A 72,089-nucleotide genomic window follows, 5' to 3' on the forward strand; every position below is an offset into this window, starting at 1 on the left:
CTTTTTTTTAGAGATTCAAAAGTTTACAACTCATTCAGCAGTTAGGTCGTATTATACTCCAACTTGTTCATAACATAGTTGGTAGTGAATGCCACAAAAGCTGGTGTGAGAGATTCAAGTATCACACTTACTTGAGTTCTCTCATCAATGGTCGCATCATGGATTTCTGCATCGTGCAATATGTTGATCATGTCTAGGACATGTTCTCTGACAGAAACATTTTTCTTCATTTTCATATTCTTGAAGCATCTAGTAGCATCATGTGTGCACTTACTAGATTGCTGGCTAAACATGCCTTGTAGAGATTCCCAAATCTCATAGGTTGTTTCAACAGTTTCAAACTTCTTTCTTAGCACATCGCTCATACTAGCAAGCATATAACAGTTGGCCTTATTGTTAGATAAGATCCAATTGTCATATTTCTCTCTTGTAGTTTTGGCAGCAGTGAGAGTAGGAACCTTAGGACATTCCTCATTAAGAACAAACATGTGATTTTCACATATAAAAACAATGTTAATGTTTGATTTCCATTTCATGTAGTTATCACCAGTCAATTTCTCATTAGCAAGTAAAGTAGTTACAGGGTTTGGATTGGACATATTGCTGAAAATTAAATAAATAAAATATAATGAATTAATGCATTTAATAAATATCAGTTTATATTTTGAATAGTAAATATGATGCATGAATGCAACACATAAAAAAATTTATTAGTAGTCCACGATATATTAATTTGAAAATAAATTGACTGCCTTAAGGCAGGTCAAACTAATCACAAATTAACCTTGAGACAATATCTCAACTCCATAAGTGAAAACTTAAAAACTCATTTTTCTCTTTTGACTTATGAATTACAGTTAGTTTGGAGAAGATGCACTAGTCGCGCTAGAAAGCCTAAATACATCTTCGGAGTGTAACCCATTATTTTTCGATCAATGACTTAACTCAAGAGTGTACCTTAGGGTTAGTCAAACTTGAAATACATCACTAATCTTATTCTCATATGAGAAGTCAACCTTGAGATAAAATAAACATACTCGGAAGCCTTTCCTTAGGGAGGTCGCAAACGGAGGCGATATGAGACCCTTCCTATGCCTCTCGGTGTTCAACCAATAATGGAGACCATGGGACTTATTGCCATAATTCCCTCTCCCACTCACTATTTAAAAAATTGTGTTTTTTCTCAAAATCAATATTTTTTAATTATGTTGTAAAATAAATTCAATTAATTTTACCAAATGATATTCTAATTAAATACTAATCTAATTATGCAAAATAAATAATTATAACCTATATTTTATTTTGCCTTTTTAAATAGAATACCATTTTATTTAATAAAATAATTTTATTAAATAAGAAAATAAACAACTTTAAATTATTTTACCATCTTAACTAATTAAGACTAAATTAATTATATGAGTTATCAAATAAAAACATATAATCAATCGTAAGCATGTTTCTAAATATATGCATGCTTAATATGTACTATGTGGGTAATATGGCATGTTATTATACATGATAAAGTATTAAACAATTTAATCATGTTCAAACAAATAAATAAATAAAATTGGGTTGGGTGTTTTGGGTATTTCTAGAAAATTACAACACTTGCAAAAAAATACACAAAAATAATTAAACTAACTAAGGTCTAATAAAGAGCAACTCATTTGATCTTGGACCTTCTCTTTTAGTCTTTGGGCCATAACCATTTTAATTAACCATTATGAGTTAAATAACCTTTTAATTATTTTAAACAAAGTTAAAGTAATTAAAATTTGGGTTTTAATACCCAACAAGTTATTGAGGCCCAATTAGAATTTGGACTCACCACAATTAACTCAAAAAATTATAATTAAAACACTTTTAATTATATTGTGCTTAAAGTACCCCAAATGGATAATTACATATCTATTAGGGTTTGCAAGACACAAACCCTAATGGGTGTGTCAATGGTGGGTTGCAGTTGGTCATGGTTCGGGTGAAGATGCGATGGGGCGCTAGGCCGTAGGGGTGTAGGCTCGGGTGCTGGGCGCTAGACAAGGGCGTAAGCGCGGGTGCTAGGCGCTGGGCAGGGGCGCAGGCGCGGGTGCTGGGCAGGGGCGCTTGCCATGGGTGTTGGGTGTGTAGGCAGCGAGTGCGCAGGAGGCTGGGCGCACAGGTGAGCGCATGGCTGCAGGGGCAGCGGCTCGGGCCTCAAGGTTTGTGCTTGGGGCTCTGGCCATTACAGAATTTTTCAGAATTTAAAATAAATTATTAAATTCCTATGACCCAAAATGGCTTACAATTTTTGTATATCTAGAAAAAATTAAGAACATTTCCTTAACCAAAAACACCATGAAAACCAACCTTTAAGAACATAAACTATTCCTACACAACATCCATCAATTCATATATTATACATAATATAAAATGCATAGGATACCCACACATTAATTAACATATGCAGGGATTAAAGATGGCTCTGATACCAATTGTTAGGAACAGTTCCTAGTGCGTAGCGAAAGTTGCAGTAATGGTATACAATACAACAACAAAAAATTCATATAAACAATCTTTATATTAGGATCTTTTAATATGCAATATGTTAATAAATATATATTATGAATATGAAAAATACTATGAAAATGATTTACCTCTTGTAGCCTATCAAGAATCCTTGAATATTTTCATATATGTTTCGATATTCCTATCCTTGTTGGAGTACTCACACCTAGATCATCCAAGACGTTCTCTACACCTCAAGATGTGGGTGGGCACATAAAGAACAAGGATCAATTTTGTGAATCAAAATTATTCTCAACACATGAGACTTTTGATTATAGGCTAGAGAGAAAATGTTTTTCCTTTTCGTGAATAAGATGATAGTTTTTCTTCTTTGTGTTAAACTTTTCCAAACTTATTGTTTCTATTTTCTATCAAATAGAATATATAGACATTATCATAATAATAATAATAATAAAGAAAAATCAATCATCTTTTATAATACTAATGATAATAGACAAAAATCTAACATTCCGTTTAAAACCCCCTTTTAAAATGTTTAATTAATTAATTAAAAATAAAAATGAAAAATCAATATCTAATAACATTAGATGTGCCACATGCATAGAGCAGTCCAAGCCCTATGCGTGTGGCCTATCCTTGAAAAATGGGATTTTGATTTTTCACGTGTTTTTATTTTAATTAATTAATAATTAGATATTCAAATAAGGTATCATCTTTTTAAGGAAAAAGATAACAACTTAAATTTCAAAATTAAAAATTTGAATTTCCATTATCATCTTATTATTAATTAAATAAATATAATAATTAAAATCAATTTTAAATATCCATATTTATTTATTCACACTTAAATAAAATAATTGATTAAAATCAATTTCTGTTATTTCTACAATATTTCAAAATTGAACAAATGCAATAATAAATTGTGCAACTTCAATTATCACATAATTGCACATTTATCCCAAAGAATAAATATTCTTTCAAATAGCTCATTCACAGTTTAACTCCTATACCAACTCTTACCTTGATTAGTGTTTATAGAGCCGCCCCAGGGACCTATAGACCAATGATTCCATGCTCCAATATATAAAATATTATTAACCAAAACTCTTTGATTCAATAATCATATTTATTATTCTCATGATTATTCCACTATAAAATATGAGACTGAGCTCTTGAGAATTAAAGACATATATTTATTGAGTACTTTACTGTAATCATAAAGTGTCCATTGATATAATCATTTCATACATATTAATCCTCTATTGATGATTCATAATTAAATGTGAATAAAATTACCGTTTGACCCTTTTAATTATATCTTGATTCCTAATGTACCATTGACTTTACTAGTGAAGGTTAATTCATAATTTGATTATGAATTTGACGTCAATAACCTTTTCAGTTCCGAAAGCCAACCCAATAGAGAACCATAATTCAATATATAAGAAGGTATAGATATCATATTTGTTAAGCTATGTCCCCAGCCATATACATCATTGAGTCCCCAAAACAATAGTTCTTAGCCTGATTATTCTGACAAACCGTAACGCATGAATCAAAGGATCATGTGACATATATAGGAGCACATAGTAACTTTAGGATTAAGATCAGTTTGTATATGATCATCAGTTGATGTGTTTTATAATACTATGAAACGGTTATTAAACAAGTATTATTAAATCACATCTGGTCCAATTCTACATACTCTCAGCGTGCAAAGTACCTCCACTAAAGTGTCTTACTACACTAGTAACCCGGATCTAGGTCACATGTATTCATAATACTAGTGGACCGTACTTGCAGTAATTAATCTAAAGATTCCATAACTTTATCTTACTGCAAACTATTTAAGTTCATTATCTCAATCGCGATCCTCTCATACCAATATGAGATTAGACCACATAGATGAACTTGGGATTTTTTTTTTATATTTACTTAATATTATTAGCAATAATATAGTACAAAACCTACATATATACAATGATTCAATTCAATTGCTTTAAGTGCACAATTCCCAACAGATCATGGTCCCACCGAAACAATCGACCCAACATAAGTCGTTCCTTCAAAACAGAAACACCAAGCTCTGTGCCTTCTGAATGAACGGCTAGAAACAATACTCCTGCTAATAATCGTAGGAATGGAAAGTTCCTCACACTCACAGAAACTATCCTAGCATGACAGAGCGAGCTGAGACCGCATCGAGAAGGGCAAAGGTTCCTGTGAATCCACCAGCACCTCAACCAGCCACTCAAGTACAACATAACAACTCTGTGTTTCCATCCACTCAGTATATTAGGGTAGCCCATGGAAAAACTAATCTGGTTCTTCCATATTGGACACGGATTGATTCACCAATAAGGCATCCTCCCTCACCTATACGTTATCCAACGTCATCATGCCCACATAGGAATGCCTCAGGTCGCGGGAATGAAAGGATACATTCTATACCCGCAGAAGAAACATATGTCTCGCGACCTCAGCTTGGAGTAGTAAGCTTTGTGAATGGTAGTTATTTGATGAAGAGCCATCGTGGAGGCAGAGTTGGGAGTGTACACAACACGCCCTCCAGAGACATGACATCGACTTAAGAAGTCAGTTGAGCTCCAACCAAAGTTTGCAATCCAATCCCCAATTTGATCTACGCGAACATCTAAACATGCAAAGAGGATAGTCGGCCCGCTACAGTGATCTGAGTTATGCTCAGACGATGGGAGATCCGTCAATCATGCACGATAATGGGAATGTCCCGCCTAATTGTGCTCTGGCTTGGAGGGATAATAACCCACATAATGCACAAGATAGGATGGAAATTGGTAACCACTTCCCAAATTTCCTAGAAACGAAGGATCCAACCCTTGAACGGCTAGCCTTGATGAAGGAACAAATGAAGAGACCTTTGTTGGGAAAAATGTGGACGATTGCGATTCAAATGAGGAGCTCGAGAAATTTTCTCCTCACATCGCAGCCACCCCTATCCATTGGCTTCAAAATTCCAAACATGCCCTCGTACAATTGAACCACCCCTCTGCTGAACCACGTCGGGACCTTCAACACTTTGATGAGAGCCCACAACGTCGATATCAACCTGCGATGTGTCTTGTTCCCAGCCACATTGACAAGACTAGCAAAATTATAGTTCAATAGGTTTAAAAGGCACTCAATCACTTCGTAGAAACAATTATCGATCGAGTTCAAAAAGCAGTTTCGAGCTGCAAAAGAAGTTTGAATAGAGGCCAACTCCCTAGACAATATAAAAAAGTAACCAGGTGAATCCCTGAGGCATATCTCAATCGATTAACAAACATAGAAACACGTGCTAGAGATGCCGACAGTAGCACCAAGCTTATGCCCATGAGGACAAGGATCACCATGGAAGGCAAACTATGGAAGGAACTCCAAAGGAAAGGAGTAAAGAGTACCAAAGAGTTCTTGGATCGAGCTCAGGAATGGATCAATCTAGAAGAAGTAGAGTTTGCAGTCATAGGAACTAGTCAGACTCCTATTCAGCCCGCTAGAGTGGCGACAGATGTTGTAGCTATTATGATTGGTTAAATACAAAAAGATAAGTGTTAAAATACAAGCTAGGTTTAAACACTTAGTGAATTTCACATAGTGAAGTTGTGAAATTTGAGCTTCAATTGTAGCCACTTTAAAAAATGTGTTTTTGGGTGCAAAGAGATCCATGAAGGTATCTAAGGGTTCCAAAAAAATTGATAGCATTTGGAGAATTTTTAGGACCTTTGGAAGTGTCCAAAAATAGAGAGGGTGGAGATGTGTTGCCACCCAAGTATCATAGCATCGCCTGATGCTTAAGGTTTCAAAATACCCTAGCAGGCGATGCATTGCCTGTAGGCATCGCATCGCCTAGAAGGCGACGCGTCGCTTACTAGAGTTCATACAAGTTACTTAAAATGTTTTAAATGACGTGTTTTACAAGTCTACTCTTATTTGTTAGACCTAATGACGGTGTCTACTCTATATAAGAGTCAAAATAGAGTTTTTGAAGACTTGATCACTGTCTCCAATCTCTCTCTACCCTCTCTCTCTCAAGCTCTAAGAATTTCAAGTTTTCACAAAGAACTCATAAAGAAAGTTCTTGACTTTGTGAGTCTAAGGCTTGTTCAATCTCAATCCTCATGTCCTCCTAGAACAGGCCTCAAGCATCCATGGTGGCTAGGAAATAGAGTATTAGGACAATGTTAAGAAATGTGTATAAGCCTTAGATTTGTGGTTTTGCTTTTTTTCTAAGAATTTTCTCAAAGTGGTGATCTACAAGTATTTTGAAGGTTCATGAAGGATGAAGAAGATCATTCACCTACTTGGGTTTGCATAATCTTTCTCAATCTTTATTTAGTCTCTATCAATCCATTTTTTGTGTAGATTCTAAATTTGGATGTGGTGCTATCTCACTCTTCCCCAACATTCTCTATAATTTGAGAGAGAATATCATGGAAGAATCTAACTCTTTTTCGGCATTGAAATTCATGACCCAATACTTTGTAAGATCGGATAGGTTTGATGGGACTAACTTTGTTCATTGGCAAGCTAAGATTAGATTCATGGACAAAGACCTAAAATCATGGGAAGAGCCCAAGGAAGATGATACTCAAGAAATTGTCAAAGAAAAGAAGAAGCACAAAGAAGATGAATTGATATGTAAAGGTCACATCCTCAATGCTCTTTCGAATAGGCTCCATGATCCCAACACCAACACCAACACCGCGAAGTATATTTGGGAGGCCTTGGAAAAGAAATACAAAGCGGAAGAAGAAGGTACAAATAAATTCCTTATTACTCAATATATGGAATTTCAATTTTTAGGATAATAAACCCATTGTCCCTCAAATTCATGAGTTGCAAATTGATGTGAATAAATTTTCTACACTCAATATTGTATTGCCAAAACAATTCATTGTTGGTGCCATTATAGCCAAGTTACCTCCTTCTTAGAGATGCTATAAGAAGAAAGTCTCCATAGGAGTGAGAAGATTTCATTGGAGGAAATTCTCAAAAACTTGAGAATTGAGAAGGAATCTCGTTCTAGAGATAAGAATGAGGAGGAGTTTAATTGAGAGACTGGCAAGGCCACTGTGTTGGCTAATCCTCCTAACAAGGACAAAGGAATTGGTAAGAATAAGGGCAAGGGTCAAAACCCTTCAGGCCCAAGAAGAATGAGGGACAATTCCAAATTTCCAAGGGATCTTGCTTTATGTGTGACAAGAATGGCCACTTTGCTAGAGATTGTAAGTTCAAGAGGAACTAAAATAATGAGGCAAAAGTCAATTCATCCCAAGATGATCTAGTGGCAATAATAAGCAAAGTAAATGCCATTCATGGAAAGGTGAGTGGGTGGTGGTATGATACTTGTGCCACCATTCATGTTACCTATGATAGAACTCTTTTCAAGACCTTTGTTTCTTCAAAGGAATGGCATGAGATACAAATGGGCAATGAGAAAAGGTCCAAGGTTGAAGGCAAGGGAGCTATTGATTTGTTCTTCAGATCCGGCAAGAAGGCTTACTCACCAATGTTTTATATGTACTGGAAATGAGTAGAAACCTTGTGAGTGGAAATTTTCTTGGCAAACCGAGAATCAAGGTTGTGACAAATTTCAACAAACTTATTTTGTCTAAGGATAATGTCTTTGTGGGAAATGGATGTGCTTGTGATAGCATGTTCAAACTTTTCACATCTATTGACAATGTCAACAATAAAGTTTCTTCTTGTTGTTGTTATATGCTTGACTCAAATTCTATTAATTTGTGGCACGTTATACTTGCACATATAGGATTTAGCACAATTAAAAGGGCTATCAAATGTGGATTAATTGATTGTGATAATGTTCAGAATGATAAATGTGAACTATGTGTTAAATCTAAAATGGTAAAGAAACATTTTTCCAAGTGTTGAAAGAAACTCTAAGTTGTTCGATTTGATACATAGTGACTTATGTGAACTCAATGGAATGTTGATTAGAGGAGAAATTAGATATTTTATCATTTTCATATTATGATTTCTCTAGGTTCACATATGTATATTTTCTTAAGAAGAAAGATGAAGCATTTGATGTGTTTAAAGTTTATAAAGCGAAAGTTGAAAATCAACTTGAAAGGAAAATTAAAGTGGTTAGAAGTGATAAGGGTGATGAATATTTTTCAAATGAATTTAACTTGTTTTGTGAAGAGCATGGAATAATTCATGAATGTACAACCCCTTATACTCCAAAACAAAATGGTATAGCGAAAAAGAAAAATAGAACATTTATTGAGATGATTAATGCTATGCTATTACATTCCAAATTGAATTTTAGTATGTGGAGTGAAGCCTTGCTATTTGCTTGTCATATTTTGAATCGTATTCCCATGAAGAAAAACAATATATCTCTATATGAGTTATCAAAGTAAGAAACCAAACATTAGTTATCTTACAATGTGGGGGTGTCTTGTTTACTGCAAGAGCACCAATCCTAAAAGGACCAAGTTGGGTCCAAAGGCTATAAGATGTGCATTTGTGGGTTATCTCAAAAATAGCAAAGCTTATATATTATTAGACTTGGAGTCTAATGTAATAATTGAATCAAGAGAGGTTAAGTTCTTTGAGAATATGTCATGTGATGACAACAAGTTAGAACAAACTCAAACTAGAGAGCCTCAAGAGGAGACTCCGAGAATAGTTGGTGAGCAACCTCAATTGCATAGAAGGAGCCAATGGCTCAAAAATTTGGGATCAAGTGAGAAGTGTTCTAAAATAGAGACACTATGCCTTATTGAAGGTGATAATGAGGAAGTTGTTGGAAAAAGCTTATACGGGATCTTTATTTATTTTCATGTATATCTAATATTAAACAAATTAATACGAGATAGCCTAAAACATATTTCTAAAATTGAATTCAAAGAGAAACAAATAATAGAATACTTACAGTATACGCAGCAGAATTAAAGAGTCCTTCCTTCAGTTTCTCTAACTCTTGTATCCTCTCTGTCGCAAAGTATTATCAAGAAACTGAACCGATCTTCTATTTTCTTCACAATCTTCCAATGTATCCTTAGAACCACCTAGACTAGTGTGGGAAATTCTCAACACATGAGATATATATAGAGAGAAAAAGAAAAAATAACAAAGAGGCTTAGAAAATGACTTGTGTTTAGAGAGAATCTAAAACTATCAGAAAATCTGACTTATGACTTATCAAACTTATGTTTTGACTTCTCTCTAAGCACTCCTTTTATAGACTCAATTAGGCCATTTAATTTAATTAAAAAATCAATAAAATAATAGCAATTTTGAAGCCCTAGGTCGAAATTATCATGGGCTATAGGCCAGTGAAATTTCCGATTTGATTATAAGCCCATTAGACTTAAAATCAAGGCCTGTATTATTTTCTATTGATTTAATTAATTAAATAATTATTTAAATCCTTTATCAAATTAATTATTTATAATTTGAACCTTGATTTAAATTTATTTATTAATTTAGATACCAATTTATCTTAATTAATAAATCTGCCATAATTTCTCTTTTCTTCTCAAAATTACACAACTCTGTGAAACTATCCAAAATTGACCTGGTCAACTTTGATAATTCTAATTGATGATTAAATCAATTAATTGAGACTATCTAGATGATTTTATCCAAGGTACAATGGGGACCATGGGCCTATGAAATCAAGCTCCAATAAGTTATCATAAATCTAACAAATAAATTTACTAACTTAATAATTCCTCGTGACTCCACTATAGACTTGGAATTGCACTCTTGAATTCATAGAACGCTCTATAACAAATATAGATACGCTATTAATTATCCATTGTTACAACCATAATTGTCACTCAATCCTCTATAGACAGTCTACAATGAGATAGGACTAAAATACCGTTTTACCCCTCATTGTATTTTATCCTTAAAACACTTAGTTCCTTGTAAATGATATTTTAGTAAACTAATTTAATTACTGAAATGAAATCTCTATCATTTAACACCTTGAACCAAACTAAAAGGAAACCATCGTTTCACTTCTTCATCAGAAGCTATAGATGTTCATATCTATGATTAACACTCCCACTCAATTATACTACCGAGTTCCCAAGATGTAAGTATGGGCTAGTCCGTAGGGTAAGCTGGTAACAAACAAGTCAAAGAACTCAAATAATACAATCAGTTAGAATACTAACCACTCAGAATTGAGATTGAATTGACCTATGGTCAACTATATGATATGACTAGAATAGATAATAACGGTATTTTTACTTATCTTATCAACTGTCAATATCGGTCCAGTCCGATGTAACAAATACATCCGATCTTATCTACTTTACTAATGTTCTGGAAAGAACATAACACTGTAATGTGTAAGTAGATCATATCGTAGATTGGCAAGTCAGTGTAAATCTGGTGCACTGACTAATCTTAGGACTAACTTATTTTGAACATATAATCATATTTATATTCCACTGTGATTACGTCACTATAAATAAGATTAGCTATATGCTCGGGATTTAATAGAAGTTTATATTAAAAAAATAATCATGAAAATAAAACATGTGAGTAAAGTGATTGACCAAGTCAAAAATTGATTTCTATTCTTTTATTGATAATAAAATGAGATTACAAAGAATTTGGGTTTTAATTAGGGCATAAAACCCCAACAGAAGTTACTTGGAAACATCCAATAGTATTTCAAATAGAAGACGATCCCAAAAATTTCAAAGAAGCAATGTCCTCAAGAGACTCTTCTTTCTGGAAGGAGGCAATTAATGATGAAATGGATTCAATTATGTCTAACCACACTTGGGAATTAGTTGACCTTCCAAAAGGGTCCAAACCAAATGAGCTAAAATAGGTATTTAGAAAAAATATCATACCGATGGCACCATACAAACATTCAAGGCTAGGTTAGTAGCCAAAGGATTCAAAAAAAGGGAGGGAATAGATTACTTTGACACATATGCACCGGTAGCAAGAACTACTTCTATAAGATTGTTGTTTGCCTTATCATCCTCTAAGACTTGTGCTGAATATGTCAAACTAATGTGTATATATGTAGATGATATGTTGATTTTGAGTAATGACAGGAAAGGAATAATAGAAACGAAGAGGTTTATATCTTCTACCTTTAAATGCACGTCCTTGGAGAGGTGGATACGATTCTAGGTATCAATATTAGAAGTAATAGTGGGGATTTTGTGATGAGTCAAACCCACTATGTTGAGAAAGTTCTCGACAAATTTAGTCATCTCAAAATCAAAGAGGCCCATATACCATTTGATTCAAACATGAAGTTCAAAAAGAATGAAGGAAGAGCGATGGCTCAATTAGAATATGCAAGTGCAATAGGAAGCCTAATGTACACCGCTCTTTGCACAAGAGCAGATATTGCATATGCGGTTAGTAAACTTAGTAGGTTTACTAGAAATCTAAGTATCAAGCATTGGAAAGCTATTGAGAGAGTTCTTGGTTATCTTAAGGGTACCAAAGAGTATAGTCTTCACTATACAAAATTTTCAAAGATACTTGAAGGATAGTCTGATACTAATTGGATATCAAGAGTTGGAGATAATCTCTCCACCACCGGTGGGTGTTTACTCTTGGAGGAGGTGCAATCTCATGGAGCTCCAAGAAGCAAACTTGTATATCACATTCAACCATGGAAGTGGAGTTTATAGCTTTAGCGGCAACTGGCAAAGAGGCGAGTGGCTTAGGAATCTCATGATGGATATTCCTTTCACCTCGGATATTGTATCAACAATTTTAATACATTGTGATAGCCAATCCGCACTTGCTAGAGAATATAATAATGTGTATAATGGAAATTCTAGACATATTAGTCTAAGACATGAATATGTGAGACAATTGATTCCAGGTGGAATCATATAGATCTCATATGTTAATACAAGTGAGAACTTAGTAGATCCATTTACAAAACCTCTTATGAGAAGGGTAGTAAGTTCCACGTCAAAAGGGGTGTGTACGCCCTGGATAACCAAGAGCATTACACTGTGTATTTGAAATAGTGCAAGACTTGCTAATCAAGTCATTTGAATAAAAATGTGATCCTAAAGTCATAATCAGGTCAGGGTTAAACGATTTTGATCATAAACGGTTAATTTTCATTAAAATAGATGTTTGTTACATGGGATCCCAAAAACAGGGTTTAAAAGACAATTTACAAACTCTCAAAAGTTATATATTGTTGACCCAGATTTTGGTCAACTGACACGGAGTCAGAATATGCTTGATGTGAATTAATGCGTTGAGAAGAACGTAATGACAAAAATAATAAGAACACGATATTTTATAGTGGTTCGGTCCCAGGATCTGGTAATAACCTACGTCCACTTAGGCTGTTATTGATGTGAGAATCAAAGGAGTGATCAAAGAACTAGGATTCAATGAGTTTCACCAACCTCTGAAGAACAATACAATATTTCAGATAGAATTACACTAGTATCAAGTAATTCGAAAGCCAAAATGTCCCTCCCTTGAGCTATCTTTCTCTATTTATAGGCTCAAGGGGGATTACATGATTTTGTTGCCGATATTCTCTCCTAAATAACAGGATATCCAGGAGATTGTGTGAGTTAAATTGGGGATTTACAAAGATCTTTATAGTAATATTACATTGCATGCGGAACCATCGACCAGACTGGTCGTAGGTAAGACTGGGCCGCTTACTACTTCTAATACGTCTTCTGGTCGATACCTTAGCAGAGTTCCTCCAGGTGTCAGCCACGTGTCTAGGAATCACCTACCACGTCATCATGCCAATTTTTTGGATAACATTTGCCCCCCAAGTTTATTTATTACGAGCAATAAATAAACTTTTGAGGAAACGACCCTTCGGTGACCCCGCCATACGTGTCTGAACCCTTCGTGCGTCCTTGGAAAAAGTAACCTACTCTTGTCCAATCATGACTTTTCGATTCCCCAGTAATAATTCGACGGCTATCTCGCTTCCCCATACTTCGAAAAAGGGAAACTGATGATTACACCTTTTTAATGCCACAGACAAACTTATATAACATCTCCAAACTTCCCTTTTTCTTTTTACGCACGCCATTGCTTTCTCAAGAAACCCTAAAAACCATAGCTTCAATCTTCTCCCGGAGACCGTTCTTCTGCATTTTCAAGACTCAGCCCGAGAGTTCCTTGATTTCCAAAGACTCTTTACCAATCTCCACGACCATCTTTTTGGTAAGTTTTCGAATCCTTATGCTTCAAATTTTCATAATGCATGCTTCTGTATGTTGACTGTTTGAGTTCACCTGCTTCTGGTTTGAGATGCTTGTGAGTAGAATGTCTTGTGGGTAAAAAGAGTTACGAGTTAGTTTGATAGTTGGGATCGAACTTTTTAGGACGTAAAACTGAAGTAAAAATTCGATTTTTAGGTCAGTCGAAAAATAGGTTTTTCCCGCCCTAAGGGGAGTTGAAAAAGCTTTTATGAAAAACTTTTTGCTTTCACCCTTTGATCCGTTTCTCAAATTGTTCGTGTGGAAAAATTTATCTTTTTGTTAGAATGTTGTTGTATAAAAGCTTGACTTTTATACTCGACCAGCATTATTCTAAAAAGCCTTTAAAAATTCTCTATCTTCACCTCCCCATTCTTCTGTTTGTAGACTTTGATGCCAGATTTGTGGGGAGGTGAACGGCCCATCAACGACGATCTTCTCGCCCAGCTGCTCAAAGGCGAAGAACAACCGATCGACCGAATTCACGAGATTCCTTTTTCACGATCTTCCTCCAGACCTCGTCCTTCTCGTCCTCAAATGGCCCGTTCTAAGTCTTTAGGCAAGAAAAGACCTGAGTCTGAAGATAGTCCAAGCTCTCCTGCCCAGCCTGATTCACAGGCTAGGGTTCCCTCGACCAGCGGTCGAGACAATCCTGTTCCTGAACCTAATATCCAAGCTAGGGCCCGCCCTCGCCATCAGAATCTGCCTGATTTCGAGTGGTATTTCTCCCCGACCAGCCTAGTGACTCCTTGGATGGTTGCTAACTATCTCAGGAAGTATCCTCTCACACGGGTTACCCTTAAAATTCCTGCTATAGACCAAAGGGCTTACCTCCCCGGAGGTGTATACAGTGCCTGGTCTCAGTATCACATAGAGGCGGGGGCTATCCTCCCTCTACATCCTTTTTATTAGGGGGTGGCTAATTATTTCGATGGCACCCCCTTCCAAATTACTCCAAACGGATATAGAATGTTGGCCGCACTCTATATCCTGTACAAACTTAAAAAATGGCCAGAACCTACCCCCCATGAGGTCAATTATCTTTTTGACCTCAAATCCAACCCGCAACAACATGGGACGGGTTTCTTCCATCTTTGTCACCAGGAGACAAACCGGACGTTCCTGAGTGACACCACGTACATATCCAACGCGGGGCAGTACAGCGAGTACTTCCTTACTCCGGTCATAACCAGCAACAACCTAGCCTTCGCTCGAGGAGGTAAGTGTTGTCTTTTACTGGTCGATACTTTTAATCAAAGAGTCTCCCTTCATTCTTCTCAAATTATACTTTATCTTTCAGGCCCATGGTTACGTCCGACCCCAACACCAGACATGGTGTTGAAGTTCAGGATGACGGACGCGGAAAAAAGCGTCAAGTCCCTGGTCACTGATGAAAATCTGAGGCTTTCTGGCCTCCTGGCTCCTCGCCATGAAACAAGAGGACCCGTGGTAGCCGATGCCACTGCCGAGGGGGTTCCCGAGCAGCAACCTCCTGTGTCTCCTCCACGAAGGAGGCCAACGTGGGTTACAATCAGGGAACCCACGGGCAATCCTCCTGCGGAAGGGCCTTCTGCTCTCCAAGGTAAGGGGAAACAAAAGGCAAAAGAGTCGATTGTGGACTTGGGGGAATCCTCCGATGAAAACGATACAGTAATTTCGCTTTTAAATAGCTTGCCAATTCCCTGTCACTTGTTTGATGGGGAGGGTAACTTTACATATACTCCAAATCTAGGGCCAGACTTCTTCGTGCCAGATAGTGAGTGTGTGACTAATAGAGTTAATAGTATAGCGACCAGTAGTTGTAACTCGGGTATTAACTTTGTGACCTTTTTTTCCGTTTGATAAAGAGTTTTCATCTGCCTTTATCTTATCATTCACACATGTTTACTTATATGCAGATATGGCCACTCCCAACATCTTCGACCTATACCAGGCTGAGGAGGAAGTGGAAGTTCCTCAGCTCCGGCGAAAGTCGTCTAGGAGGCATAACGGCGAAACAAGCCAAGGACCTCCTGCCAAGAAGGGTTGAACAGAGGTTCCTCCCAAGGACACGCCAATTGGGCAAACCTCTGCCCAGCCTTCGACTCCTACTGAGAAGGAGACTCCTCCTGCTCCGACAAACCCTCCGGCTGCACCCACAAGGGAACAAAACAAGCGGGAAGAAACTCTTGGGGCCAAACTCTCGAACCGCGCCTTACGAGCAGCCAAGGACCGCCTTGCATACATCGTGAGGAACGACCGCATCAGGGATGCAATGGTTGAGGCAGAGAGTATGGGGTTCGACCAAATTCTGAACAGGACCCTGAACGAAATTTCCAGCGTAAGTATTTTTCATCTCTCTAGCCTTTGTCTTTCCTTCCTTGCAACAGGCTCTAACTTTTTCCTTTGTTCACAGGCTTTGCTGTCTGCAACTGCTGCTCGTACCCGTGCCCAAGCCTCTATCGACCAGGCTCGGGCAAAGGCCATCGAGAGGTACCAAGTGAAAGCAGCCGAGGAGCTTTCGACTGCAGAAGCCAGGCATGCGAAGGAGTTGGAGGCAATCGTTCAGCAGAGGGATGCTGCGGTGACAAAGCTATCGGAGGTTGAAGCTTCGAAGGCATCTATAATAAAGTAGAGAGAGGAGTATCAGAAGGCCAGCCGAGTCCAATATCGCGAATGCAAGAGACTGGGCGAGGAGCTTAAGTCCAAGGACGAGGCCATCGCTACTCTTGAGGGCAAAGTAGAGCAGCTGAAGCTTGACAACTCTAAGAATCTGGAAAGGTATAAGAACGCGACGCTCCAGTGTTTTTACAACTTCTGGAAAAATAACCAGGGCGCCAACTTCGGTTATCTTTCGGAAGATGTTAGGAATGCTGAGCTGTCCCACTGCACTGCTCAACTGGCTGAAGAGGAGGCAAGAGCAAGGATCCCTGCTTCCCCAAGCATCGCTGGCGTAGAGGAAGAAGGAGTCGCCGAGGATGCGACCAACCAGAACGTTGATAAAGACCCTCCTGCTCCTAATGCCTCTTGAGCTTTTATTATTATTTTTTCTTTCTTTTGATCATACGACCCACAGGTCATGATGTAAAGACAATATCTTTTTTGAACTTTGCTGCATGGGCAGCAAACTTTTCCTTTTATTTGAACAGTTACATCCAAGTAGTGATGCTTGCGGTGTAAAAGATTGCATCATGATGCTATAACATTTTCATTTATTATAACATTTGTCTGTATGACCGAACTTAGCATAGTACTTTGGCTTGATTTAACAAAATATAAATTTTGAAAAATACTCTAAGTACCTTAGCATGCTTTCACTCATTTTGTTCATGTGCTTACATACCTCATGGTACGCTTTGCTATCAATGTGCCTTATATGCCCCCCAAGTGATCAAGGAGCTTTAGGTCCTTGGTCACTTGCCTTGACCATGACCTGTTCGAACATTTCTGCTCGGGTGAAAAAGTAATACTTGTAATACAACAAAACAACACACGTAATGAACAAATACTTGTAAATATAAATTTACAAAGGTTGGCAAGAATGACTGGCTGCGCACAATCCCTTATAATCTCGTATTAAAAATGGACTAAACATGTCTTTACGAGTGATTCTAAAATAGAATCTTACATATACGAGCGATTAGCCATACACCGTGGCTAACCCTCTTTGCTAAACTTGTAAAAAGAAAATTTTAATACAGGCCAGTCCTTTAAAAGGATTGTTCACTGATAGTACTTGCGCAGGTGTTCTCCATTCCAATAACGTGGAACGAGATCTCCGTTTAGGCGTGCAAGTTTGTAGGTGCCCGGATGAAGGACTTCTTTAATCTGGTAAGGTCCTTCCCAATTAGGTCTGAGTACTCCAGCAGTAGGGTCGCGGGTATTCAAGAAAACTCGTCGTAGCACCAAGTCACCGACGTTGAATTTTCTTTCCTTAACTTTGGAGTTAAAGTACCGAGCGACTTTTTGCTGGTACACAACAACTCGGAGTTGGGCTTTCTCCCGTATCTCGTCAATTGATTCTAGGGACTCCATCATCAGTTGGCTGTTCTGGTCCTGGTCGTATGTTAGGCGTTGATGTGCAAGGGGATCTAATTCGACAGGCAACATCGCCTCATATCCGTAGGCTAAGGAGAATGGGGTATGACCTGTCGCTGTTCGGTGAGACGTTCTATACCACCAAAGGACTTCAGGCAACTGTTCTGGCCATGCTCCTTTAGCATCTTCAAGCCTCTTCTTCAGGGTGTCTTTAAGAGTTTTATTCACGGCTTCGACTTGCCCGTTTGCTTGGGGATTCGCAACTAAAGAAAAGCTTTTAATAATTCCATGTCTTTCGCAGAAATCGGTGAATAAGTCACTGTCAAATTGGGTTCCGTTGTCTGAAACTATCTTTCTAGGCAAACCATATCGGCAGACAATGTTCTTGATGAAAATGTTCTTAATGACAAAGTCAAGAACTTTCTTGGTCGTTATGGTAGCGAGCGGTTCAGCTTTGGCCCATTTGGTGAAGTAATCAACTGCCACGACTGCATACTTTACTCCGCCTTTCCCTGTAGGAAGGGATCCAATCAAATCTATCCCCCATACTGCAAAAGGCCATGGACTTTGCATCTGTTTCAACTCGTTTGGAGCTGCTCGTGGAATCTTGGAGAACCTTTGACATTTATCGCATCTTCGTACAAACTCCATTGAATCCTTGTTCATAGTTGGCCAAAAGTAGCCTTGCCTTAGAATCTTCTTTGCCAAACTCTGCCCCCCGGCGTGATCCCCACAGAAGCCTTCATGCACCTCTTTCATGAGTTCCTTAGCTTTTTCTGGTGTAACACATCTGAGTAGTGGCATTGAATATCCTCTTCGGTCCATAACACCATCGACCAGTATGTACCTAGCGGCCTGCCTTTGTAGAGTTCTGGCTTTGTTTCTATCTGTTGGTAGCACACCGTTCGTCAGATATTCCAAGTAAGGTGCCATCTATGTATCCTCCATTCGAATCTCCATATTAGTCTCAACCGCTTGTATGCTTGGCTTACTCAGTCTTTCCACTGGCACAATGTTCAAAGTGTCAGCATCCTTCGCGCTCGCGAGTTTGGCTAAGGCGTCTGCGTTTGAATTCTGATCTCGCGGAATTTGCTGGAGGGTGTACTCCGTGAACTGGGCTAGCAGGTCTTTTGTTTTATTCACGTAGGCCACCATTTTTAAGCCTCGCGCTTGATATTCTCCTAGAACTTGGTTCACCACCAGCTGGGAATCACTGTAAATATCAAGCGTCTTTATGCTCATATCTTTCTCCATTCTCAATCCAGCGAGGAGTGCTTCGTATTCGGCTTCATTATTTGATGCGGTGAAGTCGAACCTGATGGCGCAGTGAAATCGATGCCCTTCCGGTGTTATCAATATCACTCCCGCTCCAGCGTGGGATTCGTTGGATGACCCATCCGTGAATAACTTCCATGAAGGAGCTTTGTCTTGAGGCTTAGGCGCTTTAGGCTATTCGCACTGTTCGCTGTTTGGGAGTTCGGTGAATTCTGCAATAAGATCGGCCAAGACTTGTCCCTTTACTGCTGCTCGCGGTGAATAAGTTATATCGAACTGCCCTAGTTCGACTGCCCATTTTAATAATCGCCCAGCTGCCTCTGGTTTTTGGAGGACTTACCGCAGAGGCTGGTCAGTTAAAACTGTGATAGGATGGGCTTGGAAGTAAGAGCGTAGCTTCCTAGAGGCCAGGATTAAGCAATATGCTAACCTTTCAATTGGTGGATATCTTAGTTCTACTCCGATCAGTCTCTTGCTTACATAGTAGACCGCTTTTTGTACGCCTTATTCCTCTCGCACTAGTACCGCGCTAGCAGCAACTTCAGTAATCGCCAGGTAAATAAACAAAGTTTCTCCTTCGATCGGCTTTGATAAGATGGGAGGCTGTTCCATATGGGCTTGCAAGGCCTGGAATGCTTGCTCGCAGTCTCCTGTCCATTCAAACTTCTTATTTCCCCTAAGTAGATTGAAAAAAGGGACGCACTTGTCTGTTGATTTCGAAATAAATCTACTTAGGGCTGCGATTCTCCCAGTTAAACTTTGTACATCTTTGATCCTTTCTGGGGACTTCATGTCGATCAGGGCTTTTATCTTATCGGGGTTGGCCTCGATTCCTCTTGAATTTACAATGAACCCCAAAAACTTCCCTGATCCAACTCCGAAGGAACATTTGAGGGGATTTAACTTCATCTGGTATTTGTTCAAAACATCAAAGCACTCTTGTAAATCCTTTACATGTCCTTCTGCCTTTTTAGACTTTACCAACATGTCGTCCACGTATACCTCCATGTTTACTCCGATCAGCTCCTTAAACATGTGGTTGACTAGCCGTTGGTAAGTCGCACCTGCGCTTTTCAGTCCGAAGGGCATTACTTTATAACAGTATAAGCCCGTATCGCTCCTAAAGCTGGTGTGATCCTCGTCAGGGGGGTGCATGCTAATCTGGTTGTAGCCTGAATATGCATCCATGAACGAGATGATCTCGTGTCCTGCAGTAGCATCGACCAGCTGGTCGATTCTTGGGAGTGGGAAGCAGTCCTTTGGGCAGGCTTTATTGAGGTCTGTAAAATCCACACAAGTTTGCCATTTTCCATTAGGCTTGGGAACTATCACTGGATTGGAGACCCACGATGGATAAAATGCCACCCTGATGAACCCATTCTCCCTTAACCTTTCAACTTCTTCTTTTAAGACTCTTGATCTATCCTTATTGAGCAGCCTTCTTTTTTGTTGCACGGGTGGAAAAGTCTTGTCTATATTCAGGACATGGCTGATAACTGCAGGATCTATCCCAGCCATGTCCTTATGCGACCAGGCAAAAACCTCCTGGTTCTTCCGCAAAAATTCCACCAATGCGTACTTCGCAGTTGGTTCTAGGTTTTTTCCAACTTTTACAACTCTGGTCAGGTCTTTTTCGTCGAGTTGGACCTCCTCCAGGTCCTCGACGGGTCCAACGTTTTCTTCAAAATCCCCAAAGCGAGGATCTAGATCTCTATCCTCACTTTGGGCAACACCCTATTTGGTGACTCCATCACCGGATTGGGCTTGTGTATCAATTTCCATCTGCAACCTATCCGAGGTAGTGCTCTTCGGTGTTCCGTTCTTCGCCTTTGTGATTGAGGCGTTGTAGCACTCTCTGGCTTCCCTCTGGTTCCCCAACATGCGTCCTACCCCTGCGTCTATTGGGAACTTCATGGAAAAGTGCCACATAGAGATGACGTCCCGTAGATCAACCAGTATAGGCCTCCCAATGACGGCATTGTAAGCCGAAGGACAATCGACCACCACAAAAGTAGCGAGTAATGTCCTGGTAGCAGGCGCTGTACCTGTCGTCACTGGTAGTCTGATTAATCCTGCGGGGGTGAGTCCTTCCCCAGAGAAGCCGTATATCATTTGGTTGCAAGGCTCCAAGTCCTTAATGGACAGTTTCATGCGTTCCAGTGAAGACTTATACAGGATATTCACTGAACTTCCTGTATCGACCAGCACTCTCTTCACCATCTTGTTGGCCATCTGGATATCCACGACCAGCGGATCGGAATGTGGGAAATGGACATGTTGGGCATCGCCATCAGAGAAGATTATTTTTCCTTCGTCTGACCGAGCCTTTTTTGGTGCACGGTCTTCCACAGTCATCATTTCGATGTCCTGGTCGTGGCGCAGGGTCCGAGCATATCGTTCCCTGGCCTTTCCGCTATTTCGCGCAAGGTGTGGGCCTCCACAAATGGTCAATAAGGTGCCAGTCACGGGGGCAGGCTGTAAGGGTGGCGAGCGTTGGCACGTGGGCGCCTGCTCGTTGCTACCCGAAGCTTCTCGTTGGGAATTTCCCGAGGCTCGTACGTATCTTCTCAAGTGTCCTTGTCTAATAAGGAAATCGATTCCGTCTTTCAGCTAGTTGCATCCGTTGGTGTCATGTCCATAGTCGTTATGATGACGACAGAACTTGGTAGTGTCTCTCTTCGAAATATCCTTCCGAATGGGGCCAGGTTTCTTATAAGGGACACTGGAACTTGTGGCCTGATAAACCTCTCCCCGAGACTCAACGAGGGCAGTATAGTTAGTGAACCGAGGTTCATAACGGTTACCCTTGGCTCACTTATTGTCGGAGGTGGAAGGCTCATTGTGTGGCCGTTTTCCACCACTCTTGTCATTGGCGTTGCCGTTCCCGTTACCTTTGCCGTTGCCATTAGGTTTGGACCCATTGGCGACTTTGGCGGGTTCGGCAGCCTTCTTATCCTTGCCTGAGGGCTTTCCATCGTCGGCAATGGCTTCTTCGAGCTTGATATAACGATCAGCCCGGTCCAAGAATTCCTAGGTAGTTCTAACCCCATCTTTGCAAAGGCTCTTCCAGAGGGTGCAACGACGCTTAACTCCTGCGGTTATAGCCATCATTTTGCCTTCGTCACCGACCGTTTTTGCTCCAGCTGCTACTCGCATAAAACGCTGGATGTAATCCTTCAGTGATTCCCCATCCTGCTGGCAAATTTCAACCAACTAGTTTGCTTCGGTCGGATGCACACGACCTGCATAGAACTATCTGTAGAACTCCCTTACGAACATCTCCCAGGAAACTATGCTTGCGGGTGGGAACTTAAAAAACCACTCCTGCGCGGCTTCAGAAAGTGTTGCAGGGAAGATCCTGCACCGAGCGTCTTCGAACACTTTCTGAATGTCCATTTGTATCTCAAACTTATTGACATGAGATATTGGGTCTCCGTACCCGTCAAAGTTTGGAAGCGTAGGCATTTTGAACTTGCTTGGAGTTTCTGCCATGGCTATCCTCTGGATGAAAGGAGTGCCTTTTCTCTTATCGTGGTCGATATAAGACGTTCTTCCCCCGACCAGCTGTTGCACTGCTTGCTTGAGGGCGTCTACCTGGGCCTGTACAGTGGCAGGAATTGTTGTGGCCTCTGTTGCTGGGGGAACATTCTCGTCGTGCCGCTCGCGGCGATCGTTGAGTACATCTCTCAACTCCTCCTCTCTTCTCTGTTGCTCGCTACCCCCGAGCCGGTTGAAGACATTATTTTGCCTAGGCTGCCCCCCAGCATCATGTCCATTGGGTTGGTCATCTTGAGGTATTTGGCTCCCGCCTCTACCTCTTTCTTCATTCCTCCTACCAGCATTGCCCTTGCCTGAGTCGGCCTCATTATACCCATGGCCATCTCCGAACCTCGATTGGCTATGGTGGGATCGACTGTTCCCTCGATTTCCATCCCTGGCTGAAACGTCCCGAACATTAGAGGGCGGCCTGCGCTGGTCGTTGTGTCCCCGGGCATTATCATGCCATGGGGGACCCCGGACCGCAGAGCCTAACTCTGAGTTCCTCCTGTTACCAGGAGGATACTGACCTCTGTTCGGTAGGTTTGACTCATCGCCCCTACGGCATCTAGGACTACGAGGCTGATGCTCGGTCCTATTCTGCCTCTGTTGCGGGGGATTGACGCGACCAGCTTGGGATGGAGGCTGTGCCTCAGGATCCAGCGGGACATCGTCATGAGGTACCTGAGGCTGCTCAGGCCTTTGCAGACTCGAGGGCTGGATTGGTGGGCTAGGATTAGGATCCCTGTGGGGCGGCCCATTCGCAGGATGTTCAGGCTGGGAGGCAGGTGCAGCCTGATTCCTGGCCAATTACAAGGCTGCCTCGAGGGCTGCCATGGCTTCGCTCTGGCGGCGGTCCATCTCCACCTGTCTTTCGCTTAATTCCACGCGTTGCTGTTCAATCTCCTACTGCTGCCGCGCCATAACTTCGGCAGCAGTCTCTTGACTGGCTCTCAGATTAGCCAGCTCTTCCTGTAACGCCCCCAGGGTACTCTTCAGCGTTGCATCATCCATCTCTTCCTCCTCAAAGTCCATATGTGGCTCATCCTCAGCCACGCTTGCAGGGGGAGGAGGAGGTGGGTTTGATGGTGCAGCAGCGGCCGCCTGTCCAGCTTTCCTTGCAGTTTTCGCCATCGGTTTTCTCAATAATGATAAATCAAGCTCTCAATGAAAGCACCAGAATGTTGACCCAGATTTTGGTCAACTGACATGGAGACAGAATATGCTTGATGTGAATTAATGCGTTGAGAAGAACATAATGACAAAAATAATAAGAACACGATATTTTATAGTGGTTCGGTCCTAGGATCTGGTAATAACCTACGTCCACTTAGGCTGTTATTGATGTGAGAATCAAAGGAGTGATCAAAGAACTAGGATTCAATGAGTTTCACCAACCTCTGAAGAACAATACAATATTTCAAATAGAATTACACTAGTATCAAGTAATTCGAAAGCCAAAAAGTCCCTCCCTTGAGCTATCTTTCTCTATTTATAGGCTCAAGGGGGATTACATGATTTTGTTGCCGATATTCTCTCCTAAATAACCGGATATCCAGGAGATTGTGTGAGTTAAATTCGGGATTTACAAAGATCTTTATATTAATATTACATTGCATGCGGAACCATCGACCAGACTGGTCGTAGTTAAGACTGGGCCGCTTACTGCTTCTAATACGTCTTCTGGTCGATACCTTAGAAGAGTTCCTCCAGGTGTCAGCCACGTGTCTAGGAATCACCTGCCACGTCATCATGCCAATTTTTTGGATAACATATATAATCAGTGGCCACTCTAATGGAAAAATACAAGTTTCAGACTTTTGTCCCTGTACTTTCCCTCGGTCGTGGTGGACGAGCAACTGACAATGTACACCTCGCCCCCAGAGCTCTCCAACTCATGGTTGATCCATCTTACCATTGTCTTTACCTGCACCACGTAGCACCCGTGAGCCAAGACCCAACAAGAAAACCATAATTGTATAGCATAATCAATGGTGATAATCAATCAATCGCAAGACAGATAACCAGATACTCAGTAAGCCATAGCATCAAACTATCAATAGTAAACGTATATATTCAACAATTCATCTCAACCAACATGCAATTCTCAGGATCGATACACTTAGGTCACACCATCTGTTTAATCTACTGACTCCGGCTCGCTTAGGTCGAATCCAATGTTTATTTAGCTGACCCCGGCTCATAGTGGCCGAGCCGCGTCCTGTGCGCAAATTAACAGCCCCCGGCTCTCGTAGGTCGTTCATTTCCATATGCCAAATCATTCATTTAGCCATACAATATACAATATACATGTTCAAGTATTGGGAAACCCAATCCTATTACAACCACTCAAGGGTGCAGTTTTCTTACCTTTAATTCCAAACGAAGATAACGAAATGGTCCCGAGCATGATCCATATCCCTGAACCTTGGTGATAAATCTAGTCACAGTTTCCAATGTGTAATTGTTAATTTTCAATCCAAATAAATACTTAGGAGACATAAACTAGCCTTCGGGACCTTAATTCTACTAAACTGGGTAGTAGAAATTGTCCCGAGCGCCTAGGTTCGAACCCCCAAGCCTTAATTCTAAGACTAAAATACCTAGGCAGGTTACGACTTGCCCCCAACTCAGAGACCAAGAGCCCAAGCTATAGGGGAGACGGGCTACGACTTGGCTTAGTGGGTTGCGGCACACCCCTATCTCAGGGGGCTAGGTCACGGCGCGCCCCTTCAAGCCCATAAATTATGGGTTTTTCACATGCTTCTCCCAGCCAATTTTCCCCAGAATTTCACCTAAACAAGCCTCCCAATCCACAATCAAGTTAACAACAAGTTTGGACCTTAAATCACATATTTAAACATAACATTAACACAAAACAGTCTGAATTTTCTATCCCAAATCAGTGGCAATTCAACACTCAATTTACACCCAAGAACCCAGAATTATGCATGTTCTAAGCTTCAAGACTACTCAGCTCAATTCCACCCTATTGAAATAAATTCTTCAACAAATTAAAAGACTAGAGCTTACCTCAACAATGGTTGAATCCTCCCAAGTTCTAGCTTTAATTCCTAGCTTAATCACCTCCAATTTCCTTAAAAGCATCCAGCTTCAAGCCTAACCTTCTGCCCATTTTTCCTTCCTTAACTTCAAGCTCAATAAGAGAGTGAGAGAGAGTGAAATCATGAGGGCTGAAGGAGAAGGTTTGAGATATTTCCTAAAGCTTCATCTAAGTTCTAATACTTAAGCATATCTCTAATTTCAAGGCAAAATACCTTTTTGCCCTTCTAAGTTTACTAACCTTCAAGTTGTCCCTAGGGGTAAAATGGTCATTTTCCCCCGGTTCCCGCTAATTCCTCGCTAATTCCTCAAATGTCCCTAATATTTACCAATCAATCTTGTCATCCATTTAATTACCATTTATGTATTCATTATCTAATAATTCCCAAGTTATTCTCTAAATTTCCTTCCAAGTATCCCCAGGCTCTCCCGAGCTGGGTATTAAACCTCGTTGTGACTATTTCGCCAATCTGCTCACTACGACCGTCTCGAGCTATATGCTGCTAATATATCCACATAATAATGTGGTCTCAACCATTTATCACATATAATCACATTTATGCCCTCAACAGGCCAAAATTACAAATATGCCCGTATAAGCTATAAAAGGCCCACATGCATATCTATTACTCACAAACATGCATGTCACATAGTCATATAATCATATTAATCATGCATGCCACATAATCATTCATTAAACCATTAAATTACACATATACCAATTATGCCCTCCCGCCACGCTAATCAAGGCCCCTTAAGTCTTATTAGCAATTTTGGGTCATTACAGGGTGAGATTGAAACTCATATAATAATAGATTCACAAATGATGGCAACCGAACTCATAACTTGTACCAACCTAGTACAAGAGTTCAATGGGTAAGAAAAAGTCATTGATAAGTGAATAGTTTCAACACTAAAACTTATGGTGAGTTCCATCCGAGATCGTTAGTCTTGGTTACTATCGAGTTAGGGTTAAGCGTATGGCTTTTAATGAAGTTCAATTTAGTATAACAAGCATCTATAAAGGTAGTAAAGATGTTGTAAGAACTTCACCTATATGTGTTAGGAACGAATTTCCTAATACGCAGTGGAATGGTGGTGGGGTTGGCCCAGTGTACAACAAAAATTTTGTAACATATTTAAACTACCTTTGAATATGTGGATCCATTAATATACATACATTAATCATAAGCAAGTTAAGGATAGAAATCATACCTCTTGAAGCCTATCAAGTGTCCTGCTATCTTTTCGTAATAAGAACGATCTTCCTATCCAAGCTGCTCCCACGTACTCACACCAAGATCTTCCAAAGCGTTCTCTACACCTCAAGAAGTGTGTGGGCACTTAGAGAATGAAGGATAGTTTATTTGTGATTCTACTTGATGTACTCAACACATGAGATCAAGAGAATAGACCTGAGAATTGGTTCTTTATTTTTTAGGGAGAGAAAATTATCGTTCTATTTTTCACAGAGCGAATCTTCTGAGTTGTCTCAGATCACTGAATATTTTCTTATTAGTCATACTTAAAAGAAAATATTCAAATTTAAAAAATAAATATGTAACCAACTTACAATTTACTTTTTAAATAATTAATTATTTTATTAATGAAAAAATCCAAAAACTAATTTTTTGAATTACCCATTAATTAATTAATTAAAAATGAAAATCCTATCCCTGAAAAATAGCCCTACACGCCACACACTGTGTGTGCACGTGTAGCATCCCTATTTTTAGGGATGTTAGTTTTTTTCAATTTTTATTTAATTATTTATTCAAACTACTTTGTTAGATAAGATCTAACAACCTGATAACTAATTCAAATTTGAATTCAAATTTAAATTAATTATCTTTTTAATTAATTATCAAATATAATTAATTATTTGAATAAATATTAATCTTTTAAATTCAAATCCAATTTGAACTTATCAGATTATTATCTCCCACTCAAATAAAGATATTTAATTAATTCTACCAATTAATTAAATCCAATAGTTTTGAAAATAAATATTTAATTGATTATAATTTCGAAAATTATAATTAATTAATTATTTAGTTAAATTTCGAAAATTAATTTAATTATTTAATATAATTTTGAAAATTATACAATAATTAAATATTAATTAATTTTGTTAACTACAACTAATTTGTAATTAATTAATTAATCACTATTATCATATAATTGCATATTTGGCCTAAAGAACAAATTTCCTCTTAAATATGTCTTTAAACTATTTTTCCCTTCATATCAACTCTTACCTAGAATAGTGATGATGAAGCCGCTATGGGGACCTATGGACTTATAATTCCAAGCTCCAATAAATTTGAGATTATTAATTAAATAATCTTAATTTATTAATCTCATGATTATTCCACTATAAATATGAGACTGCACTCTTGTAATTATAGACATTTCATTTACTGAGTACTTTATAATTATAAAGCTCCCATTGATATAATCATTGCATACAAATTGACCCTCAAATAATGGTTCATAATTAATCAGGAATAAAATTATCGTTTTACCCTTTTAATTATCTCTTGTTTCCTTAAGTACCATTCACTTTGCTAGTGAAGGTTAATTCATAACTAAATTATGAATTTGAGCTCAATAACCTTTCAGTCCCAAAAGTCAACCCTTAAGAGAACCATCATTCAATCTCTTGCGAGAAGGCATAGATTCCATATATGTATACTATGTCCCCAGCCATCTACATTAATGAGTTCCCAAAACAAAAGCTTATAGCCTGATCATTCTGACAGACCCTAACAAGTGAATCAAATAACTCATATAACATAAACATGAGTTCATAGTAACTTCAGGATTAAGATCTATTTGTATATGATCATCAGTTGATATATTTAATTAATACTTTGAAACGGTATTTAACTAAGTATTAATAAACATATCTGGTCCAGTTCTATATATTCTCTAATATATAAAGCACCTCCACTAAAGTGTCCTACCACACTAGTGATCCGGATCTAGATCACATGTATTCATAATACTAGTGGACCGTACTTGCAGTAATTAATCTAAAGATTCCATAACTTTATTTTACTGCGAATTATTCAAGTTTATTTATCTCAAACACAATCCTCTCGTACCAATACGTGTTTGAGATCACATATATGAACTTAGGAATTTTTCTGATATTTACATAATATTATCACAAAATAATATAGTCCATAAAATATATGCATAACAAATTCAATTCATTTATTTATTTCATAAAACAATGTCTACTACAAATGCTTTCAGGGCACAATTTCCAACAATCTCCCACTTGCCCTAAAGAAAATGATGCATCTCTCTCATTTCCATGTTTCTTACATGCTCCATAAAAGATTTTATGGATAAAGTCTTTGTGAAAGGATCTGCAAGATTATGCTCTGAAACTATCTTCATAACTGCAATATCTCCTCGATGAACTATCTCTCTTAGCAAGTGATATTTCCTCTCGATGTGCTTTCCCCTCTTGTGACTCTGTTGTCCCTTTGAGTTATCTACCACCCCACTGTTGTCACAGTATAGGAATAGTGGCTTATCCACATCTGGTACAACTTCCAGATCGGAATAGAACTTTTTGAGCCACACAGCCTCCTTAGCTGCTTCACAAGCCGCTATATACTCAGCTTCCATGGTGGAGTCTGCAATGCTGGTTTGTTTAATACTTTGCCAGACTACCGCACCTCCTCCAAGAGTAAACATTGATCCAAAAGTCGATTTCCGACTATCTCTGTCTGAATGAAAATCAGAATCAGTGTAACCAGTGGGGTTCAGGTCTCCACCTGAATATACAAGCATATAATCTCTAGTATTTCTAAGATACTTGAGAATATTCTTTACTGCAGTCTAATGACTCAATCCAGGATTGGATTGATAACGGCTGACTATCCTTACTGCATTACAAATGTCAGGTCTTGTACACAACATGGCGTACATTAGACTGCCTACTGCTGAGGCATAGGGATATTTTCTCGTGTCTTCCTCTTCCTGGGGTGTTTTAGGACACTACTCCTTCGAAAGGAATACTCCGGAACGGGTTGGCATATCACCCTTTTTAGAGTTTTGCATATTAAAGAGTTCTAGCACCTTATCAATATAAGTTGCTTGAGACAATGCCAAAGTTTTGTTCTATCTATCTCTAAGAAACTTAATGCCCAGAACATACTTGGCTTCTCCCAAATCTTTCATTTGGAATTGTTCAACTAACCAGTTCTTTACTTTTGATAATGATGTTACGTCATTTCCAATCAGTAATATATCATCAACATAAAGAACGAGGAATAATACTACACCATCTTTGATTTGTTTATAGACACAAGGTTCGTTAACGTTTTGTTCAAAACAAAACGTTTTAATTGTGTCATCAAATCTATGATTCCAAGATCTAGAAGCTTGTTTGAGTCCATAAATGGACCTAAGAAGCTTGCAAACCTTTAGCTCTTGACCTTTTAACTCGAACCCTTCTGGTTGAGACATGTAAATGGTTTCGTCAAGGTAACCATTAAGAAAAGCTATTTTGACCTCCATTTGCCAAATCTCATAATCCATGCACGCAGCTATGGACAAGAGTATACAAATGGATTTTAGCATGGCTACAGGATAAAAAGTTTCTTCATAGTCAACCCCTTCTTTCTGTGTGTATCCTTTGGCTACAAGCCTTGCTTTGAAAGTCTCTACTTTCCCATCCGCTCCTCTTTTCTTCTTGAATATCCACTTGCAACCAATGGGTTTGATATTCTCAGGTGGATCTTCAAGAACCCAGACAGAATTGGAATACATCGATTCCATTTCTTGGTTCATGGCTTCTTGCCCTTTGTCCTTGTCAGAATCATTCATTGCATCATTAAATGTCAATGGATCGTCTTTGTTTGTGTCAAACACAAGCATTTGAACATCGTGTTCATAGCGTGTGGGTTGTTTACTAACCCTCCCACTACGATGAGGTTCACTACTATTCTGACTAGAACCAACAGTTTCCTCTTGCCGTTTTTCATTGGTTGTTGTTGGTGACTTTGCAACCTCATTCGAGACCATCTCCTCCAGAACAACCTTATTGCGAGGTTTGTGGTTATTGACATAGTCATGTTCAATAAAAGTTGCGTTTGTCGGCACAAATGTTTTATTTTCTTTTGGACTATAGAAATTTCCACCTCTAGTCTCTTTGGAATATCCCACAAACATGCACACTTCAGAGCACGATTCCAACTTCCTGGTCTTTCCTTTAAGCACGTGTTCAGGACACCCCCAAATTCGAAAATGGTGTAAACTAGGTTTACAACCATTCCATAATTCCATGGGTGTCTTTTGGATAGACTTAGATGGAACAACATTTAATATGTATAGAGCACAATGAATTGCATAGCCCCAGAATGACAGTGGTAATGATGAGAAACTCATCATTTATCTAACCATATCTAATAACGTTGTATTCTGTCTTTCTGAAACACCATTTTGATGTGGCGTTCCAGGTGCTATGAGTTGGGATTGATGCCATGCTCACGCAGATGGTCCTTGAATTCAAAATCCAAGTACTCTCCTCCTCGATCAGATCGAAGAGCTTTTAGTGACTTACCTAATTGCTTTTCAGCTTTTGCTTGAAATTCTTTGAACTTTCCAAAAGTTTCAGATTTTCTTTGCATTAAGTATAGATAACCATATCTTGTATAATCGTCAATAAAAGTGACGAAGTATTCATAACCTCCTCTTGCTTGTACATTAAGTGAACCACAAACATCCATATGTACTAGCTGAAATGGTTCTGTGGCTCTTGAACCTTTAGCAGAGAAAGGTCTCTTGGTCATTTTTCCTTCTAGACAGGATTCACAAACAGGGAGAGATCGATAGTTCTCTTAAAGGACCATCCTTTACAAGCCTATTTATTCTGTCTAGACCAATATGGCCCAATCTCAAATGCCACAGATATGTATCACTATCGGAATCAGTCTTTTGTCGTTTAATAGATCTAGGATTAGCTATTTTAAATCATTCATAATTATTAGCAGATTTCTCTTTAGCTTGCAGTTTATAAAGCCCATTGATAGATTTTTCAGAACATGTCTTAAAACCATATCTTGAAATAACAATCGAATTATGATTAAAAGAGATTTTAAAATTTTGTTCATGCAACATAGAAACAGAAATTAAGTTTCCAGAAAATCCAGGAATATAATAAACGTTCTCTAAAACAAGAAATTTATTCATCTCAAATTCCAAACAGGCTGTTCCAACTGCTGCTGCAGAGACAATTTGACCACTGCCTACCCTCATAGTCACCTCTCCATCAGCAAGCTTCCTCGTTGAACTAAGAATTGGAAGAGAAAAGCAGACATGGTTAGTGGCTCCTGAATCTACTATCCATGATGAGGAATTATCATCCACTAAACAAGCTTCTAACACAAGTAAATCAAATTTACCTGTCTTTTTCTCTTTGAGGTCAGCGAGATACTTTGGACAGTTTCTCTTCCAGTGACCATCTTCTCCACAGTGAAAACAAGTCCCTTTTGGAGGTTTTAGTGTTCACGTTCTCTTTGCTTTTGGATGACTTTTTAGGCTTCTCACATATTAATGCAATGCTCAAGTTTGATTTCCATTTCATGTAGTTTTCACCAGTCAACTTTTCATTAGTAAGTAAAGAAGATACAAGATTTGAGCTATAAATAATTGCTGAAAATAAATAAATAAACAAAATAAATTTATGCATATAATAAATATCAGTTATTTTCGAAATAGTAAATGTGATGCATGAATGCAACAATTAAAGAACACATAAAAATAATTGCTAATTCCATGATTAATTAATTTGAACATTAATGGACCAGCCTTAGGGTAGGTCAGACTAATTCCAAATTAATTTTGAGACAAGTTCTCAAATTTATAAGTGAAAACTTAAATCAATATTTCTCTTCTGACTTATAAACAACCACTTGTTTGGTCAAGAATACACTAGTTCGCTCGAAAGCCTAATGTACCTTGTGAGTGTAACCCATTATTTTTTATCAATGACTTAACTCAAGAGTGTGCCTTAGGGTCAGTCAAACTTGAAATACATCATTAAATCCTATCCTTGAAAAAGAAGTTTTCCTTGAGAATAACACAGTCGGAAGCCTTCCTTAGGGGGACACAAGCAATGGTGCCGCGAAGCCCTCTCCATTCTACTTTGGTGCTAACTAATAATGGAGACCATGGGACTCATTGTCATAACTCCCTCTCCCACTCACTATTTTAGAATATGTCTTTTCTCAAAACATCATATGCTTTTTAATTGGTTGTAAAAATAAAGTGACCTATTTTTACCAAATGATATTCTAATAATTACTAATCAAATTAAGCAAAATTAAAATTATAGAACTATGCCCTAATTAGTTCAATTTTATTTTGCTATAATTACTAAGAATATTTATAATTAAATAAAACAATTTTATTAAATACTAGAAATTAAACAACTTTTAAAATCTATTTCCGCTCTTGAACTAGTTAAAAACTATATTTATTATTACATGGACCAGCATATAATCACATAGGACAATCCTAAGGCATGTTTCTACTCATATGAGATGCATGCACAATTTTAAATACTGTGTGGGTTATATGTATGACATGTCCAAAAATACATGATAAAGTATTAAAAAATTTAATCACATTCAAACATTTAAATAAATAAATGCGGGCTGGGTGTCTTGGGTATTTCTAGAAAAATTACAACACTTGCAAAAATATACACAAAAAATGTAAGAAACTAAATAAGACCTAAAGAGATCTCTATCTTTAACTTAGGGTCTTCACAAGTAGTCTTGATCCATTAAGCCACTCATCCATTTAATTTTGAATTAAAATAACTTTTAATTATCTTAAACAAATTTTAAGAATAATTAACTTGGGATTCAATGCCCGATAAGTTATTAGGCCCAGTTTTGAATTTGGGCTCATACAATTAATTCAAAATAAAACAATTTTAACTATGGGTTAACTTAATTAAGCCCATAATTTAAATGGATAATTTTTTTTTTTGGATGCAAGCCCTAGGGTTTAAAAAACCTTAGGAGCGGCTGCATATGGTGGCTCGACAAGGGGCATGCGACTGGCAGCTAGGAGGAGCGTCTGGGGCGCACGGGCTGCTGTTGGGTGCGGCACACAGAGGCGCGCAGCAGGGCGAGGCGCAGGGGTGCGCTGGGCGTGCGGCTAGGCGAGGCACGGGGCGCATTGGGCATGCGTGACAGACGCAGGCACAAGGGCGCGCTGGCGCGCGCAGGTGGCGTGGTGCGCAGGGTGCATTGGGCAGGCAGCACGCAGGGGCTGGGCATGCAGCAGTGCGGCTGGGTGAGGCTCAGGCCTTACAGAATTTTTCAAATAATTTTAATGTTGAAAATTAAAATTAAAAAAATTCCTATGCCCCAAAATGGCTTACATTTTTCATCAAGAATTTTAATAACATTTCCTAAACCCAAAACACCATAAAATTAATGACCCTTAAGAATAAATTATAATCATACATACATACATCCATTCACATATATTACAATAACATAAAAATGCATATTATGCGCGCACAGTAATTAATGTATGCCGAGATTAATGACCGCTCTGATACCAATTGTTAGGAACGAGTTTCCTAATACGCAACGGAATGGTGGTGGGGTTGGCCCAGTGTACAACAAAAATTTTGTAACATATTTAAACTACCTTTAACTATGCAGATCCATTAATATACATACATTAATCATAAGCAAGTTAAGGATAGAAATCATACCTCTTGAAGCCTATCAAGTGTCCTTGCTATCTTTTCGTAATAAGAACGATCTTCCTATCCAAGTTGCTCCCATGTACTCACACCAAGATCTTCCAAAGCGTTCTCTACACCTCAAGAAGTGTGTGGGCACTTAGAGAATGAAGGATAGTTTATTTGTGATTCTACTTGATGTACTCAACACATGAGATCAAGAGAATAGGCCTGAGAATTGGTTCTTTATTTTTCAGGGAGAGAAAACTATCGTTCTATTTTTCACAGAGCGAATCTTGTGAGTTGTCTTAGATCACTGGATATTTTCTTATTAGTCATACTTAAAAGAAAATATTCAAAATTAAAAAATAAATATGTAACCAACTTAAAATTTACTTTTAAATAATTAATTCTTTTATTAATGAAAAAATCCAATAACTAATTTTTTGAATTATCTATTAATTAATTAAATAAATAAATAAAAATGAAAATCATATCCCTGAAAAATAGCCCTACACGCCACACACTGTGTGTGCACGTGTAGCATCTCTATTTTTAGGTTTTTTTCAATTTTTATTTAATTATTTATTCAAACTTTGTCAAATAAGATCTAACAACCTGATAACTAATTCAAATTTGAATTCAAATTTAAATTAATTATCTTTTTAATTAATTATTTGAATAAATATTAATCTTTTAAATTCAAATTCAATTTGAACTTATCAAATTATTATCTCCCTCTCAAATAAAGATATTTAATTAATTCTACCAAATAATTAAATCCAATATTTTTTAAAATAAATATTTAATTTATTATAATTTCGAAAATTATAATTAATTAATTATTTAATTAAATTTTAAAAATTAATTTAATTTTTTAATATAATTTTGAAAATTATACAACAATTAAATATTAATTAATTTTGTTAACTACAACTAATTTGTAATTAATTAATTAATCACTATTATCATATAATTGCATATTTGGCCTGAAGAACAAATTTCCTCTTAAATATGTCTTTAAACTATTTTTCCCTTCATATCAACTCTTACCTTGAATAGTGTTGATAGAGCCGTTATCGGAACCTATGGACCTATAATTCCAAGCTCCAATAAATTTGAGATTATTAATAAAACTCTTTAATTAAATAATCTTAATTTATTAATCTCATGATTATTCCACTATAAATATGAGACTGCACTCTTGTAATTATAGACATTTCATTTACTGAGTACTTTATAATAATAAAGCGTCCATTGATATAATCATTGCATACAAATTGACCCTCTAATAATGGTTCAAAATTAATCAGGAATAAAATTACCGTTTTACCCTTTTAATTATCTCTTGTTTCCTTAAGTACCATTGACTTTACTAGTGAAGGTTAATTCATAACTAAATTATGAATTTGAGTTCAATAACCTTTCAGTCCCAAAAGTCTACCTTTAAGAGAACCATCATTCAATCTCTTGCGAGAAGGCATAGATTCCATGTCTGTATACTATGTCCCCAGCCATCTACATTAATGAGTTCCCAAAACAAAAGTTTATAGCCTGATCGTTCTGACAGACCCTAACAAGTGAATCAAAGAACTCATATAACATAAACATGAGTTCATAGTAACTTCAGGATTAAGATCTATTTGTATATGATCATCAGTTGATATATTTAATTTATACTTTGAAACGGTATTTAACTAAGTATTAATAAACATATCTGGTCCAGTTCTATATATTCTCTAATATATAAAGCACCTCCCCTAAAGTGTCCTACCACACTAGTGATCCAAATATAGATCACATGTATTCATAATACTAGTGGACCGTACTTGCAGTAATTAATCTAAAGATTCCATAACTTTATTTTACTGCGAACTATTCAAGTTCATTTATCTCAAACACAATCCTCCCGTTCCAATACGTGTTTGAGATCACATATATGAACTTAGGAATTTTTCTGATATTTACATAATATTATCACAAAATAATATAGTCCATAAAATATATGCATAACAAATTCAATTCATTTATTTATTTCACAAAACAATGTCTACTACATATGCTTTCATGGCACAATTTCCAACAATATGGACTTAGAGGTGGTCTCGTCTCTCACGGGAGTTGGAGTTTCTCCCTGGAAAGTTCATGAAGAGATGAGCACGTGGCCATGATAGTACTAAGCAAGAAAGTAGGAAAATAAAAGATGTAGTGGAGGTGTGTGAGGTATCATCAATTTTATCATATGGAATGCTTATTTTAAGATTTTCAGCAACTAATGATTTTGATAGGACTTTTTTGTATTTTCAATAAGGTAAAGTTCAAACTGAAAGGTACTTTATTGTTTTCAGGTGGTATTTCATTGTTCTGAGCATTATTGGGTGGCATGGGGAGTCGTCCCAAAAAGGGTGTTAAACCTTTCAGCTTGGAGGGCTTCAAAGTCCTCCTGTCTCTTTTGCCCTCTTTCAATTTGAGCTCCCTTCGTCTCCACTAGCCTTTGTAGATTTTTCATCTGCTTGGCTATCTCACGAATTCTAGCAGCTTGGGTTGGAGCTCTAGCGACAAGCGCGTTCTGAGCTCTAGCAGCAGTTGCGGCTTGGCCCCGACCAACAGCACCCCTTCCTCTCTGAGCTCTTGTCCTCGCCATTTTTGTTTGATTTAAAATTAAAAAGCTCCTAAGCGCATAAGGACGAGAAGTTATTACCAACGCAGATTACCTTTTCTTTTTCGGTAGCCGCCACAAAATCAAAGATCCTTTATCTGAGTTGCCAGATTTGGTTCCAGCTGTACTATTTATCCTCGGCCTCAACCCTTTCCTCTACCTTGGCCACGACCTACATCTTGGTCAACGGCCGCTCTCTCGACTTGGTTGATTAACTGCTCGACCTCCCCTGGCTCGAGTGTTAGGCGCCATCGCAGTCTTTATACCACAATGTACAGTAGGGAAGAATATTAACCTAGCAATAAATGAGCATACTAGTTTTGCTCATAAACAAGAAAGAAGAACCATAATGATTCGACTCAAAACAGGTAGTCATAATATTCAGGGATATAACCTAGTAATACAAAATGATCATGAAAGATCATGCCATAGGATTTTAGTTAGTAGACAAAAAATCCAAAAAGAGAACCCTAACTACACGTCGGGTTTCTACATCTGCTAGCTACAACTACACCAAAGTCCTACAACCTAGTAGGTTTGCAAAGTATTTACAAAAAGTATCAACAAGACTCTCACAACATAACCTAATCTAGGCTATCAATCAGGATATCAAGCTTTATGTCAGTATCCTCGTCCGGCTTCTCGAGATCCTCCTCTGCCTGGAGATATGATATCAATCACGGAGATAGGACAATCCATGGCCCAAACGCTAGCTCGATCTGCATACGGAAGTCATCCCATATGTCACGAATTAGTCGCCAACATCTGTGATGAAACCATATTTGTGTCGAGCCTCTCAGACAAGTGTTGGCATATCACACTCTCTGTCGCTTGGGTGTGTTAGCCCTATCAAGGAGTTCTATCATGTAATGAATCCATTTCCAAATAACACGCTGATGTTGTTGATTGTACTTGAAGCGTCACTAATTCTCATCATCAAAGATTCTACAGTAATAGATCCTAAGCATAGGGATCATGGGTAGGTTTCCTATCACAAGGTCACCTATCTCAGGTATATCGACCATAACCTACAATTTATAGAATTGAGGTAAATAAAAGAAAGGAAAGGAAACATATATGAAAAGGCAGTACTTACAGTGAGTGTTGGTCTATCTTTGTGAAATGTACATGTGGGTCGTCTATAGAACTAGCTCAACTCAAGCTCTGATACCAACTGTCACGTCCCAGATTTTCCAAACTCGATAATGCAGAAATATAAATGTTTTCATGTGACAAAATGTCTCAAAAACCCGTATAAAAAAACTTTTTAAAATTCATATGGACATACTTAAAATTTAATACAAACATAATTTATGAAGAGTAAACTGAGCCTAGATTATGAAAATAAAACAACATTTCCAAAAACAAAACAGCTTCCCAAAAGGTCGGTCCACATGTACATTCACAAGGTAGACTCCAGCGCTCAATGCTCTGCCCTGTCCTTGTTCTTACCTACAACAGGAAACAACTAGGTAAGCGAAAACGCTTAGTATGTTCAACTTTAAAACAAAAGCATGCAGAAAAGACAGGTGGTCACTGACCAAGTTACTGTCCATTGATAACAATAGCTCACAAAATTAGGGTTCCGGACCCATCCGGACCATAAACAATCAATCTCAAGAACGCAAAAGCATCTTGGCAAACTTATGGTTATGCCTGATAACCAATGACAAACTATTTCATATAAACAGATAAATCACTGTAGTCAGAAAATCCCAGAGCAAGCAGATATAATATATCACAATGTAATTCGAGACCAACGCTAAAAAATTTCCAACAATTCGGGTGTATCATGCCCGCCAGCATAAATGCTAATTTGTAAGAGAGAATCGAGTCTCAACACTAAGATCTAGCCAATAAATATCCCCATCAAGGGTAACTATCGAGTTACCTAGGGCATTGCTAATTATCCAAGAGTAAATCCCTAAAAAGGGTAATCATCAAGTTACCTAGGGCATCACTATATCCAAGAGTAAATCCCTCACAAGGGTAACCATCAAGTTACCTAGGGCATTGCTACTATTCAAGAGTGTAGTCGAAGTTACACAGGTTTACAGAGACTTATATGTTAATCAGTGGTGCTGGTGAGCAGTTGCCCTAGGGTGTTCAGCCTCACTCAAACTTGGCAACCCCTAGTATCTCTAGGCACTCTCACTGAATGGCCAATATTCACGGCTACAATCCAGGAATAACTTATCAGAGCACTTGCTCGAGTTCTAACTGTTCACTGATTAAGTAAGCACGAGGGCCCCTAGGTCCCATTCATTTTGGTGCCCCTAGGTTTAAACCAGTAATCCTCACCTCTTGGCCACTCGTCGCAGTAATGACCCGGACATAATAAAATCAAGCAGTGTGATGGGGATCAGCCATCTAGAATATGACATATATCTACCGGTCATATTTTCTAAATCAGCACCCACTAGACTAACGTCTCTAAGCGAACTTTCTACAATATTGTATATATATATATGCATGTGTCTCTATACTAACATACAATACAATAGTCGTTTTAGTTGTAGCCACGCAATAGAAGTTGATTTACTTGGAGTCCTTAGCTCTCAGCAGGATTTCACCCTCCAATGTATAGTCCAATTATGCTTAGCCAATACTGTAATTATCTATACAGTATACTTGGATTAATTATGGTACTTCATAATTCATTATTATTATTTTGGGCAGTTTGGTCATTTTAAAATCACTTGTAAGGATTACAAATGCTTATTTGGTTTTAAACCCATTCAAGAAATTCGTACTAAAAAATTTGAGACTAAACCCTAAGTCTTGGGGAGACCTATCCTTTGGCCTTGATACTTAGGCTCGGGTATCGCAATAGTATTTTCCCACAATCTGCTAAAAATCTTATTCTTTAAAAGTTCTGCTATTAACCCATACTTTCAATAGGCGGTTAAATATATAAAAGATTTTAGCTAGTATTATATCCAAAAAAAAATACTAATTAAATTCCTTAATTATTTTCAAGAAAATAATCTCTTAATTTTCCTTTTATTTTTCTTTAGGTTTTAATCACTAAAAACTATTTTAAGAAAATAGCCTAATTTTAACTTAATTAGGAAAACCATTAATAATTTCTTATCTTGACTAGTTAATTTTTTGAAGGCAATTAATCAAGTTTACTTACTAGAAAAATAATTTACTTAATTATTTTCTCAAAATATAGGATTTTTAAACCCTCATTTAATTTATCAACTTACTAATAAATTAAATCCTTTATTTTTAAAAAGAATAAAAATTCTTTAATAAAATTATTCTCACTAAACTCAAAGTGGTATTTTAGGTCAAAATTTAAGACTTACAAAGATTTTATCTTGCAATAAGCACAAATGTACTTTTTATCTTAAGTTCCAAAATCTCATTGTTACACTAAGTGTGAAAACCTCATTTTTCTCATTTTTAACTACATAATTTGTTAGGTCATAACTTGAAATTTACTTACCCAATTGTTACCAAAATTTCCGAATTCAATATTTGGTATGCCTTTTAGGTCTTTGTAAAATCTTAGGTCAAAAGGAGCATTTTTTATTGGTGAAAATATTTTCCAAACATTGAGGTAAAAATGAAATTATTTTCAAGTCCTTATTTTTTCCAAACTTTGGCACTTAATAACTCTCAAACAGTTCATTATTTTGTTACCAAATTTTAAAGTGAAATATTAGGTTATGCCAAAAATATGTCCACCAAAGTTTAGACAAAATTGGGTTCATTTGACCTATACAGTGGCTGTCCAAACTTGGTCTCGAATTTAAGAATACGAAAAAAAACAGTTTTTTACCTAAACTTTGAAATAGCATAACTCACTCATTTCTAAACGTTTTTGAGTGTTTCAAAAGCTCAATTTTATTTGCTCCATCTCAAAAACATCACAGTACAATTTAATTTTACAAAATAAATATACAGTGGATGCTTGACTCCTTGGAACTCATAACTCAAAACTTGTATTTTTTGTTTTAGGGTTTTGAACAAAACCCTTAGGGATTTTGGTCCCTATTTTCAAAAATCAACACACAAGCATCATAAAAATTATAAAGCAACTACTGTAGCCTTATTACATTACCAATAAGAAACTTTAAGCATTAAATATAAAAAAATATTGCTTAAAAATAAAAACCATACAATAACAACCATAAAAAGTAAACTTTTTACCTCTTGTTGTTCTTGCTTTAGGTTTTGATGTTTCTACTAGCTTTGAATCCTTCAAACCTCATTCAAAACCTTAACCAACTCCCCCAACAACATATATAGTTAGCTATTGAAAGATATATGGTTAAAAACTTTACAAAAGTCAAGTTTTTGAAACTTTGCCTTAGGAAAACTCTTCCTAGTCCAAAGTTTAAGCTTCCAAGCTTTCTTAGTGTTCTTGATGGTTGAAAATGGACTGAAAACTTGAGAGAGAAATTTTTAACAAAAAGAGAGTGATTTATGAGACAGGGGGGCGGTTTTGGGGGGTTGGAAGAGTTTAGACTACTCTAAAAATATCTAAAGCACTCAAGTGTTTTTACTTTATGTCACTTTGTGTTTTTTTTTTTTTTTGGTAAATCAGCAGCTTCATTGAAAACCAAACAAACATTACATCCTAAACAGCACCAGTGTATGGCCTGAATATACCCTTTAATCTATACAAGCTTTGAGTAAATCTATTATAAAGATTCAAACCAATTCAAGTCAATGTTACTGACTTTTTTCGGCATGACACTCCTAACTCTATTTTTTACATCACTAACAATATTATGCACAATTATCTCTATCCTTTTCACCTGAAATAGCCAAACAACTTCATTATGTGCTTTCCAAATGTGATAGACCACCACAGCCACAACAGCCGCATACACCATTTTCCAAAACTTACTCAAGTGAGCTCGAGAAATCCATCTCATGAGGCTGCTCAGTGTTTCAGTTTGGACAGCCCAGTGCATCTTCTCTTTCACCTGTTGCAAACATCTCTTACTAAAGTGACAATCAAAAAAAAGGTGAGCTATACTTTCATCATGAACATCACATAACAGGCATACTGAGTTGTTCACCATCTGAAATCTCATTAATCTTTGCTTAGTTTTTAATCTGTCAAGCATGGCCATCCACAAAATGAAACTATGTTTCGGTATGTTGAGTCTACTCCATACTTCTGAGCACCATTGGGCACCATTGGGCACGGTTTGAGGCTGCACAGAGTAAATGATAACCATTTTTGATAGTATAGTCTTCTTGAATGAATCTAGAGATGTCAATAAGATGCTTGAATTTTTCTTTCACCTCCACTATTTTTTTCCAATACCAACTACTCTGTAAAGGGCCACAATGATCCCACCAATCTTCATTCTTAATATAGACATGATGTACCCATTTCACCCAAAGATTATCCTTTTTAGTAGCTACAGCCCATATATATTTCCCGAGGGCTGCAATGTTCCATTTGAGTATGTTTCGGAAGCCAAGACCACCCTCTTTCTTTGGTCTGCAAACCTTCTCCCAATCCACATTTCCAGCCCCCTCATAAACAGCCCGACCTTTCCATAAAAAAGCACGACATATAGAGTTAATTCTTTTCAACACCTGCTTGGGAATAAGCATAATTTGAGACCAATATGAATGTATGGAAATCAGAATAGAGTTAATTAAGATTATTCTTCCTGCATATGACAGATTTCGAGAGCTCCATGTCCTGATTCTCGCCACCATTTTTTCCAATAAAAGTTCACAATCCTTTGCTGAAATCTTCTTTGCACAGATGGGTATCCCCAAGTACTTGAATGGCATCTGACTCCTACTAAATCCGGAAGCCTCAAGGACCCTTTGTATATCATATTCCGGCATACCACAACAATATACTGCCGATTTGGCTTCATTTGGGTGAAGACTTGATGTAGCTGTAAATAATTTCAAGCCTTACAACATATAATATATAGACTTAAAGTCTCCATGGCAAAACAGAAGCACATCATCAGCAAAACGTCACTTTGTGTTATTAACATTAATCAAATGTGATTAAAGCTTAATCACTTTTATATCACCTTTTTCACTCTTATAAAGTTTTAATAACAAAACTTAACACATAATAATTAAATTAAATGTCTCCCACATTTTATTTAATTAGTCACACATTACAATTTAACCTAAGGTCCATTTATGGAATAAAATTCCCCAATTCGGTAAAATTAAGCATTTAACACAAAATGCCTTAAATTTCCATTTCCTCTTAGGTTTATTATTTTTTACCAAACTTGAATTTTTATAAATGTATTTTATGCCCAAAATATATTTTCCATTGTTTTTTTTATTTTATTTTCCAAGATTTTTACTCGATTAGGGTTTTTGTGTCGGTCCAAGACCGAAAGTCTTATCTTGACTTTTAATCACAAAATTCATAATTTGGCTAGCAATAACTCATGGAAATAAATTCTAAGAAAATATAATACTATTTAAAATAATATTCTTAACTCAGGAAAAAACCCTGACCCGAGTCTTTAAAGGTACCAGAAACGCAGGGCGTTATAATGCGGCTTGTATTTAACCATGTGGGGGATTATTATGATTGGTTAAATACAAAAAGATAAGTGTTAAAATACAAGATAGGTCACATAGTGAAGATGTGTTGAGCTTCAATTGTAGGTACTTTAAAAAAATGTATTTTTGGGTCCAAAGTGATGCATGAAGGTATATGAGAGTTCCCAAAAAGTTTGGTATCATTTGGAGCATTTTTAGGACCTTTGGAAGTGCCCAAAAATAGAAAGGGTGGCGATGCATCGCCACCCAAGTAGCGTAGCATTGCCTAATGCTTAGGGTTTCAAAAAACCCTAGCAGACGATGCGTCGCCTACTGGAGTCCATAAAAGTCACGTAAATTGCTCTAAACGACGTGTTTTACAAGTCTAATCCTATTAGTTAGACCTAATGACGATGCCTACTATAAGGGTCAAAATAGAGTTTTGTAAGACTTGAACTTGATCACTCTCTCTAATCTCTCTACCTCTCTCTCTCTCTCTCTCTCTCTCTCTCTCTCTCTCTCTCTCTCTCTCGCTCTCTCTCTCTCTCTAGCTCCAAGAATCTCAAGTTTTCTCCAAGAACTCATAAAGAAAGTGCTTAACTTTGTGAGTTTAAGGCTTGTTCAATCTCAATCCTCATTTCCTCCTAGAAAAGGCCTCATGCATACATGGTGGCTAGGAAATAGAGTATTAGGACAACTTTAAGAAATGTGTATAAGTGTTGAATTTATGGTTTTGCTTTGTTCTAAGGATTTGCTTAAAGTGGTGGTTCTACAAGGGTTTTGAGGGTTCATCAAGGTTGAAGAAAATCATTCACCAACTTGGGTTTACATAATCTTTCTCAATCTTTATTTAGTCTCTATTAATTAATTTTTTGTGTAGATTCTAAATTTTGGGTGTTGTTATCTCACTCTCCCCCAACAAAAGCTAAGGCTCAGCCTGTTGTCCATAACAACCAGGCGGGGAATAACAAAAGAAAATGGAATAGTGAGGGCGACCAAAACATGTCAAAGAAAAAAAAGCACGGGGAGAAGTACACTTCTATCTTCACCATGTATACCAACCTAAAAAATACGCAAGAGCATATTTATCTGGCTAATTCTGCCTGTCTTCCATGGAAGAAGCCCAAGCTCATGAAGCATCAGCAGGCAAAGAGATATCTGACCAAATTTTGTCGTTTGCATAACTACATTGGCCATAACACTGAAAATTGTTGTCAATTAAAGGATGAGATCAAGACACTCATCCAAGTTGTACAGTTAGCATAATATGCTCAAAATCGGGTAGTCCTTAATCAACCAGCAATAGAAAATCTGCAACTAGCTTAGGAAACCAAATCAATCCACCAACAGCTCTCCCGATTCCTGGCAACTAAATCATCCTTCCTTCTGTTGAAGGAAGAGATATAGCCACCATTGTAGGCAGACCTCATCCAACAGGTACAAGCAATGGAGCCCAAAAAACATACAACCAAGACCTGAAGATTCATAAGGGCACAGTATTTACTCCAAAGCAGAGGTTATCTAAACAACAACGATTGGATAAACAACCAATCATTTTTATGGAAGAAGACACTAGCCATGTCCAATTCCCCCATAATGATCCGCTAGTGATAGCCATTTAGCTTGCTAATCGGAGGGTGAGAAGAATCTTGTTTGATAATGGGAGCTTAGTGAATGTGTTATTCAGGTCCACTCTTGAGAATAATGGGAATCTCTATAGTTGATCTTAAGGTGACCTCCATGACTCTTTATGGGTTTTCAGGAGAAGGATTGGCAGCAATAGGAATGATCGAGCTCGTTGTAACCTTGGGAGAAGAATTGCGGGTTGTCACTAAAATGCTTGAGTTCATTGTAATTGACTGCCCAACCACTTACAAAGCAATCTTGGGAAGACAAGCGCGGATGGCATTTGAGGCCATAACTTATGTTCACCACTTGGCCATGAATTTCCCTTCATCCTCGGGTATATGCACTGTAAGAGGGGATCAATTTTCTACCAGGGAATGTTACAACATTTCCATGGAGGGAAAATCACAAGCCGGGCAGCAGGCCATGGTGGTAATTGAAGAAAACGATGTGTCTTAGGCAATGGAAATTTCTACAGAGGCAGAAGAACCTTAGGATACCAATAAAGAGGTCGCCCAATTGGATGAAATAGACCCAAGGATAGGTCAAGACCGATCTGAACTCCAGGCTCTACCGGAGCTCAAAGAAATAATTATCAACCCAGAGATGCCTTCGAGGGTTGTAATGATTGGGAAGAATCTAGGAGTTGAACGAAAGAAGGAGTTGGTTGAGTTTTTGAGGAAAAATCTCGATGGTTTTTCCTGGTCACATGAAGACATGGTGGGAATCATTCCAAGTGTGATTATACACACCCTAAACTTGGACAAAAGCATGCCTGTGAAACATCAAAAATGAAGGCTATTGGGGAATGAGCGAGGAGAAGCTTTAGAAGAAGAAGTAGCTCACCTACTCAAATGCAAGTTCATTAGGGAGGAAAAATATTCGACCTGGATCACCAACCCTGTTTTGGTTCCAAAGCCTAATGGAAAATGGAGGACCTGTATTGACTTCTCCGACTTGAATAAGGCATGCCCAAAAGATTGTTTCCCACTGGCAAGAAATGATCAACTGGTTGACACCATAGCTGTCCATGAGCTCATGTCCTTCATGGACGTGTATTCTAGATATAACTAGATCATGATGAACCTTGCGAACTAAGAGCACGCCAGCTTCATGACCAAACATAATGTATACTACTACACAGTCATGCCATTCGGGCTAAAGAATGTTGGTGCCACTTATTAGAGGCTAGGAAACAAAATATTTGTTTACCAGATCGGGAAAAAAATTGAAGTGTATGTCGATGACATGCTTGTCAAGTCGAAAACTACTAATAACCATGTCTCCAATCAGGAAGAATGTTTTGGAGTGCTGAGGAAGTATCATATGAAACTGAACCCCAGAAGTTCTCCGTCTCGTTGGGGAAATTCTGGGCTTTATATTTAACACGAGCGAAATCGAGGGAAACCCTGAAAAAATTTGATTGTTGTTACAAATGTCGTCACCCAGGTTGCGGAAAAAAGTCCAGAGCTTAACTGAAAAAGTCGCGGCCTTAAATCAATTTGTGTCCAAGTCCACGGACAAATGCCTCCCCTTCTATAATTTTCTCAGGGAAAATAGATTATTTGAATGGACAGAAGAATGCAAACATGAATTTCAAGATTTGAAGACACATTTAACCAAACCCCTCATTTTATCAAAACCAGTTGCTGGGGAGTGTCTATATTTATACCTAGTAGTAACGAAGAATGTGGTTAGCGCTGTGTTGGTTCGAGAAGAAAATCAAACACAAAAACTAGTGTACTACATGAGTAAGAGGATTTTGGAACTTGAATCCAGATATCGTCAGATCGAAAAACTCACATTCTGCTTAATATTTGCTTCGTGGAAGCTCGGGCCATATTTTCAGTCCCACACCATACATGTCTTAACCGATCAACCTTTAAGGCAAGTCTTGGAAAAGCCTAAAGCATCAGGATGTTTGTTGAAGTAGGCCATCAAACTTAGCCAGTTCTAAATATAATACAAGCCACAGGAAGCAATAAAGGGCCAGGCACTCCCTGACTTCGCAGCTGAGTGTACTGGGTTCCAGGACTAGCCTATGAGGGAACTAGTACAAGAATTGTGGAAACTCTTCGTTGATGAGTCATCCAACGAGAATAGATATGGAGCTGGCATAATCCTAATTACACCTGAAGGACATCGCTTCCATACAACTTTGAGATTCGATGTTGAGGCATCCAAGCAGAGTACGAGGCTTTGTTGACCGGAGTTTGGGTAGCCAAAGAGTTGAAAGAAAAAGCAATTCAATGTTTCAGTGATTCTCAGCTAGTGCTCAATCAATTATTGGGATAATGTCAAGCTCGGGGAATCAAAATGGTGGCTTATCTAGCTAAAGTGAAGAGCAAACTGTCATAGTTTGAATTATACTCCATCGAACAAGTTCCACGTGAGAAGAACACAAATGCAGATGCATTAGCCCTACTCGCCACCACCAAAGAGGCGGATACATTGAATGTGGTCCCTGTAGAATTCTTGGATAAACCAAGCACAAATGAAGAGTCGAGAGAGGTCGAAATGATTCATAAAGGACCGACCTGGATGACTCCAATCATTGACTACCTTGAGTTTGGGAAACTGCCTGAAGACCAAAAGGATACGCGAAAACTGCTATACCAGGTCCTAAGGTATGTAATGGTCGAAGGGATTCTATACAGATGGGGTCACTCAATGCATCTGCTAAGATGTGTCTTTGACCGAGCAAGTGCAAGTTATCCTCAGGGAGATTCATGGGGGGTTTTGTGGAGACCATGCTGGGGGGCAAAGCTTGGCCTTAAAGGTGCTAAGATATGGCTATTTTTGGCCCACGCTAAAAAGGACTCAGCCTCATATGTCCTCAAGTGTTACAAATGCCAATGCTTTTCCACCATCTCCCAAGCTACACCCATGGAGCTGACCATGATCTCCTCGCCCTGGCCATTTTCTATATGGGGGATTGACCTAATAGGATCGTTGCCAACTAGAAAGGGAGGAGTTTGTTGCAGGTTGTCGCAATAGACTATTTCACAAAGTGGGTCGAGGCTGAACCGCTGGCAACTATAACCTCGAAAAGAATATTGGATTTTTGTGGTAAAGAATATATTATGCCGATTTGGACCCCCAAAGAAGATTTTGTCGGACAACGGAACTCAATTTGAAAGCGACCTATTTACAACTTTCTGCGAAAAATACGACATAATGAAAAACTTCTCTTTAGTTGCATACCCTTAGGCCAATGGGCAGGTCAAGGTAGTAAATAAAACCCTCAATGAAAATCTAAAGAAATGGGTAGAGGATAGCAAATGGTTATGGTCTGAATAGCTCCCACAAGTACTTTGGGCCTACAGGACCTCGCATCGTACTTCCACTGGGCACACTATCTTCTCTCTAACTTTTGGAAGCGATGTTATGCTCCTAGTCGAGGCTTTGGTAATGTCGGATAGGCAAAAGACCTTCGACTAGGATCAGAATCATGACCTGCTGAATGCATCCCTGGATTTAATTGAAGAGTGGCGAGAAGAATCTCAACTACAACTTGCCCATTACAAGCAAGGGAAGACACGCTACTTCAACTCAAAGGTCAAAGAGCGGAGACTCGAACTAGGAGATTTGGTGCTCTAGAGGGTATTCCAAGCTAACAAAGACCCTAAAGATGGTCTACTAGGACCGAACTGGGAAGGACCCTATCCAATCATAGAGATTTTACGGGAATGAACCTTCAAACTAGCTTGATTAAACGGAGAGATGGTTTCATGAACTTGGAATGCCTTGCATGTCAAGAAGTATTACCAATGATAAGAGGTTTTTATTACTCTTATGTAATTTATCTTTTGTAAGGCTTACATATAAAATCCATGCCTTCTATTGTTCGAATTTGAATTGTATAAGGTAGTTGTGTAATTTGAACATGGTACTAGAATTTTTCAATTCATCCTTGTTATTTAGCACGTGTTGATTATGTAAAAGGGATCTAGAATATTTATAAATTACAATCGCTTAGGGGCATATAACTCTCGATGGTCTTTGAAAAATTATGCAAACTTAAGATAAATTTTTGCAACATAGAATTTGGAAATTTGGAAAGTCTATAGCTTTTTATGTAACAACGCAGAGTTTCAAGGCTCGATAAATGCGGAAATATAAACGTTTTCAAGTAACAAAATATCTCAAAAACCCGTATATAAAAAAAAAACTTTTCGAAAGTCGTATGGCCATACTTAATATTTAATACAAACATAGTTTATGAAAAGTAAACTAAGCCTAGTTTATGAAAATAAAACAACCTTTCCAAAAACAAAACAATTTCCCAAAAGGTCGGTCCATAAATACATTCACAAGGTAGACTCCAGCGCTCACTGCTCTACTTTTCCCTTGTTCTTACCTACAACAGGAAACAACTAGGTAACCGAAAACGCTTAATACGTTCAACTTTAAAACAAAAGCATGCAGAGAAGACATGTGGCCACTGACCAAGTTATTGTCCCCAAATAACAATAGCTCACAAAGATTAGGGTTCCGAATTCATCCGGACCCTACACAATAAATTTTAAGAACACAAAAGCATCCTGCCAAACTAATGGTTATGCCTAATAACCAATGGCAAACTATTTCATATAAATAAATAAATCCTTGCACCCAGAAAATCCCAGAGCAAGCAGATATAATATATCACACTATAATTCGAGACCAACGCTCGACAATTTCCAACAATTCGGGCGTATCACGCCCTCCAGCATAATTGCTAATCTGTAAGAGAGAACCAAGTCTTAACACTAAGATCTAGCCAATAAATATCCCCATCAAAGGTAACTATCGAGTTACCTAGGGCATCACTACTTATCCAATAGTAAATCCCTCACAATGGTAACCATCTAGTTACCTAGGGCATTGCTACTATCCAAGAGTGTAATCGAAGTTACATGGGTTTATAGAGACTTCTATGTTAATTAGTGGAGCAGGTGAGTAGTTGCCCCTAGGGTGTTCAGCCTCACTCAAACTTGGCAATCCCTAGTATCTCTAGGCACTCTCACTGAATGGCCAATATTCACGGCTACTATCCAGGAATAACTTATCAGAGCACTTGCTCGAGTTCTAACCGTTCACTGATTAAGTAAGCATGAAGGCCCCTAGGTCCCATTCATTTTGGCGCCCCTAGGTTTAAACCAACAATCCTCACCTCTTGGCCACTCGTCGCGGTAATGAACCAAACATAATAAAATCAAGCAGTGTGACGGGGATCATCCATCTAGAATATGACGGATATCTACCGGTCATATTTTCTGAATCTGCACCCACTAGACTAATGTCTCTAAGAAAACTTTCTACAAAAGTGTATATATATATATGCATGTGTCTCTATACTAACATATGATACAATAGTCGTTTCATGTTGTAGCCACACAATAGAATTTGATTTACTTAGAGTCCTTAGCTCTCAGCAAGATTTCACCCTCCAATGTATAGTCCAGATATGCTTAGCCAATACTGTAATTATCCATATAGTATACTTGGATTAATTATGGTACTTCATAATTCATTATTATTATTTTGGACAGTTTGGTCATTTTAAAAATCACTTGTAAGGATTAAAGATCCTTATTTGGTTTTAAACCCATTCAAGAAATTCGTACTAAAAAATTTGAGACTAAACCCTAAGTCTCGGGGAGACCAATCCTATGGTCTCAATACTTAGGCTCGGGTATCGCAATAGTATTTTCCTACAATCCGCTAAAAATCTTATTCTTTAAAAGTTCTTCTATTGACCGTTACTTTCAATAGGCGGTTAAAAATATAAAAAAAATTAGCCGGTATTATATCTAGAAAATACTAATTAAAGTCCTTAATTATTTTCAAGAAAATAATCTCTTAATTTTCCTTTTATTTATCTTAAGGTTTTAATCACTAAAAACTATTTTAAGAAAATAGCCTAATTTTAACTTAATTAGGGAAACCATTAATAATTTCTTATCTTGACTAGTTAATTTTTCGAAGTCAATTAATCAAGTTTACTTACTAGAAAAATAATTTACTTAATAATTTTCTCAAAATATAGGGTTTTTAAACCCTTATTAATCTATCAACTTATTAATAAATTAATTCCTTTATTTTTAGAAAGAATAAAAATTCTTTAATAAAATAATTCTCACTAAACTCAAAGTGGTATTTTAGGTCAAAATTTAAGACTTACAAAGTTTTTATCTTGCAATAAGCACAAATGTACTTTTTATCTTAAGTTCTAAAATCTCATTTTTACACTAAGTGTGAAAACCTCATTTTTCTCATTTTTAACTACATAATTTGTTAGGTCATAACTTGAAATTTACTTACCTAATTGTTACCAAAATTTTCCAATTCAATATTTGGTATGCCTTTTAGGTCTTTGTAAAATCTTAGGTCAAAAGGAGCATTTTTTATTGGTGAAAATATTTTCCAAACATTGAGGTAAAAATGAAATTATTTTCAAGTCCTTATTTTTTCCAAACTTTGGCATTTAATAACTCTCAAAAAGTTCATTATTTTGTTACCAAATTTTAAAGTAAAATATTAGGATATTCCAAAAATTTGTCCACCAAATTTTAGAAAAAACTAGGTTCATTTGACCTATAAAGTGGCTGTCCAAACTTGGTCTCGAATTTAAGAATACGGACAAAAACAGTTTTTTACCTAAACTTTGAAATAGCATAACTCACTCATTTCTAAACGTTTTTTAGTGTTTCAAAAGCTCAATTTTATGTAATCCATCTCAAAAACATCACAGTACAATTTAATTTTACAAAATAAATATACAGTGGATGCTTGATCCCTTGGAAGTCACAGCTCAAAATTTATATTTTTTGTTTTATGGTTTTCAACAAAACACTTAGGGATTTTGGTCCCTATTTTCAGAAATCAACACACAAGCATCATAAAAATTATAAAGCAACTACCGTAGCCTTATTACATCACCAATAAGAAACTTTAAGGTTTAAATATATAATATAATGCTTAAAAATAAAAACCATACAATAAAACCATAAAAATTAATTTTTTTACCTCTTGTTGTTCTTGCTGTAGGTTTTGATGTTTCTACTAGCTTTGAATCCTTCAAAGCTCTATCAAAACCTTAACCAACTCCCCCAACAATATATATAGTTAGCTATTTAAAGATATATGGTTAAAAACTTCACAAAAGTCAAGTTTTTGAAACTTTGCCTTAGGGAAACTCTTCCTAGACCAAAGTTTAAGCTTCCAAGCTTTCTTAGTGTTCTTGATGGTTGAAATGGAGAGAAAAATTAAGAGAGAATTTTTTAACAAAATGAGAGTGATTTATGAGGAGGAGGAGGAGGGGGGGGGGGGGGGGTTGGGGGTCGGTTTTGGGGGGTTGGAAGAGTTTAGACTACTCTAAAAATATCTAAAACACTCAAGTATTTTTACTTTATGTCACTTTGTGTCATTAACATTAATCAAATGTGATTAAAACTTAATCACTTATCTATCACCTTTTTCACTCTTATAAAGTTTTAAAAATAAAACTTAACACATAATAATTAAATTAAATGTCTCTCACATTTAATTTAATTAGTCACACATTACAATTTAACTTCCATTTATGGAATAAAATTCCCCAATTCGGTAAAATTAAGCATTTAACACAAAATGCCTTAAAATTTCCATTTCCTCTTACGTTTATTATTTTTTACCAAACTTGAATTTTTATAAATGCATTTGATGCCCAAAATATATTTGCCATAGTTTTCATTTATTTTTCAAAGATTTTTACCCGACTAGGGTTTTTGTGTCGATTTAAGACCGAAAGTCTTATCTTTACTTTTACTCACAAAATTCATAATTTGACTAGCCATAACTCATGGCAATAAATTTCAAACAAATATAATATTATTTAAAATAAAATCCTTAACTCGGGGAAAACAATCCCAACCCGAGTTGTTTAAAGGTACCTGAAATGTAGGGCGTTACATTTTAAAGCTCGAGTTTTCAAAGTAATTTCGAGTACGAACTAAGTTAAGAAAATTCAAAGAAAAACAACCAAAATCCAAGAATTTAACTAGGCACAAAAATCCTGGAGCTAAACTACAACGCCCTGGTTACCCCAGAACAGTTACGGTGAACGATGAACCGTGAATTTAACTCGCTACCCGATTTCTTTGGTTAAAAACGTGCTTCTAGGTGTTATTAATAGGTTAAGGTGGAAAACCAATCAAAATGGAAGGATATATTTTATTTAAAACATAAAACTGTTCATGGGCCCATCAAAACGTTTACAAGTTATTTACAACTCAAAATGGTCATTACTGTTTAAATTTGCAACCCGCCAACCTTAGCGGCAAAAATAGGGTAAACCCCCTAGTTCCTCTGAGAACTCCTTGGCCGTGGTGGTCAAGCAGCTGCATATGTATACAGCACCACCTAAGCTCTCCACTTAAGGTTGTGTGAGCTTTTCTTTCCCTTTACCTGCACCACATAGCACCCATTAGCCAAAGCCCAGCAAGAAAACACAATAATGCATGAATATAATATCAACAATCATCATAATAATGATTTAGGACTTTCAGTCCAAAATAGAGGAGTGACAATTGGAAAAGTCACTAAAGTGGGTTCCATTCCCTTTAGCCATGTGACGATAGGGTCACCTAGGCTTTACAAATAAGTGGTCCTTTCACTAGCTTATCAAGATAGGTGTTTGATGAACTAGTCACCAATATAACCTACCTCATGACCATAGAGTCACGACCATGGGATTTCGCTCCCTAGCCACGTGACAAGCAATCACCTAGGCCTTTGGCCCTAGCTCTAAGTAACTAGTCCTAGACTAGTCAAGCACTTATAATTTTCATTGACCTTAGGGTCGGTCCAGCTTTAATGCTCCTAGAGTCATTCAATGCTGATATCGATTAGATCTAATCTTTTATCGACTCTGCGTTCATGACGCTTATGCCGTTTCTGACTCTCAGATCAATAATACGCGACCAGTGTTGTCCCTGACTAGTCAGTGCCATACACAAGTAAGCAAGATTTTCTAAGCATTTAATATGCAATCAATGTCCACATTTAGTAACCAACATGCCTCAATAACAACCATGCATGTCACATACACAGGGTGCAGTTTTCTTACCTCTGGTTCGAGCGAGAATAAATAAAGGAACGACCCTTGAGAACGATCTGACTTTAAGCCCTTTAGCGGTCACCTAATCATAACCAATTATAACCTTCATTAATGAAAATCAACAATGAAAGGTTCTTGACCTAAACCCCACTCTCGTGACCTCGAAACGTACCCACACGGTGAGTAGATTCGATCACGGGCCTTAAGGATTGAAACCTCAAGCCAAAAAAACCCTTAAAAACACTCAAAACGGGATTCTGAAGGAATAAAGTAGCGCTACAGCGCTACTCACTAGCGCCCCAGCACTATTCTCAAAACTCCAAACTACCCAACACAACCCTGGGTAGCGCTATAGCGCCCCCCTGTGGGTGCTGTAGCGCTACATACAGCCCGATCTTCCCCTGATTCTTCCTCCTTTGACTCCTTCAATTCCAACTGAATTCCAATGCTTCCAAACCTCATTTTTGGTGCCAAATGAACCCAAAAACCATCCCCACAATCCCTAAGTATCACAACCACAAGAACCCTAGCCAAAAACTCCCAACAAAACCAATCATCCAACCTAGAAATCTCAACTGAAAACCAAAGCTAAAATAGAGCAAACCAGGAATTTTAATGGCTAGAAACTTACCTCAAGTTCAGATTATGATGCTCTTCAATGGTGGAACACACTCCCAAGCTCTCAAGACTTATTTCCCAAGCTTGATTCCCCAACTTAAGCTCAAAAATCCAAGAAGAAAATAGAGAAAACATGTAAGGGAGAAGTGCTTAAAAATGCTCTGTTTTTCCCCTCCTTCTACAGCCTTCAATGGCTTAATACTATCCTAGGGGTGAAAATGCCAAAATACCCCTAGGTCAAATAAAAATTTCTAAAGGCTCCCAAGGGCAAATAATCATAATTAACGCTCTCCAATTCCTGCTATTCTCGATATTCTCAAACATTAATAATTCATATCCCGTTACCCTTTAATTCCCGGTGACGCTCTAATCATTAAAATCTCCCCGAGACTCACCCCGACCCCCGAACTTAAACCTGTGCCCTGAATATTATATCTTCAGCGATCGTGTGCTAAATAGTACTGAAATTGTTGGAACACACTTATTAGTATTGTTGATTATGAATTATTATGTGATACATGTTAAGTGCTAAATGCTATAATCATGTATCTGTTTGTGTATATTTGTATGACTGTGGAATATGATAACTATCTGTTTGTTCTTGGGTCGTAAGGCGGCAAGAGGTTTAGTTATTACTGCCTGACTGACCGTATTGGCTATTGTTTCAGCAAGGTATAAGTGATAAGAATGAATCCAGGGCAGACAGATACTTTAGCTAGCCAGAGTGATCAAGGCCAGAATAATAATAATCAGGGTCAAGAGAATGACCAAGGACAGATTCCACAGCCAGCTCCTGCAAACTGGCAGCAGTTGTTTAATGATCTACAAGCTACAGTGTTGAGACAGGGAGAAGAACTTTGTCTCTTGAGACAACAGCAAGCACCTGCAGTGGCTAGTGTACCAGAGGCACCTCCTGTGTCGGTGCCAGTGGCTGCCTAAGGTTGTTAATAAATGGGAGCCTCTCTATGAAAGGTTCAGGAAGCAATAACTTCCATTTTTTGAAGGCAGTGCAGATCCTGCCAAGGCAGAGCAATGGATGAGTATGATTGCCACCATCCTGGACTTCATGAGGGTGATTGGTAACGAGAGGGTGGCTTGTGCCACTTATATGTTTTAGGAGGATGCCCGAATTTGGTGGGAGGTTATTACCCAGACCAGGAATGTTAATGCCTTGAGTTGGGAAGAGTTTCAGACTCTGTTCAATGAGAAATATTATAATGATGCCATCAGGGCAGCAAAGGCTGAGGAGTTCATCAGGCTACTTCAGGGAGGTTTGCCAGTCACTAAGTATGCCTTGAAGTTTGATCGTTTGGCAAAATTTTCCATGGAGCTGGTGTTGGAAATGTGCCCTGAAAGCATATGTAATAGACATTGTTTTATGAAATGAATAAATAAATTGAATTTGTTATATATTTATTTTATGGACTATATTATTCTATGATAATATTATGTAAATATCAGGAAAATTCCTAAGTTCATATATGTGATCTCAAACACGTATTGGTACGAGAGGATTGTGTTTGAGATAAATGAACTTGAATAGTTCGCAGTAAAATAAAGTTATGGAATCTTTAGATTAATTACTGCAAGTACGGTCCACTAGTATTATGAATACATGTGATCTAGATCTGGATCACTAGTGCGGTAGGACACTTTAGTGGAGGTGCTTTATATATTAGAGAATATATAGAACTGGACCGGATATGTTTATTAATACTTAGTTAAATACTGTTTCGAAGTATTAATTAAATATATCAATTGATGATCATATACAAATATATCTTAATCCTGAAGTTACTATGAACTCCTGTTTAAGTTATATGAGTTATTTAATTCACTTGTTAAGGTCTGTCAGAATGATCAGGCTAGAAAGTTTTGTTTTGGGAACTCATTAATATAGATGGCTGGGGACATAGTATACAGATATGGAGTCTATGCATTCTCGCAAGAGATTGAATGATGGTTCTCTTAAGGGTTGACTTTTGGGACTGAAAGGTTATTGAGCTCAAATTCATAATTTAGTTATGAATTAACCTTCACTAGTAGAGTTAATGGTACTTAAGGAAACAAGTGATAATTAAAATGGTAAAACAGTAATTTTATTCCCGATTAATTATGAACCATTGTTAGAGGGTCAAGTTGTATGCAATGATTATATCAATGGACGCTTTATGATTATAAAGTACTCAGTAAATGAAATGTCTATAATTACAAGAGTGCAGTCTCATATTTATAGTAGAATAATCATGAGATTAATAAATTAAGATTATTTAATTAAAGAGTTTAATTAATAATCTCAAATTTATTGGAGCTTGGAATTATAAGTCCATAGGTCCCCATTGCGGCTCTATCAACACTGTTCAAGGTAAGAGTTAATATGAAGGGAAAATAGTTTAAAGACATATTTAAGAAGAAATTTGTTCTTCAGGCCAAATATGCAATTATATGATAATAGTGATTAATTAATTAATTACAAATTAGTTGTAGTTAATAAAATTAATTAATATTTAATTATTGTATAATTTTCGAAATTATATTAAATAACTAAATTAATTTCGAAATTTAATTAAGTAATTAATTAATTATAATTTTCAAAATTATAATAAATTAAATATTTATTTTAAAAATTTTGGATTTAATTAATTGGTAGAATTAATTAAATATCTTTATTTGAGTGGGAGATAATAATCTGATAAGTTCAAATTGGATTTGAATTTAAAAGATTAATATTTATTCAAATAATTAATTATATTTGATAATTAATTAAAAAGATAATTAATTTGAATTCAAATTTGAATTAGTTATTAGGTTGTTAGATCTTATCTGACAAAGTAATTTGAATAAATAATTAAATAAAATTTGAAAAAACCAATATCCCTAGAAATTAGGAAGCTACACGTTCACACACAGTCCATGGACTGTGTGTGGCGTGTAGGGCCATCATTTTGAGGGATGGAATTTTCAATTTTATTTATTTAATTAATTAATTAATGGATAATTCAAAAAATTGGTTTTTGGATTTTTTTCATTAATAGAATAATTAATTAATTAAAAAGTAAATTTTAAAATTGTTACAGATTTATTTTTTAAAATTTGAATATTTTCTTTTAAGTATGACTAATCAGAAAATTATTCAAAGAAGTGTGTGTGAGACAACTCTGAACATTCGCTCTGTGAAAAATAGAACGATAGTTTTCTCTCCCTGAAAATAAAGAACCAATTGTCAGGCCTATTCTCTTGATCTCATGTGTTGAGTACATCAAGTAGAATCACAAATAAACTATCCTTCATTCTCTAAGTGCCGACACATTTCTTGCGGAGTAGAGAACACTTTGGAAGATCTTGGTGTGAGTACGTGGGAGCGGCTTGGATAGGAAGATCGTTCTAAATACGAAAAGATAGCAAGGATACTTGATAGGCTTCAAGAGGTATGAATTCTATCCTTATCTTGTTTATGATTAATGTATGTATATTAATGGATCCGCATATTTAAAAGTAGTTTAAATATGTTACAAAAATTTTTGTTGTACACTGGGCCAATCACACCACCTTTCCGCTGCGTATTAGGAAACTCGTTCCTAATAATTGGTACCAGAGCGGTCATTAATCTCTGCATACATTAATTACTGTGTGGGCATAATATGCATTCTTATGTTATTGTAATATATGTGAATGGATGGATGTATGTATGATAATAGTTTGTTCTTAAGGGTCGTTAATTATATGGTGTTTTGGGTTTAGGAAATGTTCTTAAAATTCTAGATGACAAATGTAAGCCATTTTGGGGCATAGGAATTTTCGTAATTTTAATTTTTTGTGTTAAAATTATTTGAAAATTCTGTAAGGCCCGAGCCCTGGGTTCTGAGCCCCGAAGCCCGAGCCTCACCCAGCCCCTTCGTGCTGCCTGCCAGGCGCCCTGCGCACCTCACCAGGCCGAGAGCCCGCGCCCCTGCGCCTGCCGCGAGCCCAGCGCGCCCCTGCGCCATGCCCAACGCGCACCTGCCCAGGCACCCCGCGCCCCTGTGCGGCCCTGCACACCTGCCCAGGGCCGAGCCCAGCAACTCCCCAGCCCGCACCCTTGCCCAGCGTGCGCCCCTGCGTCTGCCGCACCCCAGCCGCATGCCCCATGCCGAGCCACCATATGCAGCCGCCACTAGGGTTTCTAAACCCTAGGGCTTGCATCCAAAAATTGTCCATTTAAATTATGGGCTTAATAAAGTTAACCCATAATTAAAAATTGTTTTATTTTGAATTAATTGTATGAGCCCAAATTCAAATCTGGGCCTAATAAGTTATCGGGCATTAAACCCAAGTTAATTATTCTTAAAATTTGTTTAAGATAATTAAAAGTTATTTGAATTCAAAATTAAATGGATAAGTGGCTTAGTGGATCAAGACTACTTGTGAAGGCCCTAAGTAATAGATAGAGATCTATTTAGGTCTTATTTAGTTTCTTACATTTGTGTGTATATTTTTGCAAGTGTTGTAATTTTTCTAGATATACCCAAGACACCCGGCCCGGATTTTATTTATTTATTTAGCTAGTATTTTTTTATTTAAATGTTTGAATGTGATTAAATTGTTTAATACTTTATCATGCATTTTTTGACATGCCATACATATAACCCACACAGTATTTAAAATTGTGCATGGATCTCATATGAGTAGAAACATGCCTTAGGATTGTCCTATGTGATTATATGCTGGTCCATATAATAATAAATCTAGTTTTTAACTAGTTCAAGAGCGGAAATAGATTTTAAAAGTTGTTTAATTTCTAGTATTTAGTAAAATTGTTTTATTAAATTATAAATGATATTCTTAGTAATTATGGCAAAATAAAATTGAACTAATTAGGGCATAGTTCTATATTTTTAATTTTGCTTAATTTGATTAGTAATTATTAGAATATCATTTGGTAAAAATAGATCACTTTATTTTTACAACCAATTAAAAAGCATAGGATGTTTTGAGAAAACACATGTTCTAAAATAGTGAGTGGGAGAGGGAGTTATGACAATAAGTCCCATGGTCTCCATTATTAGTTAGCACCGAGGTAACATGGAAAGGGCCTCGCAGCACCATTGCTTGTGTCCCCCTAAGGAAGGCTTCCGACTATGTTATTCTCAAGGCAAACTTCTTTTTCAAGAATAGGATTTAATGATGTATTTCAAGTTTGACTGACCCTAAGGCACACTCTTGAGTTAAGTCATTGATCTAAAATAATGGATTACACTCACAAGGTACATTAGGCTTTCGAGCGAACTAGTGTATTCTTGACCAAACAAGCGGTTGTTTATAAGTCAAAAGATAAATATTGATTTAAGTTTTAACTTATAAATTTGAGAGCTTGTCTCAAAATTAATTTGGAATCAGTCTGACCTACCCTAAGGCTAGTCCATTAATGTTCAAATTATTTAATCGTGGAATTAGTAATTAATCTTTATGTGTTTTTTGTTGCATTTATGCATCACGTTTACTATTCCGAAAATAACTGATATTTATTATATGCATAAATTTATTTTATTTATTTATTTATTTTTAGCAATTATGTCTAGCTCAAATCATGTATCTTCTTTACTTGCTAATGAAAAGTTGACTGGTGAAAACTACATGAAATGGAAATCAAACTTGAACATTGCATTAATATGTGAGAAGCCTAAAAAGTCATCCAAAAGCAAAGAGAACAAGAACTCTAAAACCTCCAAAAGGAAGACCCCAAAAGGGACTTGCTTTCATTGTGGAGAAAATGGGCATTGTGGAGAAAATGGTCACTGGATGAGAGACTGTTCAAAGTATCTCGCTAACCTCAAAGAGAAAAATACATGTAAATTTGATTTACTTGTGTTAGAAGCTTGTTTAGTGGAAGATAATTCCTCAACCTAGATAGTAGATTCAGGAGCCACTAACCATGTCTGATTTTCTCTTCTGATTCTTAGTTCAACGAGGAAGCTTGCTGATGGAGAGGTGACTATGAGGGTTGGCAGTGGTCAGATTTTCTCTGCAGCAGCAGTTGGAACAGCCCGTTTGTAATTTGAGAATAATAAATTTCTTGTTTTAAAAAATGTTTATTATATTCCTGGATTTTCTAGAAACTTAATTTCTGTTTCTATATTGCATGAACAAAATTTTAAAATATCTTTTAATAATAATTCGATTGTTATTTCAAGATATGGTTTTAAGATATGTTCTGCAAAATCTATCGATGGGCTTTATAAACTGCAAGCTAAAGAGAAATTTGTTAATAATTTAGAATTATTTAAAACAACAAATCCAAGATCTATTAAACGACAAAAGACTGATTCCGATAGTGAAACATATCTGTGGCACTTGAGATTGGGCCATATTGGTCTAGACATAATAAATAGGCTTGTAAAAGATGGTCCTTTAAGAGAACTATCTATTGGATCTCTCCTTGTTTGTGAATCCTGTCTAGAAGGCAAAATGACCAAAAGACCTTTCTCTGCCAAAGGCTCAAGAGCCACAGAACCACTTCAGCTAGTACATACAGATGTTTGTGGTCCACTTAATGTACAAGCAAGAGGAGGTTATGAATGACGATTATTCAAGATATGGTTACCTATATTTAATGCAAAGAAAATCTGAAACTTTTGGAAAGTTTAAAGAATTTCAAGCAGAAGCTGAAAAGCAATTAGGTAAGTCACTAAAAGCTCTTCGATCTGATCAAGGAGGAGAGTACTTGGATTTTGAATTCAAGGACCATCTGTGTGAGCATGGAATTCAATCCCAACTCACAGCACCTGGAACGCCACAGCAAAATGGTGTTTCGGAAAGAAGGAACAGAACGTTATTAGATATGGTTAGATCAATGATGAGTTTCTCATCATTACCACTGTCATTCTGGGGCTATGCGATTCAATGTGCTCTATACATATTAAATGTTGTTCCATATAAATCTATCCAAAAGACACCCATAGAATTATGGGATGGTTGTAAACCTAGTTTACACCATTTTCGAATTCGGGGGTGTCCTGCACACGTGCTTAAAGGAAAGACCAGGAAGATGGAATCACACTCTGAAGTGTGCATGTTTGTGGGTTATTCCAAAGAGACCAGAGGTGGAATTTTCTATAGTCCAAAAGAAAATAAAACATTTGTATTGACAAATGCAACTTTTCTTGAACATGACTATGTGAATAACCGCAAACCTCGTAGTAAGGTTGTTCTAGAGGAGATGGTCTCAAATGAAGTTGCAAAGTCACCAGCAACAACCAATGAAAAACGGCAAGAGGAAATTGCTAGTTCTAGTCAGAATAGTAGTGAACCTCGTCGTAGTGGGAGGGTTAGCAAGTAACCCACACGCTATGAACACAAAGTTCAAATGCTTGTGTCTGACACAAACAAAGACGATCAATTGACATTTAGAGATGCGATGAATGATTCTGACAAGGACAAATGGAAAGATGCCATGAACCAAGAAATGGAATCGATGTATTCCAATTCTATCTGGGTTCTTGAAGATCCACCTGAGAATATCAAACCCATTGGTTGCAAGTGGATATTCAAGAAGAAAAGAGGAGCGGATGGGAAAGCAAGGCTTGTAGCCAAAGGTTACACACAGAAAGAAGGGGTTGACTATGAAGAAACTTTTTCTCCTGTAGCCATGCTAAAATCCATTCGTATACTCTTATCCATACCTGCGTGCATGGATTATGAGATTTGGCAAATGGATGTCAAAACAGCTTTTCTGAATGGCTACCTTGACGAAACCATTTACATGTCTCAACCAGAAGGGTTCGAGTTAAAAGGTCAAGAGCAAAAGGTTTGCAAGCTTCTTAGATCCATTTATGGACTCAGACAAGCTTCTAGATCTTGGAATCTTAGATTTGATGACACAATTAAAACATTTGGTTTTGAACAAAACGTTGACGAACCTTGTGTCTATAAACAAATCAAAGATGGTGTAGTAGTATTCCTCGTTCTTTATGTTGATGATATATTACTGATTGGAAATGACGTAACATCATTATCAAAAGTAAAGAACTGGTTAGCTGAACAATTCCAAATGAAAGATTTGGGAGAAGCCAAGTATGTTCTGGGCATTAAGATTCTTAGAGATAGACAGAACAAAACTTTGGCATTGTCTCAAGCAACTTATATTGATAAGGTGCTAGAACGCTTTAATATGCAAAACTCCAAAAAGGGTGATATGCCAACTCGTTCTGGAGTATTCCTTTCCAAAGAGCAGTGTCCCAAAACACCTCAGGAAGAGGAAGACATGAGACAATATCCCTATGTCTCAGCAGTAGGCAGTCTAATGTACACCATGTTGTGTACAAGACCTGACATTTGTTATGCAGTAGGGATAGTCAGTCATTATCAATCCAATCCTGGATTGAGTCATTGGACTGCAGTAAAGAATATTCTCAAGTATCTTAGAAATACTAGAGATTATATGCTTGTATATTCAGGTGGAGATCTGAACCCCACTGGTTACACTGATTCTGATTTTCAATCAGACAGAGATAGTCGGAAATCGACTTCTGGATCAGTGTTTACTCTTGGAGGAGGAGCGGTAGTCTGGCGAAGTATTAAACAAACCAGCATTGTAGACTCCACCATGGAAGTCGAGTATATAGCGGCTTATGAAGCAGCTAAGGAGGCTGTGTGGCTCAAAAAGTTCTATTCCGATCTGGAAGTTGTACCAGATGTGGATAAGCCACTAGTCCTATACTGTGACAACAGTGGGGCAGTAGCTAACTCAAAGGAACCACGGAGTCCCAAGAGGGGAAAGCACATCGAGAGGAAGTATCACTTTCTAAGAGAGATAGTTCATCGAGGAGATGTTGCAGTTATGAAGATAGCTTCAGAGCATAATCTTGCAGATCCTTTCACAAACACTATATCTATAAAATCTTTTAAGGAGCATGTAAGAAACATGGGAATGAGAGAGATGCATCATTTTCTTTAGGGCAATTGGGAGATTGTTGGAAATGTGCCCTGAAAGCATATGTAATAGACATTGTTTTATGAAATAAATAAATAAATTGAATTTGTTATATATATATTTTATGGACTATATTATTCTATGATAATATTATGTAAATATCAGGAAAATTCCTAAGTTCATATATGTGATCTCAAACACGTATTGGTATGAGAGGATTGTGTTTGAGATAAATGAACTTGAATAGTTCGTAGTAAAATAAAGTTATGGAATCTTTAGATTAATTACTGCAAGTACGGTCCACTAGTATTATGAATACATGTGATCTAGATCTGGATCACTAGTATGGTAGGACACTTTAGTGGAGGTGCTTTATATCTTAGAGAATATATAGAATTGAACCATATATGTTTATTAATACTTAAATAAATATCGTTTCGAAGTATTAATTAAATATATCAACTAATGATCATATATAAATAGATCTTAATCCTGAAGTTACTATGAACTCATGTTTAAGTTATATGAGTTATTTAATTCACTTGTTAGGGTCTGTCAGAATGATCAGGCTAGAAAGTTTTGTTTTGGGAACTCATTAATATAGATGGCTGGGGACATAGTATACAGATATGGAGTCTATGCCTTCTCGCAAGAGATTGAATGATGGTTCTCTTAAGGGTTGACTTTTGGGACTGAAAGGTTATTGAGCTCAAATTCATAATTTAGTTATGAATTAACCTTCACTAGTAGAGTCAATGGTACTTAAGGAAACAAGAGATAATTAAAAGGGTAAAACGGTAATTTTATTCCCGATTAATTATGAACCATTATTAGAGGGTCAAGTTGTATGCAATAACTATATCAATGGACGCTTTATAATTATAAAGTACTCAGTAAATGAAATATCTATAATTACAAGAGTGCAGTCTCATATTTATAGTGGAATAATCATGAGATTAATAAATTAGGATTATTTAATTAAAGAGTTTAATTAATAATCTCAAATTTATTGGAGCTTGGAATTATAGGTCCATAGGTCCCCATAGCGGCTCTATCAACACTGTTCAAGGTAAGAGTTGATATGAAGGGAAAATAGTTTAAAGACATATTTAAGAAGAAATTTGTTCTTCAGGCCAAATATGCAATTATATGATAATAGTGATTAATTAATTAATTACAAATTAGTTGTAGTTAATAAAATTAATTAATATTTAATTATTGTATAATTTTCGAAATTATATTAAATAATTCAATTAATTTCGAAATGTAATTAAATAATTAATTAATTATAATTTTCGAAATTATAATAAATTAAATATTTATTTTCAAAAATTTGGATTTAATTAATTGGTAGAATTAATTAAATATCTTTATTTGAGTGGGAGATAATAATATGATAAGTTCAAATTGGATTTGAATTTAAAAGATTAATATTTATTCAAATAATTAATTATATTTGATAATTAATTAAAAAGATAATTAATTTGAATTCAAATTTGAATTAGTTATTAGGTTGTTAGATCTTATCTGACAAAGTAATTTGAATAAATAATTAAATAAAATTTGAAAAAACCAATATCCCTAGAAACTAGGAAGCTAAACGTTCACACACAGTCCATGGACTGTGTGTGGCGTGTAGGGCCATCATTTTCAGGGATGGGATTTTCAATTTTATTTATTTGATTAATTAATTAATGGATAATTCAAAAAATTTGTTTTTGGATTTTTTTCATTAATAGAATAATTAATTCATTAAAAAGTAAATTGTAAAATGGTTACAAATTTATTTTTTAAAATTTGAATATTTTCTTTTAAGTATGACTAATCAGAAAATTATTCAGAGAAGTGTGTGTGAGACAACTCTGAACATTCGCTCTGTGAAAAATAGAACGATAGTTTTCTCTCCCTGAAAATAAAGAACCAATTCTCCGGCCTATTCTCTTGATCTCATGTGTTGAGTACATCAAGTAGAATCACAAATAAACTATCCTTCATTCTCTAAGTGCCCACACATTTCTTGAGGTGTAGAGAACGCTTTGGAAGATCTTAGTGTGAGTACGTGGGAGCGGCTTGGATAGGAAGATCGTTCTAAATACGAAAAAGATAGCAAGGATACTTGATAGGCTTCAAGAGGTATGAATTCTATCCTTATCTTGTTTATGATTAATGTATGTATATTAATGGATCCGCATATTTAAAAGTAGTTTAAATATATTACAAATTTTTTTGTTGTACACTGGGCTAATCACACCACCTTTTCACTACGTATTAGGAAACTCATTCCTAAAATTTGGTGCCCACTAATGGGACAAGGGGGGAGAGATTTCTCCAGGGGCTACAGCCCAGATTAGCCCGTGATGTTCGTATTACCACTGTGGCTGCACAGGTGGTTGAGAAGGCACTCACAGCTGAGAGTGCAGAGAACAAGATCTAGCGAGACAGTGCAGCCAGAAAGGAGTTCAGGAGGACAGGTCCTCCATTTGTGGGTTCTGGTAGGGGTGTAGGCCCAAGTGATCAGAAGAGGAAGGTTCCTAACATCTTCCTAGTTCCAGGTCCTGATAGGTGGCCCCGTGGTGTTTCAATGGGTCGTCCAGGTGGTAATGAAGCCTAGAAGTCTTATCCTGAATGCCCTAGATGCAAGAGGCGTCATTTGGGAGAGTTTAGGTCAAGGGTCTGCTTCTCATGTGGAGTAGTGGGTCATCTTCAAATGGATTTCCCTAAGGCCAGAAAAGAAGAACCCAAGAAAGCGGACAGCTCGGCCCTAGCTCGAGTGTTCGCATTGACACAAGCAAAAGCTGAGGCTTCTCCCTCATTTGTTACAGGTCACCTTCTTAGTGTTGGAACCCCTTATAATGTTTTGATTGATTCTGGTGCTACGCATTTTTTTGTTGCTAGTAGTATTATTGATAGACTGTGTAGACCCTATGATTTTTATGTTGTGGGGTTTGGAACTTTTATACCCACTGGGGAGTTAGTGGTATCCAGGAGATGGGTCAGATCTTTGCCAGTGACAGTGGAGGGCAGAGAGTTGTCAATGGATTTGATAGAGTTAGTTATGACTGACTTTGATTTGATATTGGGTATGGACTAGTTAGCGAAGTATGGGGCAACCATTGATTGCAGAAGGAAAATGGTCACCTTTGAGCCTGAAGGTGAGGATCCTTTTGTGTTTGTTGGTACTGTGCATGGACCTCGGATACCTATGATTTCTATTTTGAGGGCTAGGGATCTATTGCAAGGAGGTTGCATTGGATTCTTATCCATTGTGGTTGATACCACTCAGGTCGTGCCAGTGAGACCAGAAGAGACCAGACTTGCTTGTTTTCTGGATGTATTTCCAGAAGATTTGCCAGGGTTGCCAGTTCGTGATAGAACTAGCACCAAGGATGGAGCCAGTGTCTAGAGCACCTTACAGAATGGCCCCATCTATGTTAAAAGAACTAAAAGTACAGTTGCAGAACTGTTGGATTTGGGTTTTATCAGACCTAGTTTTTCACTTTGGGGTGCACCAGTTTTGTTTGTAAAGAAGAAGGATGGTTCTCTGAGGATGTGCATTGACTACAGAGAACTGAATAAGCTAACAATCAAGAACAAGTATCCTTTTCCAAGGATAGATGATATGTTTGAGTAGTTGCAAGGTAAGAAGGTATTCTCAAAGATTGACCTTTGTTATGGTTATCATCAGTTGAGGGTCAAGGAGGGAGATATACCGAAGACTGCTTTTCATACCAGGTATGGGCATTATGAGTTCTTAGTCATGTCTTTTTGATTGACTAATGCCCCTGCTGCTTTTATGGATATGATGAACAGAGTATTCAAGGATTATATGGACCAATTTGTGATCGTCTTCATCGATGATATCCTAGTATATTCTCAGTCTGAGTCAGAGCATGAGCAGCATCTGAGGTTGGTTCTACAGAGACTGAGGGAACACAGATTGTTTACCAAGTTCAAGAAATGTGAGTTCTGGTTATCTCAGGTATCCTGTCTTGGGCACATTGTTAGTAAAGAGGGGATTAAGGTAGATCCAGCAAAGATTGAGGCAGTCAGAGATTGGACAAGGTCAAAGAATGCTTCTGAAGTTAGAAGTTTTCTTGGATTGGCAGGTTATTATAGGCGTTTCGTGGAAGGGTTCTCAAAGATTGCTACTGCATTGACTGAGCTGATGCGCAAGAGTCAGAAATTTGTGTGGTCAGATAAATGTGAGAACAGCTTCCAGGAACTGAAGCAGAGATTGATTATAGCTCTGATTCTGAGTCTTCCAACAGATCACGAGAAATTTGTGATTTATTGCGATGCTTCTCATTAGGGTTTGGGCTATGTTCTGATGCAGTCAGAGAAGGTAATTGCTTATGCCTCTCGTCAGCTGAAGGAGTATGAAAAGAGATATCCTACTCATGATTTGGATTTGGCGGCTATGGTCTTTGCTTTAAAGATATGGAGGCATTATCTTTATGGAGAGAAGTGTGAGATCTATACAGACCACAAGAGCCTGAAATACCTCTTCACTCAGAAAGATTTGAATATGAGACAAAGGCATTGGCTGGAGTTAGTAAAAGATTATGACTGTGAGATTTTGTATCATCCAGGAAAAGCCAACGTGGTAGCTGATGCTTTAAGCTGGAAGGGTCCGGGACAGATTAATGGCATGAGGCTGATAGCCAAAGAGTTAGCAGAGGATATGACCAGAGCTGGTATAGAGTTGTTGGTGGGCCAGTTGGCTAATATTACGCTACAGTCTACACTGTTGGAGAGAATCAAGGAGACTCAGTTGAGTGTTCCACAACTGATCAAGATCAGAGAGGATGTTTTGGTTGGAGCATCCAGAGATTATGCAGTGTCTGATTTTGGCTTGTTGAGATACAAGGGGCGGATATGTGCTCCATTAGACACTACTTTGAGGCGAGAGATTCTGGATGAATCTCATACTACACCTTACTCTTTGCATCTAGGCACCACGAAGATGTATCAGGATGTGAGATCGTTGTATTGGTGGCCAAGGATGAAGAGGGATGTAGTAGAATATGTGGCTAAGTGCTTGACATGTCAACAGGTCAAGGCTGAGCATCAGAGGCCGGCAAGGTTATTGCAGCCTCTGGATATCCCAGAGTGGAAGTGGGAGGACATCACGATGGATTTCGTGGTGGGCTTACCCAGGACTGTTGGCCAGCATGATTCTATCTGGGTTATAGTGGATCGCTATACCAAGTCAGCTCACTTCTTACCAGTGAGGACTACATATACAGTTCATCAGTATGCAAATCTCTATGTGAGAGAAATCATGCTTCTCCATGGAGTGCCAAGGTCGATCGTGTCAGATCGTGGCCCCATTTTTACTTCCAAGTTCTGAGGGAGTTTACAAAAGGCCATGGGAACACAACTAAAGTTCAGTACTGCTTATCATCCTTAGACAGATGGGCAATCTGAGAGGACGATCCAGATATTGGAAGACATGATGTAGGCATGTGTGCTGGACTTTGGTGGATCTTGGAATAAGTATCTACCTTTGATAGAGTTTTCCAACAACAACAGTTATCAGTCTACCATTGGAGTTGCACCTTATGAGATGATGTATGGTAGGAAGTGCAGATCTCCCATTCATTGGGACGAGACAGGTGAAAGGAGATACTTGGGTCCTGAGGCAGTTCAGAGGACCAGTGAGGCCATTTAGAAGATTAGAGCTCGAATTCTCGCTTATCAGAGTAGGCAGAAAAGTTATGTAGATCCCAAGCGCAGGAACATGGCATTCCAAGTGGGAGACTATGTCTTCCTCAGAGTCTCGCCATGGAAAGGAGTGAGAAGGTTTGGGAAGAAGGGCAAGCTAAGCCCTAGATTTATAGGTCCATTTGAGATCCTGGAGAGGATTGGTCAAGTGACTTACAGGTTGGCCTTGCCACCGACATTGTCAGTCGTGCATAACGTGTTTCATGTTTCAGCTCTTCGGAGATATGTATCTGATGTGAATCATATTTTGAGCTATGAAGATCTGGAGCTTGAGGCAGATCTCTCCTTTGAGGAGCAGCCAGTCCAAATACTTGACAGAAAGGATAAGGTCCTCAGGAATAAGACAATGCCTTTGGTTAAGGTGTTTTGGAGGAACAGCAAGGTCAAGGAAGCGACTTGGGAGCTGGAGTCAGATATGCAGAGTTAGTATCCCGAGCTGTTCAGGTAAATTTCGAGGATGAAATTTCTATAAGGAGGGGATAGTTGTAATGCCCTGAAATCCCTAATGCAGTATAATGGCTGGATTAGTAGGCTGAGAGGGCCATAATTGTTTAATTATGCCATTAAATGAATATATGCATGTTTATGTGAATTATATTATAATATGATGTTAAATGCATGCATGTGGGTCCACATTTCATTACAGGGGTGTTACTATATTTAAGAAGTTATATATATAACTACATAAATAGTTATCAAACCATGAGTCGAGCTTGTCCTAAGTGGTGAGTGTACATGCTCAGTCAGTCTACAAGAACCCTAACCTTGGCATGCTCTGATACCAAGTTGTAACGCCCTGGTTACCCCAGAATAGTTACGGTGAACGATGAACCATGAATTTAACTCGCTACCCGATTTCTTTGGTTAAAAACGTGCTTCTAAGTGTTATTAATAGGTTAAGGTGGAAAACCAATCAAAATGGAAGGATATATTTTATTTAAAACATAAAACTGTTCATGGGCCCATCAAAACGTTTACAAGTTATTTACAACTCAAAATGGTCATTACTGTTTAAATTTGCAACCCGCCAACCTTAGCGGCAAAAATAGGGTAAACCCCCTAGTTCCTCTGAGAACTCCTTGGCCGTGGTGGTCAAGCAGCTGCATATGTATACAGCACCACCTAAGCTCTCCACTTAAGGTTGTGTGAGCTTTTCTTTCCCTTTACCTGCACCACATAGCACCCATGAGCCAAAGCCCAGCAAGAAAACACAATAATGCATGAATATAATATCAACAATCATCATAATAATGATTTAGGACTTTCAGTCCAAAATAGAGGAGTGACAATTGGAAAAGTCACTAAAGTGGGTTCCATTCCCTTTAGCCATGTGACGATAGGGTCACCTAGGCTTTACAAATAAGTGGTCCTTTCACTAGCTTATCAAGATAGGTGTTTGATGAACTAGTCACCAATATAACCTACCGCATGACCATAGAGTCACAACCATGGGATTTCGCTCCCTAGCCACGTGACAAGCAGTCACCTAGGCCTTTGGCCCTAGCTCTAAGTAACTAGTCCTAGACTAGTCAAGCACTTATAATTTTCATTGACCTTAGGGTCGGTCCAGCATTAATGCTCCTAGAGTCATTCAATGCTGATATCGATTAGATCTAATCTTTTATCGACTCTGCGTTCATGACGCTTATGCCGTTTCTGACTCTCAGGTCAATAATACGCGACCAGTGTTGTCCCTGACTAGTCAGTGCCATACACAAGTAAGCAAGATTTTCTAAGCATTTAATATGCAATCAATGTCCACATTTAGTAACCAACATGCCTCAATAACAACCATGCATGTCACATACACAGGGTGCAGTTTTCTTACCTCTGGTTCGAGCGAGAATAAATAAAGGAACGACCCTTGAGAACGATCTGACTTTAAGCCCTTTAGCGGTCACCTAATCATAACCAATTATAACCTTCATTAATGAAAATCAATAATGAACGTGTCTTGACCTAAACCCCACTCTCGGGACCTCGAAACGTACCCACGGTGAGTAGATTCGATCACGGGCCTTAAGGATTGAAACCCCAAGCCAGAAAAACCCTTCAAAACACTCTAAACGGGATTCTAAAGGAACAAATTAGCGCTACTCACTAGCGCCCTAGCACTATTCTTAGAACCCCAAACTGCCCAACACAACCCTAGGTAGCGCTATAGCGCCCCCTTGTGGGTGCTGTAGCGCTACACCCAGCCCGATCTTCCCCTGATTCTTCCTCCTTCGACTCCTTCAATTCCAACTTGATTCTAATGCTTCCAAACCTCATTTTTGGTGCAAAATGAACCCAAAAACCATCCCCGCAAGCCCTAAGAATCACAACCATAAGAACCCTAGCCAAAAACTCCCAACAAAACCAATCATCCAACCTAGAAATCTCAACTAAAAACCAAAGCTAAAACAGAGCAGACCAAGAATTTTAATGGCTAGAAACTTACCTCAAGTTCATATTATGATGCTCTTCAATGGTGGAACACACTCCCAAGCTCTCAAGACTTATTTCCCAAGCTTGATTCCCCAACTTAAGCTCAAAAATCCAAGAAGAAATAGAGAAAACAGGTAAGGGAGAAGTGCTTAAAAATGCTCTGATTTTCCCTTCCTTCTACAACTTTCAATGCCTTA

Source organism: Humulus lupulus, chromosome 7 (assembly GCF_963169125.1).
Source record: "Humulus lupulus chromosome 7, drHumLupu1.1, whole genome shotgun sequence".
NCBI classification, from domain to species: domain Eukaryota; kingdom Viridiplantae; phylum Streptophyta; class Magnoliopsida; order Rosales; family Cannabaceae; genus Humulus; species Humulus lupulus.